The sequence below is a fragment of the Pseudophryne corroboree genome, unplaced genomic scaffold, assembly GCF_028390025.1.
Source record: "Pseudophryne corroboree isolate aPseCor3 unplaced genomic scaffold, aPseCor3.hap2 scaffold_326, whole genome shotgun sequence".
NCBI classification, from domain to species: Eukaryota; Metazoa; Chordata; class Amphibia; order Anura; family Myobatrachidae; genus Pseudophryne; species Pseudophryne corroboree.
In genome coordinates this window covers 1-61,177 of record NW_026969944.1, presented here as the reverse complement: position 1 = coordinate 61,177, position 61,177 = coordinate 1, and the positions used below count along the sequence as shown (strand labels likewise).

Genomic DNA, 61,177 nt, shown 5'->3' with positions numbered 1-61,177 from the left:
CAATATCAGCTGAAGATAAATTAACGCTGATTGAACGCTGCTGTTATGTGTCAATTTTATCACGCTTTGATAAAAATGCACGCTTAGATCAATAAATGCACAGCCAAACGGCTTTGCACAGCCTACACCATTGGACTTAAGTAGAAGACTATTACAAGTGAAACCAATAATTGAAATCTGTAACCACACCCCACCCCCTCAAATGCCAGGCAATAAATTACCTTAAAAACAACAACCAGGCATTCCACAAAGATTAAACTGGGTCTATATCATTCAAAACTTTAAAAAAGTACTTCAAAATTACATACTATGCAATAATGTTTCAATTTGCATTACCCAGCAGAATTAGCTTTGCATATATAGATATAGTGCAGCAGAATATATTGATGGTTGTAGTCAATTGTAATTACTCAGCAGAATTAGCTTTGCATATATAGATATAGTGCAGCAGAATATATTGGTGGTTGTAGTCAATTGTAATTACCCAGCAGAATTAGCTTTGCAAATATAGATATAGTGCAGCAGAATATATTGGTGGTTGTAGTCAGTTGTAATTACCCAGCAGAATTAGCTTTGCATATATATAGTGCAGCAGAATATATTGGTGGTTGTAGTCAATTGTAATTACCCAGCAGCAGCTCTACTGCACTCAACATCACCAGTGCTCACAATATATATAATGCTATATACTATGCCATAGTGGTGCTTACTATATAACACCTCCTACTGCGTTCCCCCTGGCAATGAGCATGACACCCAGAGAGTGAAACCCCTGGCAATGAGCATAACACCCAGCACGTGAAACTCTTGGCATTGAGCAGTTTTTGTAAAAGTAATTAGAAGCTTTACTGTAGGGCATAGTGTATCACAGATATTGTGGTCAGTGACATAATATGTTCCAAAGGGCATTAATGTGTGGGGCTTAACATGGTGGAAATTACTGTACTTTTTTCCCTGTGGTGGCCGAGGTCTGTTGGTGCAGGGTCAAGAACTGGGGTGTAAGGTAGTCTTTGCCTGCAAGGCTACGCCCATTTTATGGAGACCATACCCATTTTTGCGAGGTCACGCCCCCCCATCCCGTCCGGAGCGCTCACGCAAGTATAGTTTTTTTTATATATATATATATGGGGGAGGGGCACAATTTTTAATGCCAATGGTGGCGGGGGGCACGCATTTGAAGCCAAATTGTTTAGAAACACCCCTGCAAGAAAATATCTGCAAATCCAATGTTACCATAAGTGTGGCATATACCTGCGCTTGCTCGCGGGGTGAGAACATCTCCCTAATTGAATTCAGCGATATGAATAGAGGTTGTGCAGCAGCCACAGAAAGGGTTAATCTCTGCAGTTTGTCACTAAATTACATTGTTGCAATTTTAGCTGGGAGCTGCAATAATTACTCTAATACATAACACAGCCAACACTTCTATATTCACACAATATACTGCATGGTGAATATAGAAGTGGTGCTTACTAAACAGCACCTCCTACTGCATTCCACATCACCGCTGGTCACACTCATATCAGGCCCATAATGCTGTATACTATGCCATAGTGGTGCTTACTATATAACACCAGGTGCTGTGCAGTGGTCAAAACACACTAACTGGTCCCATGCTGTTGTTGAACTAAAGGCCTATACACACGATGAGATTCGGTCTATGCTAATAGGTTTAAAAAGGTTACATAAAAGCTACTTTATGTATTTATTCATTAAAGTTTTTAAGTTGTATTTTACAACCATACAATGATATGATATATAATGTATCGTATAATCATTACATAATGTTGATGGCATTGAATTGTCTCTGCCTTGACTAGTGGCAGCAGCTTCAGCACTAGGTGGAAGTGGATCTTGATCTTTCCCTATTTTACCCTCCACCTTTTTGTTCTCCATATTTTAATGTGTGGAATTATATGCCAGTAATATATCTGGAATTAGACGGTGGTAATGTCTGGAATTAGATACCACTAGATAGATACCAGATATCACTGTGACTGGAATGATGACATATGCACAGTGACAGGACACTACCACAGCACCCTACAGCAGCCATATGCGGCACAAGACACTGGAGTATTAGTAATGTACTGTAGTATACTGAGCACCACAAGACAATGAGCAGTGATACGGAGCACTGATGAGATTACTAGAACTGACACTGAGCAGCCAGATGCAGCACTGGACTGTTAGTAATGTTCTGTAGTATACTGAGCACCACAATGCAGCACAAAACAATGAGCAGTGATACTGAGCACTGATGAGGATACTAGAACTGACACTGAGCAGCAAGATGCAGCACTGGACTGTTAGTAATGTACTCTAGTATACTGAGCACCACAATGCAGCACAAGACAATGAGCAGTGATACTGAGCACTGATGAGGATACTACTGAGAACTGACACTGAGCAGGAGAGACACACTACAATTTCATCTTGCGCCTCTTTTTTTATTTATCTTTGCATCATGTGCTGTTTGGGGCTATTTTTTTAAGTGCCATCCTGTCTGACACTGCAGTGCCACTCCTAGATGGGCCAGGTGTTTGTGCTGCCCACTTGGGTCGCTTAGCTTAGTCATCCAGGGACCTTGGTGCAAATTTTAGGACTAAAAATAATATTGGGAGGTGTGAGGTGTTCAGAATAGACTGGAAACAAAGGAGTAGAAATTATGGTTATTGAGCTTAATACTATAGGATCAAAATTACCCCCAAATTCTATGATTTTAGCTGTTTGAGGTTTTAAAAAAAAATCACCCGAATCCAAAACCCGAAAGGGTGGTTTTGCCAAAACGCGTCCATATACAAAACACAACTGCGGATCCGAAACCAAAACCAAAACATGAAACACGAAAAATGCCCGCTGCACATCTCTAGTTAGGGGAGAAGCATGTAGCCTTGTAGACTATGCACAGCTATATCTAGAAAAATATACGATCTAATCTTTAACCAACCAATGCAAGAAAGTATTTAATGTGAAAATACGAAACACTAGACTAATTGGAGGTGCGCCCTAAAGCAAATTACAATGTTAGGATTAGGGGGTTCGGAAAGACCTTTAGTGTATACACTACTATATACATTTTAAGATAGGAAGGTACAAATTACATATTCACATTGCATCTATGGGCTGGATTCAAATGTCCCTTTCCTCCCTCAATCGTGCCCGTCAGCAGCTATTCTAATGTTGCTGCCAACGGGTGCGACATGTTTATTTCAGCTCGCTACCCCCAGGGGAAACAAGCTGAAATGTGTGCAAAGAGACCCATTTGGGCAACCAAACGGTGTCTTTTCACGATCGCGCCCATTACTTTATTCAGGTTTAGGTGCTTTGTGCACCTAAACCAGAGTGTAATGGGCGCAATAATTGAGGGCATTTGAATTTCCCTTATATGTGTGTGTGTGATATACACACAGACACACATACTGTATTTCTTTATATAATGGACACCTCAGTTTCTATTCATTCATGTCCTGCCCCCTACTCTGTCAGACCCCTTCCCCTCTACTTTTCTGACCCCAAACGCCACTCATTCTTGTTGAGTGCTGGTGGGCCCATTCAGAATTTTGCTATGGGGTCCACAAAGGTCTAGTTACGCCACTGGGCAGGGTTATAGAGGAGGCGGTGCAAGGCATCCTGGGAACAGTCAAAGCTTTAGCCTGTTGGTGCCTTGGATCAACATCCAACTCTACACCCCGATGTTAGTGTAGTGCCTTTTGGGGTTAAGGTTTTACAGAAAGTTACAGGTTTTTTTAATTTAGTAAAATATGCCCCATTTTAAAGATAGGGCATTTAAATTTGTTGCACCTGTGCAGTACATAGCAGCCTGCAGGGCATGTACAGTGGCTTCATTTGGGTGCACATACATTGCCGGCTCCTGGTCGCAAACTGAAATTGTTGTGTGTAAGTGGAATTAGCGGTGTTTATGTCATACAGGGGGGTGGGGGAGGTTTGTGGTTGGTGGGGGGCACGCTATGCGATTATTATCCTGCATCTATACATACATGCGCTAACACCTGGACATACACTGATGTACCCACACCTAATATCCATACATACACGCCCTGACACCTGGACATACACCAACATTCCCACACCTGCATCTATACATACACATGCTGACACCTGGACATACACCAACATACAAGCACCTGCATCTATATATACACGCGCTGACAAATGGACATACACCGACGTACCCACACTTGCATCTATACATACATGCACTGACATCTGGACATACAAGCACCTGCATCTATACATACACGCGCTGACACCTGAACCTACACTGACGTTCCCACACCTGCATCTATACATACACATTCTGACACCTGGACATACACAGACGTACCCACACCTGCATCTATACATACACGCGTTGACACCTGGACGTACACTGACGTACACACACCTACATCTATATATGCATGGATGCAAATGTGGGTACGTCTGTATACGTCCAGGTGTTAGCATGTGTATGTATAGATGTTAGGTGTGGGTACATCAGTGTATGTCCAGGTGTCAGCACATGTATGTATAGATTCACATGTGGGTACGTTGGTGTACGTTTAGGGGTCAGCGTGTTTATGTATAGATGTTGGTGTGTGTATGTCAGTGTACGTACAGATATAGGTGTGTGTATGTATGCATGTATGTATGTATGTATGTATGTATATGTATAGAGGAAGGTGTGATACATACATATAACACATACATGATAGATACATACATATATCACACACACGATAGATAGATAGATAGATAGATAGAACACATACATACAAGATAGATACATACATACATACATGATAGATACATATATACACACATACGATAGATAGATAGATAGATAGATAGATAGATAGATAGATAGATAGATAGATCACAAACATATATGATTCATACATATATCACACACACATACATGATACATACATGAGAAAGACCTGGGATGGTGATGAGGCCCGGGCCCCCTGCTGATGTTGCGTTGAGGAAGGCAGTGTTCCAGGGCGGATGCCAGTCGGGGAGAGCGCCACGCAGCCCGGGAAAAATACTGCTGAGGAGCTACATCTGGAAGAGCCCCAGGGAGGGAGAGTGTCACATGCCCCATCCTGCGCGGCACACTCTGCAGGCCTGCACATGGGAAGGGAGGTCTCTGGCCACACATACTCACCCTGCTGCTGAAGCCCCGCTGCTGTCCCCATCAGCGCTCTCCAGCGGGAAGCGGAGCCAGGATGAATCTCAACCTGTGAGAACTATCTTCATGATCAAGAGATCTCATATGCAAGATAAGTATGTGTTGGGAAAGGGCTGGGGAGGGCGGCTGCTCGGGCACACCCTCGTCAAGTTAAGGAGATTTAACTGAGGAAGCACAAGGGAACTCTCGTCTGGGGACAACAACTGCAGGGAGACCACATCTTTTCAGATGAACATGGGAGGGCGGAAGGCTGCCTAATACTGAAGCACCCTCAGACATTAAACCATATGCAACAACTATTGCAAGCATTCCTGGGGGAAGGTCTGCAGCAGACGGATTTGCATACGGTGATGTCATCCAAGCAGTGGGCCAAAGTTGGCTGGAACCCTCATCTGTATATGAAAAGAGAAAAGGGGCATGCGGGGCATGGCGGTCTTTTGCGGCGCTTGGATAACCCCAAGTTTGCATTAAACACCCCCACCCTCCTTCGGTGTGGGGCTCATGTTGGCCATGCCCAAGCCCCTGAAGCATTCAAGCTGATTTCTTGCAGCAGCTGGGCACTGTAACAGCTTCAGAGCTGCTCTACAAGACAAGTAAAAGGGTGTGGGCCCTGCAGCACCACCGGTAGTTTGCATACACACATATATAGGACAGCATCTCTTATATGCCCCAGGGTCAATAAAATAGTATCCTTGTCTAGGCTATCCATCCCTTCAAATAAGGCATTTATCCATGCCGCTACAGCACTACACACCCAGGTCGACGCAATTGCCGGTCTGAGTAAGGTACCTGAATGTGTATAAATGGACTTCAGGGTAATCTCCTGTTTGCGGTCAGCACACTCTTTGAGGGTAGCCGTATCCTGGGACGGGAGGGCTACCTTCTTGGATAAGCGTGTTAATGCTTTGTCCACCCTAGGGGAGGATTCCCATCGTAACCTATCCATTGATGGGAAAGGATACGCCATAAGAATCCTTTTGGAAATCTGCAGTCTTTTATCTGGAGATTTCCAAGCTTTTTCACATAACTCGTTCAGCTCGTGTGAGGGGGGAAAGGTTACCTCAGGCTTCTTTCCCTTGTACATATGTACCCTCTTGTCAGCGACAGGGGGTTACTCTGTGATGTGCAAAACATCTTTTATTGCCATAATCATAAATCTAATGGATTTTGCCAATTTTGGCTGTAACTTTGCATCATCGTAATCGACACTGGAGTCAGAATCCGTGTCGGTATCTGTGTCAACAAACTGGGATAGTGGGCGCTTATGAGACCCTGACAGTCCCTGCAACATAGGATCAGGCATGGGTTGAGACCCTGACTGTCCCAAAGCTTCTGCCTTGTCTAATCTTTTGTGCAATGAGTTTACACTAGCATTTAAAACATTCCACATATCCATCCAATCAGCTGTCGGTGGAGACACCACATTCATTTGCTCCCGCTCCTCTCTAATATAGCCTTCTTCCTCAGACTAGAGATGAGCGCCGGAAATTTTTCGGGTTTTGTGTTTTGGTTTTGGGTTCGGTTCCGCGGCCGTGTTTTGGGTTCGACCGCGTTTTGGCAAAACCTCACCGAATTTTTTTTGTCGGATTCGGGTGTGTTTTGGATTCGGGTGTTTTTTTCCAAAAAACCTAAAAAACAGCTTAAATCATAGAATTTGGCGGTCATTTTGATCCCAAAGTATTATTAACCTCAAAAACCATAATTTCCACTCATTTTCAGTCTATTCTGAATACCTCACACCTCACAATATTATTTTTAGTCCTAAAATTTGCACCGAGGTCGCTGTGTGAGTAAGATAAGCGACCCTAGTGGCCGACACAAACACCGGGCCCATCTAGGAGTGGCACTGCAGTGTCACGCAGGATGTCCCTTCCAAAAAACCCTCCCCAAACAGCACATGACGCAAAGAAAAAAAGAGGCGCAATGAGGTAGCTGTGTGAGTAAGATTAGCGACCCTAGTGGCCGACACAAACACCGGGCCCATCTAGGAGTGTCACTGCAGTGTCACGCAGGATGTCCCTTCCAAAAAACCCTCCCCAAACAGCACATGACGCAAAGAAAAAAAGAGGCGCAATGAGGTAGCTGTGTGAGTAAGATAAGCGACCCTAGTGGCCGACACAAACACCGGGCCCATCTAGGACTATTGGCATTCCTGGGGAAGGAGGAAATTGACACTGAGGGAGTTGGTGGGGTGGTTTGCGTGAGCTTGGTTACAAGAGGAAGGGATTTACTGGTCAGTGGACTGCTTCCGCTGTCACCCAAAGTTTTTGAACTTGTCACTGACTTATTATTAATGCGCTGCAGGTGACGTATAAGGGAGGATGTTCCGAGGTGGTTAACGTCCTTACCCCTACTTATTACAGCTTGACAAAGGGAACACACGGCTTGACACCTGTTGTCCGCATTTCTGGTGAAATACTTCCACACCGAAGAGCTGATTTTTTTGGTATTTTCACCAGGCATGTCAACGGCCATATTCCTACCACGGACAACAGGTGTCTCCCCGGGTGCCTGACTTAAACAAACCACCTCACCATCAGAATCCTCCTGGTCAATTTCCTCCCCAGCGCCAGCAACACCCATATCCTCCTCATCCTGGTGTACTTCAACACTGACATCTTCAATCTGACTATCAGGAACTGGACTGCGGGTGCTCCTTCCATCACTTGCAGGGGGCGTGCAAATGGTGGAAGGCGCATGCTCTTCACGTCCACTGTTGGGAAGGTCAGGCATCGCAACCGACACAATTGGAGTCGGACTCTCCTTGTGGATTTGGGATTTCGAAGAACGCACAGTTCTTTGCGGTGCTACTGCTTTTGCCAGCTTTAGTCTTTTCATTTTTCTAGCGAGAGGCTGAGTGCTTCCATCCTCATGTGAAGCTGAACCACTAGCCATGAACATAGGCCAGGGCCTCAGCCGTTCCTTGCCACTTCGTGTGGTAAATGGCATATTGGCAAGTTTACGCTTCTCCTCCGACAATTTTATTTTAGGTTTTGGAGTCCTTTTTTTACTGATATTTGGTGTTTTGGATTTGACATGCTCTGTACTATGACATTGGGCATCGGCCTTGGCAGACGACGTTGCTGGCATTTCATCGTCTCGGCCATGACTAGTGGCAGCAGCTTCAGCACGAGGTGGAAGTGGATCTTGATCTTTCCCTAATTTTGGAACCTCAACATTTTTGTTCTCCATATTTTAATAGGCACAACTAAAAGGCACCTCAGGTAAACAATGGAGATGGATGGATTGGATACTAGTATACAATTATGGACGGGCTGCCGAGTGCCGACACAGAGGTAGCCACAGCCGTGAACTACCGCACTGTACTGTGTCTGCTGCTAATATATAGACTGGTTGATAAAGAGATAGTATACTCGTAACTAGTATGTATGTATAAAGAAAGAAAAAAAAACCACGGTTAGGTGGTATATACAATTATGGACGGGCTGCCGAGTGCCGACACAGAGGTAGCCACAGCCGTGAACTACCGCACTGTACTGTGTCTGCTGCTAATATATAGACTGGTTGATAAAGAGATAGTATACTCGTAACTAGTATGTATGTATAAAGAAAGAAAAAAAAACCACGGTTAGGTGGTATATACAATTATGGACGGGCTGCCGAGTGCCGACACAGAGGTAGCCACAGCCGTGAACTACCGCACTGTACTGTGTCTGCTGCTAATATAGACTGGTTGATAAAGAGATAGTATACTCGTAACTAGTATGTATGTATAAAGAAAGAAAAAAAAACCACGGTTAGGTGGTATATACAATTATGGACGGGCTGCCGAGTGCCGACACAGAGGTAGCCACAGCCGTGAACTACCGCACTGTACTGTGTCTGCTGCTAATATATAGACTGGTTGATAAAGAGATAGTATACTCGTAACTAGTATGTATGTATAAAGAAAGAAAAAAAAACCACGGTTAGGTGGTATATACAATTATGGACGGGCTGCCGAGTGCCGACACAGAGGTAGCCACAGCCGTGAACTACCGCACTGTACTGTGTCTGCTGCTAATATATAGACTGGTTGATAAAGAGATAGTATACTCGTAACTAGTATGTATGTATAAAGAAAGAAAAAAAAACCACGGTTAGGTGGTATATACAATTATGGACGGGCTGCCGAGTGCCGACACAGAGGTAGCCACAGCCGTGAACTACCGCACTGTACTGTGTCTGCTGCTAATATAGACTGGTTGATAAAGAGATAGTATACTCGTAACTAGTATGACTATAAAGAAAGAAAAAAAAACCACGGTTAGGTGGTATATACAATTATGGACGGGCTGCCGAGTGCCGACACAGAGGTAGCCACAGCCGTGAACTACCGCACTGTACTGTGTCTGCTGCTAATATAGACTGGTTGATAAAGAGATAGTATACTACTAATATTATATATACTGGTGGTCAGGTCACTGGTCACTAGTCACACTGGCAGTGGCACTCCTGCAGCAAAAGTGTGCACTGTTTAATTTTAATATAATATTATGTACTCCTGGCTCCTGCTATAACCTATAACTGGCACTGCAGTGCTCCCCAGTCTCCCCCACAATTATAAGCTGTGTGAGCTGAGCACAGTCAGATATATATATACATTGATGCAGCACACTGGGCTGAGCAGTGCACACAGATATGGTATGTGACTGAGTCACTGTGTGTATGGTTTTTTTCAGGCAGAGAACGGATATATTAAATAAAACAAACAACTGCACTGTCTGGTGGTCACTGTGGTCGTCAGTCACTAAACTCTGCACTCTCTTCTACAGTATCACAGCCTCAGGTCAATCTCTCTCTCTCTCTCTCAACCCTAATCTAAATGGAGAGGACGCCAGCCACGTCCTCTCCCTATCAATCTCAATGCACGTGTGAAAATGGCGGCGACGCGCGGCTCCTTATATAGAATCCGAGTCTCGCGAGAATCCGACAGCGTCATGATGACGTTCGGGCGCGCTCGGGTTAACCGAGCAAGGCGGGAGGATCCGAGTCTGCTCGGACCCGTGAAAAAAACATGAAGTTCGTGCGGGTTCGGATTCAGAGAAACCGAACCCGCTCATCTCTACCTCAGACATGTCGACACACGTGTACCGACACACCACACACACAGGGAATGCTTTTTCTGAAGACAGTTTCCCCACAAGGCCCTTTGAAGAGACAGAGAGAGAGAGTATGCCAGCACACACCCCAGCGCTATATAACCCAGGAATAAAACAGTAACTTAATGTTTGCCCAGTAGTGCTGCTGTATGTAATTTGCGAATTATGTGCCCCCCTCTTTTCAACCCTCTTGTCTGACGTGGTATAAGCAGGGTAGAGTCCGGGGAGCTTCCTCTCAGCGGTGCTGTGGAGAAAAAATGGCGCTGGTGAGTGCTGAGGGAGAAGCCCCGCCCCCTCGGAGGCGGGCTTCTGTCCCGCTTAAACTGTAAAATTGGTGGGGGCTCATACATATATACAGTGCCCAGCTGTATATATGTTATATTTTTGCGAAAGAGGTTTATATTGCTGCCCAGGGCGCCCCCCCTGCGCCCTGCACCCTTACAGTGACCGGAGTATGTGAGGTGTATGGGAGCAAAGGCGCACAGCTGCAGTACTGTGCGTTACCTCAGTGAAGATCATGAAGTCTTCTGCCGCCTCTGAAGTCTTCTTTTCTTCTCATACTCACCCGGCTTCTATCTTCCGGCTCTGCGAGGGGGACGGCGGCGCGGCTCTGGGACGGACGGCGAGGGTGAGATCCTGCGTACCAATCCCTCTGGAGCTAATGGTGTCCAGTAGCCTAAGAAGCAGGACCTTGCAACTCAGAGAGTAGGGCTGCTTCTCTCCCCTCAGTCCCTCGATGAGGGAGTCTGTTGCCAGCAGTGCTCCCTGAAAATTAAAAACCTAACAAAATACTTTCTGTCAGAAAGCTCAGGAGAGCTCCTGAAAAGCACCCAGTCTCCACTGGGCACAGTATCAAACTGAGGTCTGTAGGAGGGGCATAGAGGGAGGAGCCAGTGCACACCCAGAACTAAAGTCTTTCTTAAAGTGCCCATGTCTCCTGCGGAGCCCGTCTATCCCCATGGTCCTTACGGAGTCCCCAGCATCCTCTAGGACGTTAGAGAAAATAGGATTTTAATACCTACTGGTAAATCCTTTTCTCTTAGTCCGTAGAGGATGCTGGGCACCCGTCCCAGTGCGTACTGTGTCTGCAGTTATTAAATGGCCCTTAACTCCAGAACATTTATGTGGAGACAACTTTCCTGACTTGACCATCTTCCTTGGATGTTTTCCCCCTGTGTGACTGCTCCCCAGCCTCGGAGGGTTGCATCCGTGGTCCCTAGGATCCCGTCCTGGATCCCAAACCATCGCCCCTCTAGGTGGTGAGAACTGTGCAGCCACCAATGGAGTGAGATTCTGGTCTTGGAAGACAGGATTATCCTCCGGTGCATGTGTAGGTGGGATCCGGACCACTTGTCCAACAGGTCCCACTGGAACACTCTGGCATGGAGCCTGCCAAACTGAATGGCCTCGTAGGCCGCAACCATCTTCCCCAGCAACCGAATGCATTGATGGATTAACACTCTTGCTGGTTTCAGAATTTGTTTGACCAGACTCTGGATCTCCAGAGCCATTCGACTAGAAGAAAACCTCTTCTGTGTCCAGTATCACTCCCAAAAACAACAACCACGTCATTAGGACCAACTGCGATTTTGGCAAGTTTAGGAGCCAACCATGTTGTTAAAGAACTGTCAGGGAGAGTAGATGTTTTGCACCAACTGGTACCTGGATCTCGCCTTTATCAGGAGATCATCGAAGTACGGGATAATTGTGACTCCTTGCTTGCGAAGGAGAACCATCATTTCCGCCATCACCCTGGTGAAAATCCTCGGAGCCGTGGACAGACCAAACGGCAACGTCTGAAATTGGTAATGACAATCCTGAATTGCAAACCTCAGGTAGCTTGATGCAGTGGCTAAATGGGACCATGTAAGTAGGCATCCTTTATGTCTACCAAAACCATGAAATCTCCTTTATCCCCCGGACTGGAGATCACTACCCTGAGAGATTCCATCTTGAAATTGAATTTCTTTAGGTAGAAATTAAGGGATTTCAGATTTCAGATTGGTCTGACTGAGCCGTCCGGCTTCGGGACCACGAAGAGGCTTGAATAAAAACCTTCTCCCTGCTGACTAAGGCGGATTTGAACAATCGGTGAGGGGGAACTTCTTGAAACCCCAGTTTGTACCCTTGGGACACTATTTGTAAAACCCACGAGTCCAGGTCCGAATTAATCCAGAACTGACTGAAGAGTTTTAGACGTGCCCCCCAGTGGCGGAACTAGCGAGCAGTGGGCCCATGTGCGACAAAATGGCTTGGGCCCCCCCCCCCATCCCATCCCATCCAAGTCCACCCCCTCACCCCTGGAGAGGATCTGGTGAGGGGCGCCTGCTCAGGGAAGTGGATACCTAGCAACAGTGCCGTAACTAGACATTTTAGCAGTGTGTGCAAGAAACGGCATTGGAGCTCCACCCCTGCATGCAAAACAGGGGCAGTGCGCGCCGTAGGCGCGCGCAAAAATACATAGTGGCGTGGCTTCGTGGTTAAGGGGTGTGGCCACAAAATAATACCAAGTCATAAACGGTGCACAGTAGTCTCCATTATTCAAATTACGCCGCACAGTAGCACCACTACACCAGGTAGAGACCCTTTTACACCTTACGGCGGACAGATTCCTCTTTTTACACATTACAGCAGACAGCGTCCTCTTTTTACACATTACAGCAGACAACGTCCCCTTTTTACACATTACGGCAGACAGCATCCCCCTTTTTTACACAACGGCAGACAACGTGCCCTTGTTACACATAGCGGCAGACAGCGTACATTTTTTTCACATAACGGCAGACAGCCTGCCCTTGTTAAACATAGCGGCAGACAGCGTACACTTTTTACACATAACGGCAGACAGCCTGCCCTTGTTAAACATAGCGGCAGACAGCGTACACTTTTTTCACATAACAGCAGTCAGCCTGCCCTTGTTACACATAATGGCAGACATCGTACACTTTTTACACATTACAGCAGACAGCTTGCCCTTGTTACACATTACAGCAGACAGCTTGCCCTTGTTACACATTATGGCAGACAGCGTGCCCTTGTTACACATTACGGCAGACAGCATCCCCCTTGTTACACATTACGGCAGGCAGATTCCCCCTTTTTACACATTGCGGCAAGCAGCTTCCCCCTTTTTACACATTGCGGCAGGCAGATTCCCCCTTTTTACACATTGCGGCAGGCAGTCCCCCTTTTTACACATAGCTGCAGGCAGATTCCCCCTTTTTACACATTGCGGCAGGCAGTCCCCCTTTTAACACATAGCTGCAGGCAGATTCCCCCCTTTTACACATAGCTGCAGGCAGATTCCCCCTTTTTACACATAGCGGCAGGCAGATTCCCCCTTTTTACACATAGCGGCAGGCAGATTCCCCCTTTTTACACATAGCGGCAGGCAGATTCCCCCTTTTTACACATAGCGGCAGGCAGTCCCAACAAAGAAAGAAAGAGATGAAAGAAAGAACGAAAGAAAGAAAGAAAGAAAGAAAGAAAGAAAGAAAGAAAGAAAGAAAGAAAGAAAGAAAGAAAGAAAGAAAGAAAGAAAGAAGAATTATACTTACCCTCTCCGCTGGCTCAGGCTCCTCGTGCAGCTTGACGATTCCCGGGCAGTAGAGAAGGAGGAGGAGGGAGGTGGAGGAGGGAGCCGCAGCAGCGCTGTGTTATTGGTGGAGGCGCTGCTGCTGCTGCCCCTCTGCTTCACTATAGGCTGTTCTCGGAAGACAGCCTATAGTGAAGCAGAGTGGCAGCAACAGCAGCGCCTCCACCAGTAACAAAGCGCTGCTGCGGCTCCTTCCTTCACCTCCCTCCTCCTCCTCCTCCCCCCCGTGCCGCTGCTCCTCTCATCTCCAAGCGACCCTCCTCCCTCTTCGTGTGTTACAGAGGCGGCAGCGTGTCTGGTGCTGCGGCTGCTGCCCGTAGTGCCCTGGCCTGATCTGTTCGTTACGACGGGCGGGCGGCGGGAGTCGCAGGACGCAGGCCCGACGGGAGCGCTGGTGTGCGGCTGCGGCATGATACAATGAGTCATTGTGACTCATTGTAATGCCGGCGGCTGTGGGCCCTTGAGTGCGGCGGGGCCCCAGTGCAATGCACTGCCTGCCCTGCCAGTAGTTCCGCCCCTGGTGCCCCCCACTGGTGTGGGCTCCTGCAAGAGAGCCCCAGCGTCATGCAGTGGATTTGGCAGAAGCAGAGGACGATCTCTGCTCCTGCGATCTTGAAGAGGCTACAGACCTCTTCCCTCTTTTCCTTCCTCTACCTGCAAAGAAAGGGGAATCTTAACTTCTTGTATATCTATTGGGCCGAAATGACTGCGTCAGATAATGATGCGTCTTCATCCGTTGAGAGGGAACATAGGGCAAGAAGGCTGACTTACCTGCGGGAGCTGCCGAGATCAAATTAACTAGGCCGTCGCCAAACAAGGCTTTACCTTCATAGGGAAGAGACTCCCTTTCTTCTTGGAGTCAGCATCAGCATTCCCTTGGTGAATCCACAATGCCCTCCTATCCGAGACTGCCATGAAATTGGCCCGTGAGCACTTGTGCCCGGTGTAGGATTTTTAAATATGTGTAGTTTACTGTATGCAAGGGTTTAAAACCTTTTAGGAACTGAGATCTAAGGTGTATTACATGTAGTTTAAAAAAAAACAAAAAAGGTTTATTTTATGGCAGTAGTTTCCAAACTGGGGTTCTTGCACTGGTAGCATAGTTTGGTGGTCCAGGACCAATTAAAATTATTTATACTTTATTAAATTGGCAAAACCATTCCCTCACAACATAACTGAACCTGAGGATGACATGCTATAAACACAATTTACTTAATTTTATATTTTTTTCTGAATTTCTCAATAAAAAAAACTTTGGCCTAGGGGTGCCGTGAAACAAATTTTGATACTATTTATTTATATAGTGCTCTTTCTCCAACAGGACTCAAGGCGCTTGAGATATGGCTTCTGGAACTGAACACAGGATTCTAAATGTGGCTGTACCAAGGACCTATACAGTGGCATTACAGGTTGAGTATCCCTTATCCAAAATGCTTGGGACCAGAGGAATTTTGGATATCGGATTTTTCTGTATTTTGAAATAATTGCATACCATAACGAGATATTATGGTGATGGGACCTAAATCTAAGCACAGAATGCATTTATGTTTCATATATACCATATACACACAGCCTGAAGGTCATTTTAGACAATATTTTTTATAACTTTGTGCATTAAACAAAGTGTGTGTACATTCACAGAATTCATTTATGTGTCATATACACCTTATACACACAGTCTGAAGTTCATTTAATACAATAAGGTTTCACTATCTCAGTCTCACTCAAAAAAGTCCGTATTTCGGAATATTCCGTATTTCGGAATATTTGGATATGGGATACTCAACCTGTATTACTTTTTTCTGCTACTGGTTCTTTAACCTATGCAAACAAGCATCTGACTTGCCTTTCCTATTGCTTTGTTACATTGCTCACCTGAAATAGTAATACTTAGATAGCTTTCCTCTTGCCATTATAATGCCCTTAATATTATAGTTAGCCTTTGTATTTTTGAGACGTGTATGATTTTGCATTTTTTGGCATTAAATGTTGCCATGTTCTTGACCATTCCTCTAGTCCAGGGGCGGAACTGCCAGAGACAACGGAGTCAGTTGCCGCCGGGCTCCAGCCCTAAAGGGGCTTCCTCCATTGCCCTCCGGCTGTTACGTGCCCTTCCTACTAAATAGACAAAGGCGCTACCAGCAGGGTCTCGCAGTTTGTACATTCCATGCCGTAACACCCTTCTTTCCACCTTTTTCAAGACCCAGCCCAGCAGCCTCGCCGCTGCCACCACCACTAGCTGCAGCACTGCCAGCGGTGGGGTGCCCCTGCTTCTTCTCACACCACAGATAGCTGGGCAGCACTGCAACTGCCTGCCTGATTGCTCCACCCCCTTCCGGCTCCCAAGCACCTCTGCTGCCCAGTGATCCAGGAGCCTGCTGCTAGGAAGAAGTGGCCGAGCTTCAGCAAGCGAGTCTGGACACTGGCGGAGGAAGCCATGATAACCAGATAATGGGGAGTGGAGAGCCAGTTCCAAGGTAATACTTTATACAGCTGGTTGAGATCCTGGTCGGTGGATATGGATTCCAAGAAAACCCTGGAGGTGCTTCCTTTCAAGGGAGACACTCTCTTTGGAGAAGACCTCAATAAGATTGTAGCTGATCTGGCTACTGCTAAAACAGCTTGCCTACCTCGTATGACTCCTACCACGCAGAAGGCTAAAAGTACTTTCCCTTGGCCCTTTCATCCTCAAGGTAAAGCGTACCCAAGGTCAGGCATACCCAAAGCAAGCTCATGCTTCCAGACCTGCCAAGCCCAGACTGAAGCAAGCCTGGGCTGCCTATCAGCCTGCTTCCAAAACGGACAAGCCTGCCGCATGACGGTGCAGGCCACCCTCTGGGGGATCCCAGGGTGGGGGGCCCGACTTCTAGGTTTGGCATAATTCTAAGCTAGAGAATTCTGTTTGGAGCTCACCTTGTACTTTGTGAAGAAATAGTCAGCATTGTGGCTGAGCAGATACATGTAGTGTGTGGCTGCAAACTGCATGGATCTGCTGCGTTGTAATGCTGATACTTTTTTTTTTCAAAGTACCAATAGCTTCATATAATGTTCACAATTTTTATGCAGGATCAAATAGTTCAATTGGTAGGGTGTTTGATTAGAATTCAACAGGTTATAGGTTTGAATCCTGGGTATGGTAGTTTGAGATGTGTTATTTAATAAAGTATGTTGTTCTGACTGCCGGCATCCTATCACCTGGGATATCATACTAAATAAATGGAGTTGATCAATTTTTTTTTATTTTTTAAACTAGGGACAATTTCCAGATACTTTTCTTTATAACTGAGATTGCCCCCTGGAACTTCACATCAGTTGACAACTATGCATGAGTGGGCAGTGCTTGCTCTGGATCTGCCCACCCATTTATGTGCCGTCATAAAAGAAAGCACAACTGACAGTTATCCTGGGCGTACACTACACAATTATCTGTCAGGCTATCTATCCAGTCTGGATGGATGGAATGAAAATCTGGTAATGTATAGGAGCAAATCTCAATTAACCATTTGCTCCCAAACACTAGAAAAGTGGTCAAAAATGGTCATTACACAAATTGGTTAAACCCAAAATTTAACCAATTTGTTTAGGGGACCATTTTTGTCCATTTTCTAGTGTTTGAGAGTAAATCGTTGATGGTCATTTGCTCACATAGATAACCGGATTTCTATTCCAACCAGCCAGTGTTGGAGATATGGTCTGCCAGATTACATAATGCATACCAGAGCCATAACTAGACTTTTTGGTGCCCTGTGACAGAGAATTATATGCCCCCACCCACCCCATTTGTGCAATATGGACAAAAGGCGCATGCCTTGTGGGGAAGGGGCATAACAAGATTGGTCTCAGAGAAAGCACATGAGATATGAAGATATATCTAGTATACTTGACACTCAATGGTTTGTGGTATTGCCGGGGTGCCCTCCTTAAATGCATATACAGTCACACATGGCGTGTTTGTGCAAATGGCATATCAGCAGTCAGCACTAACTGGTGACATGCCATTTGTACAAGTAAGCCATGTGTGACTAATATACAGGTTGAGTATCCCTTATCCAAAATGCTTGGGACCAGAGGTATTTTGGATATGGGATTTTTCCGTATTTTGGAATAATTGCATACCATAATGAGATATCATGGTGATGGGACCTAAATCTAAGCACAGAATGCATTTATGTTACATATACACCTCATACACACAGCATGAAGGTAATTTTAGCCAATATTTTTTATAACTTTGTGCATTAAACAAAGTGTGTCTACATTCACACAATTCATTTATGTTTCATATACACCTTATATACACAGCCTGAAGGTCATTTAATACAATATTATTAATAACTTTGTGTATTAAACAAAGTTTGTGTACATTGAGCCATCAAAAAACAAAGGTTTCACTATCTCACTCTCACTCAAAAAAGTCCGTATTTCGGAATATTCCGTATTTCGGAATATTTGGATATGGGATACTCAACCTGTATAAACATACTTTATTAAATAACACCTCAAACTATCATACCCAGGATTCAAACCTATAACCTGTTGAATTCTAATCAAACACCCTACCCATTGAGCTACTTGATCCTGCATCTATTCTAACCTCCAAAAACAGATTCAGTTGCATTTTCCAGCGTGTTTTGTTTGCGCCTTTGCAAATGTCTTACATCGACAAACTTATTTAGTACTATTTTGCAAATAGGGTTACATTGTCGCAACATTGTGTTCCCTAATTGCTTGATTTTTTAAATGCAACAATTGATAAAGACACCTGATAATTGCTCTGTGGAGTCTTATTTTGTGTCTACTTCTTATCTACATTTAATTCCCTACCTCTAATCAAGGCATTTTTAAATGCTGGGGGCTGCCAGGACGTGAGGCCTACCTAGACTTTAGATCTGAATTTGAATGTACTTGTGAACTAACTTAATTTCCTACTTCTAAATTCATTCCTAAATTCACTACTTACATTAATCCTGTAGTTGGGCATTTTGAGCCTTCAATTGTGGGCATTGTTTTGTGTCCAGACCAGCAGCTGGTGGTGTGCATTTGCTGGAAAGGCATCGAAGACCTCCGATATGCTGCATCTCCTGATGTGTGTCTCCCTCAAGTGGCTGTCAGCAAATGCATGCTAGACACCCCATTCCAAGCTGATTGTGACATCACGGAACATGCATCATAGAACAGGCATGCTAGAATATGGGTCTTCAACCTGCGACCCTCCAGCTGCTGTGGAACTACATATCCCAGCATGCCCAGCCTCAGTTTTAGCATACCTTAATAGCAAAACTGTGGCAGGGCATGCTGGGATGTGTAGTTTCACAGCAGCTGGAGGGCCACAGGATGAAGACCCATGTGCTAGAGCCAAGCCGCAGGTACATTGAATGCTAGCAAGCTGAATGTTTAAATCCTTTTTCTTCCGCAGCATTCCAATGCGGAAGATTCCATGGAACCAGAGATTATTCCATTGAGAAGGACATGCTGCCTGGATGACTGCACTGTGCAAATTAAATCACGGAGCCAGTTGGCTTGTGGGTGGCTCTGGTGACTGGGTGGTTGGGTGGGCGGTGTGTCGGAGGTGGAGCACATGCAAATGAATGTGTATCATCCAGCTAGTGAGAGTGAAAACTCATGCAGGAGTGTGCCTGCTTGTCAGTGGGTTATGCACCTTGCCAGGCGTCAAATCTACATGGAGCAGCTGGAGGGGACAAGAGCAGGTTTGCAAAATATAGATAGAAGAGCATATATGCTGGCGCATTCTTCATGATTGTGTCAGCTTATGTTTTGGTGCACTGCACTTTCCTTCACTAAGTTTTAGCCATTTTGGTTAAACGCAAGTGTAGTTGCTTCTCGCCCTTTTGGCTGTGATCTTGTATCGTGGTTGAAGAGTCTGCTGGAGGGATTGTTTTCTTCATTGGCGAGAGACTGAAGATATTCCAGGATGGAAGGCTTGGGAACACTATCCGTTTTTCAGTTGTGGAAGAGTTGAAAGACCGGATTGGACTACATTCTATAGTAAAGTCTTTGTATTTATTAATCCTCCCTTTATATGTGTCTGTCTTTCAATAAAGCTTCGGGCTTGTGATTCCCTCACCCTCTTACACTCCACACCCATAGCCTTATTAACTGTTGTATTATTGTATTGTTTAAATGTATAGTGCAGTTCATGATTTATAGTGTAGGCTGGCCTGTGCTGTAGTTCTTGAACTGTACTATACCGACAGCATTTGTATTGTGTTTTGGCTGTGCTGCAACACGGTACTTATGTGTGTAATGTTTATGTATGTTTTTTTGCTTCTTTATGTCAATAAAGACTGCTTTTTCAATCCAATATCTGAAAACAATCAATGTTTATCTTTGATGGCAATAGAAGTGGTATGATATTTGCTGCTTTTGAAAGGCAATATCTGATATGTCCCCTATCTGGAAACCATATATTAAATGGCTTTTCAGAAAAGGGAGATGGGAGAAGAGCTTTCAGTACTTGTAGGACCGATGCACATTTCCTATTCTAGCCTCCAAAAACAGATTCAGTTGCATTTTCCAGCGTGTTTTGGATGCGCCTTTGCAAATGTCTTACATCGACAAACTTATTTAGTACTATTTTGCAAATAGGGTTACATTGTTGCAACATTGTGTTCCCTAATTGCTTGATTTTTTAAATGCAACAATTGATAAAGACACCTGATAACTGCTCTGTGGAGTCTTATTTTGTGTCTACTTCTTATCTACATTTAATTCTCTACCTCTAATCAAGGCATTTTTAAATGCTGGGGGCTGCCAGGACGTGAGGCCTACCTAGACTTTAGATCTGAATTTGAATGTACTTGTGAACTAACTTAATTTCCTACTTCTAAATTCATTCCTAAATTCACTACTTACATGAATCCTGTAGTTGGGCATTTTGGGACTTCGATTGTGGGCATTGTTTTGTGTCCAGACCAGCAGCAGGTGGTGTGCATTTGCTGGAAAGGCATCGAAGACCTCCGATATGCTGCATCTCCTGATGTGTGTCTCCCTCAAGTGGCTGTCAGCAAATGCCTGCTAGATACCCCATTCCAAGCTGATTGTGACATCACGGTACATGCATCATAGAACAGGCATGCTAGAACATGGGTCTTCAACCTGCGACCCTCCAGCTGCTGTGGAACTACACATCCCAGCATGCCCTGCCTCAGTTTTAGCATACCTTAATAGCAAAACTGTGGCAGGGCATGCTGGGATGTGTAGTTTCACAGCAGCTGGAGGGCCACAGGATGAAGACCCATGTGCTAGAGCCAAGCCGCAGGTACATTGACAAGCTGAATGTTTAAATCCTTTGTGTTCCGCAGCATTCCAATGCGGAAGATTCCATGGAACCAGAGATTATTCCATTGAGAAGGACATGCTGCCTGGATGACTGCACTGTGCAAATTAAATCACGGAGCCAGTTGGCTTGTGGGTGGCTCTGGTGACTGGGTGGTTGGGTGGGCGGTGTGTCGGAGGTGGAGCACATGCAAATGAATGTGTATCATCCAGCTAGTGAGAGTGAAAACTCATGCAGGAGTGTGCCTGCTTGTCAGTGGGTTATGCACCTTGCAAGGCGTCAAATCTACATGGAGCAGCTGGAGGGGTCAAGAGCAGGTTTGCAAAATATAGATAGAAGAGCATATATGCTGGCGCATTCTCCATGATTGTGTCAGCTTATGTTTTGGTGCACTGCACTTTCCTTCACTAAGTTTTAGCCATTTTGGTTAAACGCAAGTGTAGTTGCTTCTCGCCCTTTTGGCTGTGATCTTGTATCGTGGTTGAAGAGTCTGCTGGAGGGATTGTTTTCTTCATTGGCGAGAGACTGAAGATATTCCAGGATGGAAGGCTTGGGAACACTATCCGTTTTTCAGTTGTGGAAGAGTTGAAAGACCGGATTGGACTACATTCTATAGTAAAGTCTTTGTATTTATTAATCCTCCCTTTATATGTGTCTGTCTTTCAATAAAGCTTCGGGCTTGTGATTCCCTCACCCTCTTACACTCCACACCCATAGCCTTATTAACTGTTGTATTATTGTATTGTTTAAATGTATAGTGCAGTTCATGATTTATAGTGTAGGCTGGCCTGTGCTGTAGTTCTTGAACTGTACTATACCGACAGCATTTGTATTGTGTTTTGGCTGTGCTGCAACACGGTACTTATGTGTGTAATGTTTATGTATGTTTTTTTGCTTCTTTATGTCAATAAAGACTGCTTTTTCAATCCAATATCTGAAAACAATCAATGTTTATCTTTGATGGCAATAGAAGTGGTATGATATTTGCTGCTTTTGAAAGGCAATATCTGATATGTCCCCTATCTGGGAACCATATATTAAATGGCTTTTCAGAAAAGGGAGATGGGAGAAGAGCTTTCAGTACTTGTAGGACCGATGCACATTTCCTATTCTAGCCTCCAAAAACAGATTCAGTTGCATTTTCCAGCGTGTTTTGGATGCGCCTTTGCAAATGTCTTACATCGACAAACTTATTTAGTACTATTTTGCAAATAGGGTTACATTGTTGCAACATTGTGTTCCCTAATTGCTTGATTTTTTAAATGCAACAATTGATAAAGACACCTGATAACTGCTCTGTGGAGTCTTATTTTGTGTCTACTTCTTATCTACATTTAATTCTCTACCTCTAATCAAGGCATTTTTAAATGCTGGGGGCTGCCAGGACGTGAGGCCTACCTAGACTTTAGATCTGAATTTGAATGTACTTGTGAACTAACTTAATTTCCTACTTCTAAATTCATTCCTAAATTCACTACTTACATGAATCCTGTAGTTGGGCATTTTGGGACTTCGATTGTGGGCATTGTTTTGTGTCCAGACCAGCAGCAGGTGGTGTGCATTTGCTGGAAAGGCATCGAAGACCTCCGATATGCTGCATCTCCTGATGTGTGTCTCCCTCAAGTGTCTGTCAGCAAATGCCTGCTAGACACCCCATTCCAAGCTGATTGTGACATTACGGTGCATGCATCATAGAACAGGCATGCTAGAACATGGGTCTTCAACCTGCGACCCTCCAGCTGCTGTGGAACTACACATCCCAGCATGCCCTGCCTCAGTTTTAGCATACCTTAATAGCAAAACTGTGGCAGGGCATGCTGGGATGTGTAGTTTCACAGCAGCTGGAGGGCCACAGGATGAAGACCCATGTGCTAGAGCCAAGCCGCAGGTACATTGAATGCTAGCAAGCTGAATATTTAAATCCTTTTTGTTCCGCAGCATTCCAATGTGGAAGATTCCATGGAACCAGAGATCCTTCCATTGAGAAGGACATGCTGCCTGGATGACTACACTGTGCAAATTAAATCACGGAGCCAGTTGGTTTGTGGGTGGCTCTGGTGACTGGGTGGTTGGGTGGGTGGTGTGTCGGAGGTGAAGCACATGCAAATGATTGTGTATCATCCAGCTAGTGAGAGAGAAAACTCATGCAGGAGTGTGCCTGCTTGTCAGTGGGTTATGCACCTTGCCAGACGTAAAATCTACATAGAGCAGCTGGAGGGGAAAAGAGCAGGTTTGCAAAATACAGATAGAAGAGCATATATGCTGGCACATTCTCCATGATTGTGTCAGCTTATGTTTTGGTGCACTGCACTTTCCTCCACTAAGTTTTAGCCATTTTTGTTAAGCTCAAGTGTAGTTGCTTCTCAGCCTTTTGGCTGTGATCTTGTATCGTGGTTGAAGGGTCTGCTGGAGGGAGGGATTGTTTTCTTCATTGGCGAAAGACCAAAGATATTCCAGGATGGAAGGCTTGGGAACACTATCCGTTTTTCAGTTGTGCAAGAGCATAGAGGTCGGATTGGACTACATTCTATAGTAAAGGATACCTTTCTATTTATTGCCCCTCCCCTTATATGTGTCTGTGTTACAATAAAGCTTCGGTCTTGTGATTCCCTCACACTCTTACACTCCACACACATAGACTTATTAACTGTTGTATTATTGTATAGTTTAAATGTATAGTGCAGTTCATGATTTATAGTGTAGGCTGGCCTGTGCTGTAGTTCTTGAACTGTACTATACCGACAGCATTTGTATTGTGTTTTGGCTGTGCTGCAACACAGTACTTATGTGTGTAATGTTTATGTATGTTTTTTTGCTTCTTTATGTCAATAAAGACTGCTTTTTCAATCCAATATCTGAAAACAATCAATGTTTATCTTTGATGGCAATAGAAGTGGTATGATATTTGCTGCTTTTGAAAGGCAATATCTGATATGTCCCCTATCTGGGAACCATATATTAAATAGCTTTTCAGAAAAGGAAGATGGTAGAAGAGCTTTCAGTACTTGTAGGACCGATGCACATTTCCTATTCTAGCCTCCAAAAACAGATTCAGTTGCATTTTCCAGCGTGTTTTGGATGCGCCTTTGCAAATGTCTTACACCGACAAACTTATTTAGTACTATTTTGCAAATAGGGTTACATTGTTGCAACATTGTGTTCCCTAATTGCTTGATTTTTTAAATGCAACAATTGATAAAGACACCTGATAACTGCTCTGTGGAGTCTTATTTTGCGTCTACTTCTTATCTACATTTAATTCCCTACCTCTAATCAAGGCATTTTTAAATGCTGGGGGCTGCCAGGACGTGAGGCCTACCTAGACTTTAGATCTGAATTTGAATGTACTTGTGAACTAACTGAATTTCCTACTTCTAAATTCATTCCTAAATTCACTACTTACATGAATCCTGTAGTTGGGCATTTTGGGACTTCGATTGTGGGCATTGTTTTGTGTCCAGACCAGCAGCAGGTGGTGTGCATTTGCTGGAAAGGCATCGAAGACCTCCGATATGCTGCATCTCCTGATGTGTGTCTCCCTCAAGTGGCTGTCAGCAAATGCCTGCTAGATACCCCATTCCAAGCTGATTGTGACATCACGGAACATACATCATAGAACAGGCATGCTAGAACATGGGTCTTCAACCTGCGACCCTCCAGCTGCTGTGGAACTACACATCCCAGCATGCCCTGCCTCAGTTTTAGCATACCTTAATAGCAAAACTGTGGCAGGACATGCTGGGATGTGTAGTTTCACAGCAGCTGGAGGGCCACAGGATGAAGACCCATGTGCTAGAGCCAAGCCGCAGGTACATTGAATGCTAGCAAGCTGAATGTTTAAATCCTTTTTGTTCCGCAGCATTCCAATGCGGAAGATTCCATGGAACCAGAGATTATTCCATTGAGAAGGACATGCTGCCTGGATGACTGCACTGTGCAAATAAAATCACGGAGCCAGTTGGCTTGTGGGTGGCTCTGGTGACTGGGTGGTTGGGTGGGCGGTGTGTCGGAGGTGGAGCACATGCAAATGAATGTGTATCATCCAGCTAGTGAGAGTGAAAACTCATGCAGGAGTGTGCCTGCTTGTCAGTGGGTTATGCACCTTGCCAGACGTCAAATCTACATGGAGCAGCTGGAGGGGACAAGAGCAGGTTTGCAAAATATAGATAGAAGAGCATATATGCTGGCGCATTCTCCATGATTGTGTCAGCTTATGTTTTGGTGCACTGCACTTTCCTCCACTAAGTTTTCGCTATTTTGGTTAAACGCAAGTGTAGTTGCTTCTCGCCCTTTTGGCTGCGATCTTGTATCGTGGTTGAAGAGTCTGCTGGAGGGATTGTTTTCTTCATTGGCGAGAGACTGAAGATATTCCAGGATACAAGGCTTGGGAACACTATCCGTTTTTAAGTTGTGGAAGAGTTGAAAGACCGGATTGGACTACATTCTATAGTAAAGGATATCTTTGTATTTATTAATCCTCCCTTTATATGTGTCTGTCTTTCAATAAAGCTTCGGGCTTGTGATTCCCTCACCCTCTTACATTCCACACCCATAGCCTTATTAACTGTTGTATTATTGTATTGTTTAAATGTATAGTGCAGTTCATGATTTATAGTGTAGGCTGGCCTGTGCTGTAGTTCTTGAACTGTACTATACCGACAGCATTTGTATTGTGTTTTATCTGTGCTGCAACACAGTACTTATGTGTGTAATGTTTATGTATGTTTTTTTGCTTCTTTATGTCAATAAAGACTGCTTTTTCAATCCAATATCTGAAAACAATCAATTTTTATCTTTGATGGCAATAGAAGTGGTATGATATTTGCTGCTTTTGAAAGGCAATATCTGATATGTCCCCTATCTGGGAACCATATATTAAATGGCTTTTCAGAAAAGGGAGATGGTAGAAGAGCTTTCAGTACTTGTAGGACCGATGCACATTTCCTATTCTAGCCTCCAAAAACAGATTCAGTTGCATTTTCCAGCGTGTTTTGGATGCGCCTTTGCAAATGTCTTACATCGACAAACTTATTTAGTACTATTTTGCAAATAGGGTTACATTGTTGCAACATTGTGTTCCCTAATTGCTTGATTTTTTAAATGCAACAATTGATAAAGACACCTGATAACTGCTCTGTGGAGTCTTATTTTGTGTCTACTTTTTATCTACATTTAATTCTCTACCTCTAATCAAGGCATTTTTAAGTGCTGGGGGCTGCCAGGACGTGAGGCCTACCTAGACTTTAGATCTGAATTTGAATGTACTTGTGAACTAACTTAATTTCCTACTTCTAAATTCATTCCTAAATTCACTACTTACATGAATCCAGTAGTTGGGCATTTTGGGACTTCGATTGTGGGTATTGTTTTGTGTCCAGACCAGCAGCAGGTGGTGTGCATTTGCTGGAAAGGCATCGAAGACCTCCGATATGCTGCATCTCCTGATGTGTGTCTCCCTCAAGTGGCTGTCAGCAAATGCCTGCTAGACACCCCATTCCAAGCTGATTGTGACATCACGGTACATGCATCATAGAACAGGCATGCTAGAACATGGGTCTTCAACCTGCGACCCTCCAGCTGCTGTGGAACTACACATGCCAGCATGCCCTGCCTCAGTTTTAGCATACCTTAATAGCAAAATTGTGGCAGGGCATGCTGGGATGTGTAGTTTCACAGCAGCTGGAGGGCCACAGGATGAAGACCCATGTGCTAGAGCCAAGCCGCAGGTACATTGAATGCTAGCAAGCTGAATATTTAAATCCTTTTTGTTCCGCAGCATTCCAATGTGGAAGATTCCATGGAACCAGAGATCCTTCCATTGAGAAGGGCATGCTGCCTGGATGACTACACTGTGCAAATTAAATCACGTAGCCAGTTGGCTTGTGGGTGGCTCTGGTCACTGGGTGGTTGGGTGGGTGGTGTGTCGGAGGTGGAGCACATGCAAATGATTGTGTATCATCCAGCTAGTGAGAGAGAAAACTCATGCAGGAGTGTGTTTGCTTGTCAGTGGGTTATGCACCTTTCCAGACGTCAAATCTACATGGAGCAGCTGGAGAGGACAAGAGCAGGTTTGCAAAATATAGACAGAAGAGCTCTTCAGCCTAGTTTGCTGTCTGTTTCCACTTCTCTTTTCTTGAGCCGCTCCCTTCTATGCCCTTGCGCACTATCCTGACTTCTCCCGTCTGCTTACTTTGTGCCTTCCAATGCACAATGCAAACTGCAGGTAGTGCTGCAGGGCCCACACCCTTTTTCTTGCCTTACAGAGCAGCTCTGGAGCTGTTACAGTGCCCAGCTGCTGCAAGAAATCAGCTTGAATGCTTCAGGGGCTGGGGCATAGCCAACATGAGCCCCACACCGAAGGAGGGTGGAGGTGTTTAATGCGAACTAGGGGTCATCCAAGCGCCGCAAAAGGCCGCCATGCCCTGCACGCCCCTTTTCTCTTTTCATATGCAGACGAGGGTTAAAGCCAACTTTGACCCACTGCTTGGATGGCATTACCATATGCAAATCAATCTGCTGCAGGCCTTCCCCCAGGAATGCTTGCACTAGTTGTTGCATTTGGTTTGTTGTTTGGGGGTGCTTCAGTATTAGGCAGCCTTCTGCCCTCCCATGTTCATCTGAAAATATGTGTTCTCCCTGCAGTTGTTGTCCCCAGATGAGAGTTCCCTTGTGCTGCCTCAGTTGAATCTCCTTTACTTGACAGAGATGTGCCTGAGCAGCGGCCCTCTCCAGCCCTATCCCAAATCATACTTATCTTGCATAGGAGATTCCATGGTCATTAAGATTGTTCTCCCAGGGTGAGGTTCATTCATTGCATTCTGGGTATGCTGACCCCTGTGATTTCCCCAAATGTGGGAAACTTGACTGCATGATTTGTAGTAGTGGGGGACTGTGTTTGTGCTTTCCTCTGGTCAGCTCTGGTAAAAGTCAGATTTCTTTGTCTCATTTCTTCCTCTAGTCTTATTCTTCTTTTGAGAGTTCCCTTGTGCTGCCTCAGTTGGATCTCCTTCACTTGACAGGGGGGTGCTTGAGCAGCGATCCTCCCCAGCTCTAGCCCAACTCCTACTTACCTGCCAGGTGAGATACTATGATCATGAAGGTGCTTCTCCCAGGGCAAGGCTCACCCATTGCACTCTGGGTGTGCTGCTCCTGCGATTTCCCCAAATGTGGGACATTTGACTGCATAATTTGTGTTTCCCCTGGTCGGCTCTCGTATAATTCAGATCTCTTCGTCTCAGGTCTCTTTCCAGCCTAGTTTGCTGTCTGTTTCCACTTCTCTTTTCTTGAGCCGCTCCCTTCTATGCCCTTGCGCACTATCCTGACTTCTCCCATCTGCTTACTTTGTGCCTTGCAACGCACAATGCGAACTACAGGTAGTGCTGCAGGGCCCACACCCTTTTACTTGCCTTACAGAGCAGCTCTGGAGCTGTTACAGTGCCCAGCTACTGCAAGAAATCAGCTTGAATGCTTCAAGGGCTGGGGCATAGCCAACATGAGCCCCACACCGAAGGAGGGTGGAGGTGTTTAATGCGAACTAGGGGTCATCCAAGCGCCACAAAAGGCCGCCATGCCCTGCATGCCCCTTTTCTCTTTTCATATGCAGACGAGGGTTGAAGCCAACTTTGACCCACTGCTTGGATGACATCACCATATGCAAATCCATCTGCTGCAGGCCTTCCCCCAGGAATGCTTGCACTAGTTGTTGCATTTGGTTTGTTGTTTGGGGGTGCTTCAGTATTAGGCATCCTTCTGCCCTCCCATGTTCATCTGAAAATATGTGTTCTCCCTGCAGTTGTTGTCCCCAGATGAGAGTTCCCTTGTGCTGCCTCAGTTGAATCTTCTTTACTTGACAGAGATGTGCCTGAGCAGCGGCCCTCCCCAGCCCTATCCCAAATCATACTTATTTTGCATAGGAGATACCACGGTCATGAAGATTGTTCTCCCAGGGTGAGGTTCATTCATTGCATTCTGGGTATGCTGACCCCTGTGATTTCCCCAAATGTGGGAAACTTGACTGTATTATTTGTGGTAGTGGGGGACTGTGTTTGTGCTTTCCTCTGGTCAGCTCTGGTAAAAGTCAGATTTCTTTGTCTCAGATCTTCCTCTAGCCTTGTTCTTCTTTCGAGAGTTCCCTTGTGCTGCCTCAGTTGGATCTCCTTCACTTGACAGGGGGGTGCCCGAGCAGCGACCCTCCCCAGCTCTAGCCCAACTCCTACTTACCTGCCAGGTGAGATACTATGATCATGTAGGTGCTTCTCCCAGGGCAAGGCTCACCCATTGCACTCTGGGTGTGCTGCCCCTGTGATTTCCCCAAATGTGGGAAACTTGACTGCATAATTTGTGTTTCCCCTGGTCGGCTCTCGTATAATTCAGATCTCTTTGTCTCAGGTCTCTCTCCAGCCTAGTTTGCTGTCTGTTTCCACTTCTCTTTTCTTGAGCCGCTCCCTTCTATGCCCTTGCACACTATTCTGACCTCTCCTGTCTGCTTACTTTGTGCCTTCCAACGCACAATGCAAACTACAGGTAGTGCTGCAGGGCCCACACCCTTTTACATGCTTTACAGAGCAGCTCTGGAGCTGTTACAGTGCCCAGCTGCTGCAAGAAATCAGCTTGAATGCTTCAGGGGCTGGGGCATAGCCAACATGAGCCCCACACCGAAGGAGGGTGGAGATGTTTAATGCGAATTAGGGGTCATCCAAGCGCCGCAAAAGGCCGCCATGCCCTGCACATCCCTTTTTTCTTTTCATATGCAGACGAGGGTTGAAGCCAACTTTGACCCACTGCTTGGATGACATCACCATATGCAAATCCATCTGCTGCAGGCCTTCCCCAGGAATGCTTGCACTAGTTGTTGCATTTGGTTTGTTGTTTGGGGGTGCTTCAGTATTAGGCAGCCTTCTGCCCTCCCATGTTCATCTGAAAATATGTGTTCTCCCTGCAGTTGTTGTCCCCAGATGAGAGTTCCCTTGTGCTGCCTCAGTTGAATCTTCTTTACTTGACAGAGATGTGCCTGAGCAGCGGCCCTCCCCAGCCCTATCCCAAATCATACTTATTTTGCATAGGAGATACCATGGTCATGAAGATTGTTCTCCCAGGGTGAGGTTCATTAATTGCATTCTGGGTATGCTGACCCCTGTGATTTCCCCAAATGTGGGAAACTTGACTGTATTATTTGTGGTAGTGGGGGACTGTGTTTGTGCTTTCCTCTGGTCAGCTCTGGTAAAAGTCAGATTTCTTTGTCTCAGATCTTCCTCTAGCCTTGTTCTTCTTTCGAGAGTTCCCTTGTGCTGCCTCAGTTGGATCTCCTTCACTTGACAGGGGGGTGCCCGAGCAGCGACCCTCCCCAGCTCTAGCCCAACTCCTACTTACCTGCCAGGTGAGATACTATGATCATGTAGGTGCTTCTCCCAGGGCAAGGCTCACCCATTGCACTCTGGGTGTGCTGCCCCTGTGATTTCCCCAAATGTGGGAAACTTGACTGCATAATTTGTGTTTCCCCTGGTCGGCTCTCGTATAATTCAGATCTCTTTGTCTCAGGTCTCTCTCCAGCCTAGTTTGCTGTCTGTTTCCACTTCTCTTTTCTTGAGCCGCTCCCTTCTATGCCCTTGCACACTATTCTGACCTCTCCTGTCTGCTTACTTTGTGCCTTCCAACGCACAATGCAAACTACAGGTAGTGCTGCAGGGCCCACACCCTTTTACATGCTTTACAGAGCAGCTCTGGAGCTGTTACAGTGCCCAGCTGCTGCAAGAAATCAGCTTGAATGCTTCAGGGGCTGGGGCATAGCCAACATGAGCCCCACACCGAAGGAGGGTGGAGATGTTTAATGCGAATTAGGGGTCATCCAAGCGCCGCAAAAGGCCGCCATGCCCTGCACATCCCTTTTTTCTTTTCATATGCAGACGAGGGTTGAAGCCAACTTTGACCCACTGCTTGGATGACATCACCATATGCAAATCCATCTGCTGCAGGCCTTCCCCAGGAATGCTTGCACTAGTTGTTGCATTTGGTTTGTTGTTTGGGGGTGCTTCAGTATTAGGCAGCCTTCTGCCCTCCCATGTTCATCTGAAAATATGTGTTCTCCCTGCAGTTGTTGTCCCCAGATGAGAGTTCCCTTGTGCTGCCTCAGTTGAATCGCCTTTACTTGACAGAGATGTGCCTGAGCAGCGGCCCTCCCCAGCTCTATCCCAAATCATACTTATTTTGCATAGGAGATACCATGGTCATGAAGATTATTCTTCCAGGGTGAGGTCCATTCATTGCATTCTGGGTATGCTGACCCCTGTGATTTCCCCAAATGTGGGAAACTGGACAGCATTATTTGTGGTAGTGAGGGACTGTGTTTGTGCTTTCCTCTGGTCAGCTCTGGTAAAAGTCAGATTTCTTTGTCTCAGATCTTCCTCTAGCCTTGTTCTTCTTTCGAGAGTTCCCTTGTGCTGCCTCAGTTGGATCTCCTTCACTTGACAGGGGGGTGCCCGAGCAGCGACCCTCCCCAGCTCTAGCCCAGCTCCTACTTACCTGCCAGGTGAGATACTATGATCATGAAGGTGCTTCTCCCAGGCAAGGCTCACCCATTGCACTCTGGGTGTGCTACTCCTGCGGTTTCCCAAATGTTGGACACTTGACTGCATAATTTGTGTTTCACCTGGTCGGCTCTCGTATAATTCAGATCTCTTTGTCTCAGGTCTCTCTCCAGCCTAGTTTGCAGTCTGTTTCCACTTCTCTTTTCTTGAGTTGCTCCCTTCTATGCCCTTGCGCACTATCATGACTTCTCCCGTCTGCTTACTTTGTGCCTTCCAACGCACAATGCAAACTACAGGTAGTGCTGCAGGGCCCACACCCTTTTTCTTGCCTTACAGAGCAGCTCTGGAGCTGTTACAGTGCCCAGCTGCTGCAAGAAATCAGCTTGAATGCTTCAGGGGCTGGGGCATAGCCATCATGAGCCCCACACCGAAGGAGGGTGGAGGTGTTTAATGCGAACTAGGGGTCATCCAAGCACCGCAAAAGGCCGCCATGCCCTGCATGTCAATTTTCTCTTTTCATATGCAGACGAGGGTTGAAGCCAACTTTGACCCACTGCTTGGATGACATCACCATATGCAAATCCATCTGCTGCAGGCCTTCCCCAGGAATGCTTGTACTAGTTGTTGCATTTGGTATGTTGTTTGGGGGTGCTTCCATATTAGTCAGCGTTCTGCCCTACCATGTTCATCTGAAAATATGTGTACCTCCTGCAGTTGTTGTCCCCAGATGAGAGTTCCCTTGTGCTGCCTCAGTTGAATCTCCTTTACTTGACAAAGATGTGCCTGAGCAGCGGCCCTCTCCAGCCCTATCCCAAATCATACTTATTTTGCATAGGAGATACCATGGTCATGAAGATTGTTCTCCCAGGGTGAGGTTCATTCATTGCATTCTGGGTATGCTGACCCCTGTTATTTCCCCAAATGTGGTAAACTTGACAGCATTATTTGTGGTAGTGGGGGACTGTGTTTGTGCTTTCCTCTGGTCAGCTCTGGTAAAAGTCTGATTTCTTTGTCTCAGATCTTCCTCTAGCCTTGTTCTTCTTTTGAGAGTTCCCTTGTGCTGCCTCAGTTGGATCTCCTTCACTTGACAGGGGGGTGCCCGAGCAGCGACCCTCCCCAGCTCTAGCCCAATTCCTACTTACCTGCTAGGTGAGATACTATGATCATGAAGGTGCTTCTCCCAGGGCAAGGCTCACCCATTGCACTCTGGGTGTGCTGCTCCTGCGATTTCCCCAAATGTGGGAAACTTGACTGCATAATTTGTGTTTCCCCTGGTCGGCTCTCGTATAATTCAGATCTCTTTGTCTCATGTCTCTCTCCAGCCTAGTTTGCTGTCTGTTTACACTTCTCTTTTCTTGAGCCACTCCCTTCTATGCCCTTGCGCACTATCTTGACTTCTCCCGTCTGCTTACTTTGTGCCTTCCAACGCACAATGCGAACTACAGGTAGTGCTGCAGGGCCCACACCCTTTTAGTTGCCTTACTGAGCAGCTCTGGAGCTATTACAGTGCCCAGCTGCAAGTAATCAGCTTGAATGCTTCAGGGGCTGGGGCATAGCCAACATGAGCCCCACACCGAAGTAGGGTGGAGGTGTTTAATGCGAACTAGGGGTCATCCAAGCGCCGCAAAAGGCTGCCATGCCCTGCACGCCCCTTTTCTCTTTTCATATGCAGACGAGGGTTGAAGCCAACTTTGACCCACTGCCTGGATGACATCACCATATGCAAATCCATCTGCTGCAGGCCTTCCCCCAGGAATGCTTGTACTAGTTGTTGCATTTGGTTTGTTGTTTGGGGGTGCTTCAGTATTAGGCAGCCTTCTGCCCTCCCATGTTCATCTGAAAATATGTGTTCTCCCTGCAGTTGTTGTCCCCAGATGAGAGTTCCCTTGTGCTGCCTCAGTTGAATCTCCTTTACTTGACAAGGGCGGCATTTTGGATTTTTTCATTGGGTACCCTTACACCTGATGGTCTGAATGAGAGCATCGAACTGAACAACATTGGCAGTCTCTGAAGATTTTATCTATTGATTTACCTAATATATTATTTATTGAATATCCATTTATTGTATGTTTAATAAATAAACAAAATTATTAGAAGTAGCTATTTTGGAAACAGCTTTCCTCTTAGGATGAAACTGTATAATCCTGTTGTGTGTGTTCCTTTAAAGTTCTTTAGTAAAATCCACTAGTAATGATGAACATCAGATTTCTTCCTCCATCCTCTTTTTAGACTTTCTCTTGGTTCTATATATATATATTTTTTTTTCTATTTTTATTTTTTTTCCCTCATTCTCCCAAAAGGCCCCCCTCCCTCCCCCCCTCCCTGTTTTAAATTTTAAAATCTTTAAATCTTTAAATTTTCGAATCCTTAAATTGTCTGTTTAATATTTATTTTTTCTTCAATTCTTTTTGTTGTTTAAACAGCAATGTAATTATTCCAGGGGTTAAAATAATGAAATATAGAAATAATATTAACAAAAATTAAAGGTAAAAATGAATTGATCGAATGATCCCATTAAAAGTAAATAAATAATATGGATGTTAAGCTGAGCGAGTTGGATTCGAACATGGGACTAGCTGCATAGAGTGCAGGTGATGTTTCCCCTGCGCCACAAGAACTGCTTTAGTAGTGACATGGATTTATGTTACCCTAAAAGGTTTTATATAAGTAAATGGGGATCCTTAGTGCTGAGTCTCTGAATTATGTATATGTGATTATAGATATGAGGTATTGATTGAAAGATTATAGGTTAATCTGTATATAGATTATATATTTTCTGTTATTTTTTAAACCACCTTGTTGCTTATTTTATTATTATTTTTAATCACCATGTTGCTTATTTTTATATTATGAAATGCCTTTATATGTGCAATTGCAATTAGAAAGTTGTTCCATATGTGAGTCATTACATGTATGCATCCAATTAGTACATGTATGTATCCAATCAACTAATTAGTAATGCTATTGGTCCGGTGCATTTTAAAAAGAGCCTGCTAGGCTGCTGATGTATCCTCTGACGAAATCGCTCTTGGATAACAGCGGAGAAACGCGTAAGAAAGGTGATTACCGGACACTCTGATTGCTGAGATATAAGCCCGTTCATGAACGAGCTACATCACGGCAGACGTCTGATGTAAAGGCAGCGGTGAAGGGGAAAAAGCAATTTGAGACCGAGCAAAAGGAGGTCTCTACCCCACGGCAGGGAGAAATATCCCGACCGCGAGTGCCAATAAGATCCAGCCACGGTTAACGGGGGTCGTAGCATACCGCTGTGTTTCACCAACCATCACAGCGCTCTCCCCCTGTTTTCTTTCATTACTCACGTGAGTTACATATGAACTTTAACTGCAGTAAATAAGAGGCGTTGGTTACAACTGTTGCTGTTCATCCACAAGAAGGAATTTAATGTATCAATTACAATTGGAAAGTAACGATTAAATAACAACAGCTGTATCCAGGAGGATTTTTTGGACACTTTAATAAACATTCCGTTTTCATCAAGGGCAATATGAAATAGATCCTGATTACATTTAGATATGGATAGTGGTGCCTATATATGTTGACTCCATTGTATTTTATTGAATGTGGGTTTCTTCTGTCTATATATATTTTTTAAAAATAAAGAGCTTGTATATTTTATTTTTTGCGCTCCCTTGATAACAAGTGTGATTATCTTTAAAATTTGGTTTATTATTGGTAAAACAGTACTACCTATGGGAGCAGCATTTTATAATATATGGTGAAAATTAATAGATGTATAAAGATTAAATAAGCAACAAATTGGTGAAATAGATAAGTTTTGATAGGAGCGCTGGGTTCTATATATATATATATTGACATTTGGTTATATATATGTATAGACCTTATAAATTCTTGACAGAGATGTGCCTGAGCAGCGGCCCTTCCCAGCCCTATCCCAAATCATACTTATTTTGCATAGGAGATACCATGGTCATGAAGATTGTTCTCCCAGGGTGAGGTTCATTCATTGCATTCTGGGTATGCTGACCCCTGTGATTTCCCCAAATGTGGGAACTCGACTGCATTATTTGTGGTAGTGGGGGACTGTGTTTGTGCTTTCCTCTGGTCAGCTCTGGTAAAAGTCAGATTTATTTGTCTCAGATCTTCCTCTAGCCTTGTTCTTCTTTCGAGAGTTTCCATGTGCTGCCTCAGTTGGATCTCCTTCACTTGACAGGGGGGTGCCCGAGCAGCGACCCTCCCCAGCTCTAGCCCAACTCCTACTTACCTGCCAGGTGAGATACTATGATCATGAAGGTGCTTCTCCCAGGGCAAGGCTCACCCATTGCACTCTGGGTGTGCTGCTCATGCGGTTTCCCCAAATGTTGGACACTTGACAGCATAATTTGTGTTTCCCCTGGTCGGCTCTCGTATAATTCAGATCTCTTTGTCTCAGGTCTCTCTCCAGCCTAGTTTGCTGTCTGTTTCCACTTCTCTTTTCTTGAGTTGCTCCCTTCTATGCCCTTGCGCACTATCCTGACTTCTCTCGTCTGCTTACTTTGTGCCTTCCAACGCACAATGCAAACTACAGGTAGTGCTGCAGGGCCCACACCCTTTTACTTGCCTTACAGAGCAGCCCTGGAGCTGTTACAGTGCCCAGCTGCTGCAAGAAATCAGCTTGAATGCTTCAGGGGCTGGGGCATAGCCCCACACCGAAGGAGGGTGGAGGTGTTTAATGCGAACTAGGGGTCATCCAAGCGCCGCAAAAGGCCGCCATGCCCTGCACGCCCCTTTTCTCTTTTCATATGCAGACAAGGGTTGAAGCCAACTTTGACCCACTGCTTCGATGACATCACCATATGCAAATCCATCTGCTGCAGGCCTTCCCCCATGAATGCTTGCACTAGTTGTTGCATTTGGTTTGTTGTTTGGGGGTGCTTCAGTATTAGGCAGCCTTCTGCCCTACCATGTTCATCTGAAAATATGTGTTCTCCCTGCAGTTGTTGTCCCCAGATGAGAGTTCCCTTGTGCTGCCTCAGTTGAATCTCCTTTACTTGACAGAGATGTGCCTGAGCAGCGGCCCTCCCCAGCCCTATCCCAAATCATACTTATTTTGCATAGGAGATACCATGGTCATGAAGATTGTTTTCCCAGGGTGAGGTTCATTCATTGCATTCTGGGTATGCTGACCCCTATGATTTCCCCAAATGTGGGAAACTCGACTGCATTATTTGTGGTAGTGGGGGACTGTGTTTGTTCTTTCCTCTGGTAAAAGTCAGATTTATTTGTCTCAGATCTTCCTCTAGCCTTGTTCTTCTATCGAGAGTTTCCTTGTGCTGCCTCAGTTGGATCTCCTTCACTTGACAGGGGGGTGCCCGAGCAGCGACCCTCCCCAGCTCTATCCCAAATCCTACTTACCTGCGAGGTGAGATACTATGATCATGAAGGTGCTTCTTCCAGGGCAAGTTTCACCCATTGCACTCTGGGTGTGCTGCTCCTGCAATTTCCCCAAATGTGGGAAACTTGACTGCATAATTTGTGTTTCCCCTGGTCAGCTCTCATATAATTCAGATCTCTTTGTCTCAGGTCTCTCTCCAGCCTAGTTTGCTGTCTGTTTCCACTTCTTTTTTCTTGAGCCCCTCCCTTCTATACCCTTGTGCACTATCCTGACTTCTCCTCCCGTCTGCTTACTTAGTGCCTTACAATGAACAATGCAAACGACAGGTAGTGCTGCAGGGCCCACACCCTTTTACTTGCCTTACAGAGCAGCTCTGGAGCTGTTACAGTGCCCAGCTGCTGCAAGAAATCAGCTTGAATGCTTCGGGGCTGGGACATAGCCAACATAAGCCCCACACCGAAGGAGGGTGGAGGTGTTTAATGCGAACTAGGGGTCATCCAAGCGCCGAAAAATGCTGCCATGCCCTGCACGCCCCTTTTCTCTTTTCATATGCAGACGAGGGTTGAAGCCAACTTTGACCCACTGCTTGGATGACATCACCATATGCAAATCCATCTGCTGCAGGCCTTCCCCCAGGAATGCTTGCACTAGTTGTTGCATTTGGTTTGTTGTTTGGGGGTGCTTCAGTATTAGGTAGCCTTCTGCCCTCCCATGTTCATCTGAAAATATGTGTTCTCCCTGCAGTTGTTGTCCCCAGATGAGAGTTCCCTTGTACTGCCTCAGTTGAATCTCCTTTACTTGACAGAGATGTGCCTGAGCAGCGGCCCTCCCCAGCCCTATCCCAAATCATACTTATTTTGCATAGGAGATACCATGGTCATGAAGATTGTTCTCCCAGGGTGGGGTTCATTCATTGCATTCTGGGTATGCTGACCCGTATGATTTCCCCAAATGTGGGAAACTCGACTGCATTATTTGTGGTAGTGGGGGACTGTGTTTGTTCTTTCCTCTGGTCAGCTCTGGTAAAAGTCAGATTTATTTGTCTCAGATCTTCCTCTAGCCTTGTTCTTCTTTCGAGAGATTCCTTGTGCTGCCTCAGTTGGATCTCCTTCACTTGACAGGGGGGTGCCCGAGCAGCGACCCTCCCCAGCTCTAGCCCAACTCCTACTTACCTGCCAGGTGATATACTATGATCATGAAGGTGCTTCTCCCAGGGCAAGGCTCACTCATTGCACTCTGGGTGTGCTGCTCCTGAGATTTTTCCAAATGTGGCAAACTTGACTGCATAATTTGTGTTTCCCCTGGTCGGCTCTCGTATAATTCAGATCTCTTTGTCTCAGGTCTCTCTCCAGCCTAGTTTGCTGTCTGTTTCTACTTCTCTTTTCTTGAGCCGCTCCCTTCTATGCCCTTGCGCACTATCCTGACTTCTCCCGTCTGCTTAATTTGTGCCTTCCAACGCACAATGCGAACTACAGGTAGTGCTGCAGGGCCCACACCCTTTTACTTGCCTTACAGAGCAGCTCTGGAGCTGTTACAGTGCCCAGCTGCTGCAAGAAATCAGCTTGAATGCTTCAGGGGCTGGGGCATAGCCAACATGAGCCCCACACCGAAGGAGGGTGGAGGCGTTTAAGGCGAACTAGGGGTCATCCAAGCGCCGCAAAAGGCCGCCATGCCCTGCACGCCCCTTTTCTCTTTTCATATGCAGACGAGGGTTGAAGCCAACTTTGACTCACTGCTTGGATGACATCACCATATGCAAATCCATCTGCTGCAGGCCTTCCCCCAGGAATGCTTGCACTAGTTGTTGCATTTGGTTTGTTGTTTGGGGGTGCTTCAGTATTAGGCAGCCTTCTGCCCTCCCATGTTCATCTGAAAATTTGTGTTCTCCCTGGAGTTGTTGTCCCCAGATGAGAGTTCCCTTGTGCTGCCTCAGTTGAATCGCATTTACTTGACAGAGATGTGCCTGAGCAGCGGCACTCCCCAGCTCTATCCCAAATCATACTTATTTTGCATAGGAGATACCATGGTCATGAAGATTGTTCTCCCAGGGTGAGGTTTATTCATTGCATTCTGGGTATGCTGACCCCTGTGATTTCCCCAAATGTTGGAAACTCGACTGCATTATTTGTGGTAGTGGGGGACTGTGTTTGTGCTTTCCTCTGGTCAGCTCTGGTAAAAGTCAGATTTCTTTGTCTCAGATCTTCCTCTAGCCTTGTTCTTCTTTCGAGAGTTCCCTTGTGCTGCCTCAGTTGGATCTCCTTCACTTGACAGGGGGGTGCCCGAGCAGCGACCCTCCCCAGCTCTAGCCCAACTCCTACTTACCTGCCAGGTGAGATACTATGATCATGAAGTTGCTTCTCCCAGGGCAAGGATCACCCATTGCACTCTGGGTGTGCTGCTCCTGCGATTTCCCCAAATGTGGGAAACTTGACTGCATAATTTGTGTTTCCCCTAGTCAGCTCTAATATAATTCAGATCTCTTTGTCTCAGGTCTCTCTCCAGCCTAGTTTGCTGTCTGTTTCCACTTCTCTTTTCTTGAGCCGCTCCCTTCTATGCCCTTGCGCACTATCCTGACTTCTCCCGTCTGCTTACTTTGTGCCTTCCAACGCACAATGCGAACTACAGGTAGTGCTGCAGGTCCCACACACTTTTATTTGCCTTACAGAGCAGCTCTGGAGCTGTTACAGTGCCCAGCTGCTGCAAGAAATCAGCTTGAATGCTTCAGGGGCTGGGGCATAGCCAACATGAGCCCCACACCGAAGGAGGGTGGAGGTGTTTAATGCGAACTAGGGGTCATCCAAGCGCCGCAAAAGGCTGCCATGCCCTGCACGCCCCTTTTCTCTTTTCATATGCAGACGAGGGTTGAAGCCAACTTTGACCCACTGCTTGGATGACATCACCATATGCAAATCCATCTGCTGCAGGCCTTCCCCCAGGAATGCTTGCACTAGTTGTTGCATTTTGTTTGTTGTTTGGGAGTGCTTCAGTATTAGGTAGCCTTCTGCCCTCCCATGTTCATCTGAAAATATGTGTTCTCCCTGCAGTTGTTGTCCCCAGATGAGAGTTCTCTTGTGCTGCCTCAGTTGAATCTCCTTTACTTGACAGAGATGTGCCTGAGCAGCGGCCCTCCCCAGCCCTATCCCAAATCATACTTATTTTGCATATGAGATACCATGGTCATGAAGATTGTTCTCCCAGGGTGAGGTTCATTCATTGCATTCTGGGTATGCTGACCCCTGTGATTTCCACAAATGTGGGAAACTCTACTGCATTATTTGTGGTAGTGGGGGACTGTGTTTGTTCTTTCCTCTGGTCAGCTCTGGTAAAAGTCAGATTTCTTTGTCTCAGATCTTCCTCTAGCCTTGTTCTTCTTTCGAGAGTTTCCTTGTGCTGCCTCAGTTGGATCTCCTTCACTTGACAGGGGGGTGCCCGAGCAGCGACCCTCCCCAGCTCTAGCCCAACTCCTACTTACCTGCCAGGTGAGATACCATGATCATGTAGGTGCTTCTCCCAGGGCAAGGATCACCCATTGCACTCTGGGTGTGCTGATCCTGCGATTTCCCCAAATGTGTGAAGCTTGACTGCGTAATTTGTGTTACCCCTGGTCGGCTCTCATATAATTCAGATCTCTTTGTCTCAGGTCTCTCTCCAGCCTAGTTTGCTGTCTGTTTCCACTTCTTTTTTCTTGAGCCCCTCCCTTCTATACCGTTGTGCACTATCCTGACTTCTCCTCCCGTCTGCTTACTTTGTGCCTTCCAACGCACAATGCGAACTACAGGTAGTGCTGCAGGGCCCACACCCTTTTACTTGCCTTACAGAGCAGCTCTGGAGCTGTTACAGTGCCCAGCTGCTGCAAGAAATCGGCTTGAATGCTTCAGGGGCTGGGGCATAGCCAACATGAGCCCCACACCGAAGGAGGGTGGAGGTGTTTAATGCGAACTAGGGGTCATCCAAGCGCCGCAAAAGGCCGCCATGCCCTGCACGCCCCTCTTCTCTATTCATATGCAGATGAGGGTTGAAGCCAACTTTGACCCACTGCTTGGATGACATCACCATATGCAAATCCATCTGCTGCTGGCCTTCCCCCAGGAATGCTTGCACTAGTTGTTGCATTTGGTTTGTTGTTTGGGGGTGCTTCAGTATTAGGCAGCCTTCTGCCCTCCCATGTTCATCTGAAAATATGTGTTCTCCCTGCAGTTGTTGTCCCCAGATGAGAGTTCCCTTGTGCTGCCTCAGTTGAATCTCCTTTACTTGACAGAGATGTGCCTGAGCAGCGGCCCTCCCCAGCTCTATCCCAAATCATACTTATTTTGCATAGGAGATACCATGGTCATGAAGATTGTTCTCCCAGGGTGAGGTTCATTCATTGCATTCTGGGTATGCTGACCCCTGTGATTTCCCCAAATGTGGGAAACTGGACTGCATTATTTGTGGTAGTGAGGGACTGTGTTTGTGCTTTCCTCTGGTCAGCTCTGGTAAAAGTCAGATTTCTTTGTCTCAGATCTTCCTCTAGCCTTATTCTTCTTTCGAGAGTTCCCTTGTGCTGCCTCAGTTGGATCTCCTTCACTTGACAGGGGGGTGCCCGAGCAGCGACCCTCCCCAGCTCTAGCCCAACTCCTACTTACCTGCCAGGTGAGATACTATGATCATGAAGTTGCTTCTCCCAGGGCAAGGATCACCCATTGCACTCTGGGTGTGCTGCTCCTGCGATTTCCCCAAATGTGGGAAACTTGACTGCATAATTTGTGTTTCCCCTGGTCAGCTCTCATATAATTCAGATCTCTTTGTCTCAGGTCTCTCTCCAGCCTAGTTTGCTGTCTGTTTCCACTTCTCTTTTCTTGAGCCGCTCCCTTCTATGCCCTTGCGCACTATCCTGACTTCTCCCGTCTGCTTACTTTGTGCCTTCCAACGCACAATGCGAACTACAGGTAGTGCTGCAGGTCCCACACACTTTTATTTGCCTTACAGAGCAGCTCTGGAGCTGTTACAGTGCCCAGCTGCTGCAAGAAATCAGCTTGAATGCTTCAGGGGCTGGGGCATAGCCAACATGAGCCCCACACCGAAGGAGGGTGGAGGTGTTTAATGCGAACTAGGGGTCATCCAAGCGCCGCAAAAGGCTGCCATGCCCTGCACGCCCCTTTTCTCTTTTCATATGCAGACGAGGGTTGAAGCCAACTTTGACCCACTGCTTGGATGACATCACCATATGCAAATCCATCTGCTGCAGGCCTTCCCCCAGGAATGCTTGCACTAGTTGTTGCATTTTGTTTGTTGTTTGGGGGTGCTTCAGTATTAGGTAGCCTTCTGCCCTCCCATGTTCATCTGAAAATATGTGTTCTCCCTGCAGTTGTTGTCCCCAGATGAGAGTTCCCTTGTGCTGCCTCAGTTGAATCTCCTTTACTTGACAGAGATGTGCCTGAGCAGCGGCCCTCCCCAGCCCTATCCCAAATCATACTTATTTTGCATAGGAGATACCATGGTCATGAAGACTGTTCTCCCAGGGTGAGGTTCATTCATTGCATTCTGGGTATGCTGACCCCTGTGATTTCCACAAATGTGGGAAACTCGACTGCATTATTTGTGGTAGTGGGGGACTGTGTTTGTGCTTTCCTCTGGTCAGCTCTGGTAAAAGTCAGATTTCTTTGTCTCAGATCTTCCTCTAGCCTTGTTCTTCTTTCGAGAGTTCCCTTGTGCTGCCTCAGTTGGATCTCCTTCACTTGACAGGGGGGTGCCCGAGCAGCGACCCTCTCCAGCTCTAGCCCAACTCCTACTTACCTGCCAGGTGAGATACTATGATCATGAAGCTGCTTCTCCCAGGGCAAGGATCACCCATTGCACTCTGGGTGTGCTGCCCCTGTGATTTCCCCAAATGTGGGAAACTTGACTGCATAATTTGTGTTTCCCCTGTTCGGCTCTCATATAATTCAGATCTCTTTGTCTCGGGTCTCTCTCCAGCCTAGTTTGCTGTCTGTTTCCACTTCTTTTTTCTTGAGCCCCTCCCTTCTATACCGTTGTGCACTATCCTGAATTCTCCTCCCGTCTGCTTACTTTGTGCCTTCCAACGCACAATGCGAACTACAGGTAGTGCTGCAGGGCCCACACCCTTTTACTTGCCTTACAGAGCAGCTCTGGAGCTGTTACAGTGCCCAGCTGCTGCAAGAAATCAGCTTGAATGCTTCAGGGGCTGGGGCATGGCCAACATGAGCCCCACACCGAAGGAGGGTGGGGGTGTTTAATGCGAACTAGGGGTCATCCAATCGCCGCAAAAGGCCGCCATGCCCTGCATACCCCTTTTCTCTTTTCATATGCAGATGAGGGTTCCAGCCAACTTTGGCCCACTGCTTGGATGACATCACCGTATGCAAATCCGTCTTCTGCAGACCTTCCCCCAGGAATGCTTGTACTAGTTGTTGCATTTGGTTTGTTGTTTGGGGGTGCATCAGTATTAGGCAGCCTTCTGCCCTCCCATGTTCATCTGAAAATATGTGTTCTCCCTGCAGTTGTTGTCCCCAGATGAGAGTTCCCTTGTGCTGCCTCAGTTGAATCTCCTTTACTTGACAGAGATGTGCCTGAGCAGCGGCCCTCCCCAGCCCTATCCCAAATCATACTTATTTTGCATAGGAGATACCATGGTCATGAAGATTGTTCTCCCAGGGTGAGGTTCATTCATTGCATTCTGGGTATGCTGACCCCTGTGATTTCCCCAATTGTGGGAAACTCGACTGCATTATTTGTGGTAGTGGGGGACTGTGTTTGTGCTTTCCTCTGGTCAGCTCTGGTAAAAGTCAGATTTCTTTGTCTCAGATCTTCCTCTAGCCTTGTTCTTCTTTCGAGAGTTCCCTTGTGCTGCCTCAGTTGGATCTCCTTCACTTGACAGAGGGGTGCCCGAGCAGCGACCCTCCCCAGCTCTAGCCCAACTCCTACTTACCTGCCAGGTGAGATACTATGATCATGAAGGTGCTTCTCCCAGGGCAAGGCTCACCCATTGCACTCTGGGTGTGCTGCTCCTGCGATTTCCCCAAATGTGGGAAACTTGACTGCATAATTTGTGTTTCCCCTGGTCGGCTCTCATATAATTCAGATCTCTTTGTCTCGGGTCTCTCTCCAGCCTAGTTTGCTGTCTGTTTCCACTTCTCTTTTCTTGAGCCGCTCACTTCTATGCCCTTGCGCACTATCCTGACTTCTCCCATCTGCTTACTTTGTGCCTTCCAATGCACAATGCGAACTACAGGTAGTGCTGCAGGTCACACACCCTTTTATTTGCCTTACAGAGCAGCTCTGGAGCTGTTACAGTGCCCAGCTGCTGCAAGAAATCAGCTTGAATGCTTCAGGGGCTGGGGCATGGCCAACATGAGCCCCACACCGAAGGAGGGTGGAGATGTTTAATGCGAACTAGGGGTCATCCAAGTGCTGCAAAAGGCTGCCATGCCCTGCACTCCCTTTTCTCTTTTCATATGCAGACGAGGGTTGAAGCCAACTTTGACCCACTGCTTGGATGACATCACCATATGCAAATCCATCTGCTGCAGGCCTTCCCCCAGGAATGCTTGCACTAGTTGTTGCATTTGGTTTGTTGTTTGGGGGTGCTTCAGTATTAGGTAGCCTTCTGCCCTCCCATGTTCATCTGAAAATATGTGTTCTCCCTGCAGTTGTTGTCCCCAGATGAGAGTTCCCTTGTGCTACCTCAGTTGAATCTCCTTTACTTGACAGAGATGTGCCTGAGCAGCGGCCCTCCCCAGCCCTATCCCAAATCATACTTATTTTACATAGAAGATACCATGGTCATGAAGATTGTTCTCCCAGGGTGAGGTTCATTCATTGCATTCTGGGTATGCTGACCCGTATGATTTCCCCAAATGTGGGAAACTCGACTGCATTATTTGTGGTAGTGGGGGACTGTGTTTGTTCTTTCCTCTGGTCAGCTCTGGTAAAAGTCAAATTTATTTGTCTCAGATCTTCCTCTAGCCTTGTTCTTCTTTCGAGAGATTCCTTGTGCTGCCTCAGTTGGATCTCCTTCACTTGACAGGGGGGTGCCCGAGCAGCGACCCTCCCCAGCTCTAGCCCAACTCCTACTTACCTGCCAGGTGAGATACTATGATCATGAAGTTGCTTCTCCCAGGGCAAGGCTCACCCATTGCACTCTGGGTCTGCTGCTCCTGAGATTTTTCCAAATGTGGGAAACTTGACTGCATAATTTGTGTTTCCCCTGGTCGGCTCTCGTATAATTCAGATATCTTTGTCTCAGGTCTCTCTCCAGCCTAGTTTGCTGTCTGTTTCCACTTCTCTTTTCTTGAGCCTTTCCCTTCTATGCCCTTGCGCACTATCCTGACTTCTCCCGTCTGCTTAATTTGTGCCTTCCAACGCACAATGCGAACTACAGGTAGTGCTGCAGGGCCCACACCCTTTTACTTGCCTTACAGAGCAGCTCTGGAGCTGTTACAGTGCCCAGCTGCTGCAAGAAATCAGCTTGAATGCTTCAGGGGCTGGGGCATAGCCAACATGAGCCCCACACCGAAGGAGGGTGGAGGCGTTTAATGCGAACTAGGGGTCATCCAAGCGCCGCAAAAGGCCGCCATGCCCTGCACGCCCCTTTTCTCTTTTCATATGCAGACGAGGGTTGAAGCCAACTTTGACCCACTGCTTGGATGACATCACCATATGCAAATCCATCTGCTGCAGGCCTTCCCCCAGGAATGCTTGCACTAGTTGTTGCATTTGGTTTGTTGTTTGGGGGTGCTTCAGTATTAGGTAGCCTTCTGCCCTCCCATGTTCATCTGAAAATATGTGTTCTCCCTGCAGTTGTTGTCCCCAGATGAGAGTTCCCTTGTGCTGCCTCAGTTGAATCTCCTTTACTTGACAGAGATGTGCCTGAGCAGCGGCCCTCCCCAGCCCTATCCCAAATCATACTTATTTTACATAGAAGATACCATGGTCATGAAGATTGTTCTCCCAGGGTGAGGTTCATTCATTGCATTCTGGGTATGCTGACCCGTATGATTTCCCCAAATGTGGGAAACTCGACTGCATTATTTGTGGTAGTGGGGGACTGTGTTTGTTCTTTCCTCTGGTCAGCTCTGGTAAAAGTCAAATTTATTTGTCTCAGATCTTCCTCTAGCCTTGTTCTTCTTTCGAGAGATTCCTTGTGCTGCCTCAGTTGGATCTCCTTCACTTGACAGGGGGGTGCCCGAGCAGCGACCCTCCCCAGCTCTAGCCCAACTCCTACTTACCTGCCAGGTGAGATACTATGATCATGAAGTTGCTTCTCCCAGGGCAAGGCTCACCCATTGCACTCTGGGTCTGCTGCTCCTGAGATTTTTCCAAATGTGGGAAACTTGACTGCATAATTTGTGTTTCCCCTGGTCGGCTCTCGTATAATTCAGATCTCTTTGTCTCAGGTCTCTCTCCAGCCTAGTTTGCTGTCTGTTTCCACTTCTCTTTTCTTGAGCCTTTCCCTTCTATGCCCTTGCGCACTATCCTGACTTCTCCCGTCTGCTTAATTTGTGCCTTCCAACGCACAATGCGAACTACAGGTAGTGCTGCAGGGCCCACACCCTTTTACTTGCCTTACAGAGCAGCTCTGGAGCTGTTACAGTGCCCAGCTGCTGCAAGAAATCAGCTTGAATGCTTCAGGGGCTGGGGCATAGCCAACATGAGCCCCACACCGAAGGAGGGTGGAGGCGTTTAATGCGAACTAGGGGTCATCCAAGCACCGCAAAAGGCCGCCATGCCCTGCACGCCCCTTTTCTCTTTTCATATGCAGACGAGGGTTGAAGCCAACTTTGACTCACTGCTTGGATGACATCACCATATGCAAATCCATCTGCTGCAGGCCTTCCCCCAGGAATGCTTGCACTAGTTGTTGCATTTGGTTTGTTGTTTGGGGGTGCTTCAGTATTAGGCAGCCTTCTGCCCTCCCATTTTCATCTGAAAATTTGTGTTCTCCCTGGAGTTGTTGTCCCCAGATGAGAGTTCCCTTGTGCTGCCTCAGTTGAATCTCCTTTACTTGACAGAGATGTTTCTGAGCAGCGGCCCTCCCCAGCCCTATCCCAAATCATACTTATTTTACATAGAAGATACCATGGTCATGAAGATTGTTCTCCCAGGGTGAGGTTCATTCATTGCATTCTGGGTATGCTGACCCGTATGATTTCCCCAAATGTGGGAAACTCGACTGCATTATTTGTGGTAGTGGGGGACTGTGTTTGTTCTTTCCTCTGGTCAGCTCTGGTAAAAGTCAGATTTATTTGTCTCAGATCTTCCTCTAGCCTTGTTCTTCTTTCGAGAGATTCCTTGTGCTGCCTCAGTTGGATCTCCTTCACTTGACAGGGGGGTGCCCGAGCAGCGACCCTCCCCAGCTCTAGCCCATCTCCTACTTACCTGCAAGTTGAGATACTATGATCAGGAAGGTGCTTCTCCCAGGGCAAGGCTCACCCATTGCACTCTGGGTGTGCTGCTCCTGTGATTTCCCCAAATGTGGGAAACTTGACTGCATAATTTGTGTTTCCCCTGGTCGGCTCTCGTATAATTCAGATCTCTTTGTCTCAGGTCTCTCTCCAGCCTAGTTTGCTGTCTGTTTCCACTTCTTTTTTCTTGAGCCCCTCCCTTCTATACCCTTGTGCACTATCCTGACTTCTCCTCCCGTCTGCTTACTTTGTGCCTTCCAACGCACAATGCGAACTACAGGTAGTGCTGCAGGTCCCACACCCTTTTATTTGCCTTACAGAGCAGCTCTGGAGCTGTTACAGTGCCCAGCTGCTGCAAGAAATCAGCTTGAATGCTTCGGGGCTGGGTCATAGCCAACATGAGCCCCACACCGAAGGAGGGTGGAGGTGTTTAATGCGAACTAGGGGTCATCCAAGCGCCGAAAAAGGCTGCCATGCCCTGCACGCCCCTTTTCTCTTTTCATATGCAGACGAGGGTTGAAGCCAACTTTGACCCACTGCTTGGATGACATCACCATATGCAAATCCATCTGCTGCAGGCCTTCCCCCAGGAATGCTTGCACTAGTTGTTGCATTTGGTTTGTTGTTTGGGGGTGCTTCAGTATTAGGTAGCCTTCTGCCCTCCCATGTTCATCTGAAAATATGTGTTCTCCCTGCAGTTGTTGTCCCCAGATGAGAGTTCCCTTGTGCTGCCTCAGTTGAATCTCCTTTACTTGACAGAGATGTGCCTGAGCAGCGGCCCTCCCCAGCCCTATCCCAAATCATACTTATTTTGCATAGGAGATACCATGGTCATGAAGATTGTTCTCCCAGGGTGAGGTTCATTCATTGCATTCTGGGTATGCTGACCCGTATGATTTCCCCAAATGTGGGAAACTCGACTGCATTATTTGTGGTAGTGGGGGACTGTGTTTGTTCTTTCCTCTGGTCAGCTCTGGTAAAAGTCAGATTTATTTGTCTCAGATCTTCCTCTAGCCTTGTTCTTCTTTCGAGAGATTCCTTGTGCTGCCTCAGTTGGATCTCCTTCACTTGACAGGGGGGTGCCCGAGCAGCGACCCTCCCCAGCTCTAGCCCATCTCCTACTTACCTGCCAGGTGATATACTATGATCATGAAGGTGCTTCTCCCAGGGCAAGGCTCACCCATTGCACTCTGGGTGTGCTGCTCCTGTGATTTCTCCAAATGTGGGAAACTTGACTGCATAATTTGTGTTTCCCCTGGTCGGCTCTCGTATAATTCAGATCTCTTTGTCTCAGGTCTCTCTCCAGCCTAGTTTGCTGTCTGTTTCCACTTCTCTTTTCTTGAGCCGCTCCCTTCTATGCCCTTGCGCACTATCCTGACTTCTCCCGTCTGCTTAATTTGTGCCTTCCAACGCACAATGCAAACTACAGGTAGTGCTGCAGGGCCCACGCCCTTTTACTTGCCTTACAGAGCAGCTCTGGAGCTGTTACAGTACCCAGCTGCTGCAAGAAATCAGCTTTAATGCTTCGGGGCTGGGGCATAGCCAACATGAGCCCCACACCGAAGGAGGGTGGAGGTGTTTAATGCGAACTAGGGGTCATCCAAGCGCCGAAAAAGGCTGCCATGCCCTGCACGCCCCTTTTCTCTTTTCATATGCAGACGAGGGTTGAAGCCAACTTTGACCCACTGCTTGGATGACATCACCATATGCAAATCCATCTGCTGCAGGCCTTCCCCCAGGAATGCTTGCACTAGTTGTTGCATTTGGTTTGTTGTTTGGGGGTGCTTCAGTATTAGGTAGCCTTCTGCCCTCCCATGTTCATCTGAAAATATGTGTTCTCCCTGCAGTTGTTGTCCCCAAATGAGAGTTCCCTTGTGCTGCCTCAGTTGAATCTCCTTTACTTGACAGAGATGTGCCTGAGCAGCGGCCCTCCCCAGCCCTATCCCAAATCATACTTATTTTGCATAGGAGATACCATGGTCATGAAGATTGTTCTCCCAGGGTGAGGTTCATTCATTGCATTCTGGGTATGCTGACCCCTGTGATTTCCCCAAATGTGGGAAACTCGACTGCATTATTTGTGGTAGTGGGGGACTGTGTTTGTTCTTTCCTCTGGTCAGCTCTGGTAAATGTCAGATTTTTTTGTCTCAGATCTTCCTCTAGCCTTGTTCTTCTTTCGAGAGTTCCCTTGTGCTGCCTCAGTTGGATCTCCTTCACTTGACAGGGGGGTGCCCGAGCAGCGACCCTCCCCAGCTCTAGCCCAACTCCTACTTACCTGCCAGGTGATATACTATGATCATGAAGGTGCTTCTCCCAGGGCAAGGCTCACCCATTGCACTCTGGGTGTGCTGCTCCTGTGATTTCTCCAAATGTGGGAAACTTGACTGCATAATTTGTGTTTCCCCTGGTTGGCTCTCGTATAATTCAGATCTCTTTGTCTCAGGTCTCTCTCCAGCCTAGTTTGCTGTCTGTTTCCACTTCTCTTTTCTTGAGCCGCTCCCTTCTATGCCCTTGCGCACTATCCTGACTTCTCCGGTCTGCTTAATTTGTGCCTTCCAATGCACAATGCGAACTACAGGTAGTGCTGCAGGGCCCACGCCCTTTTACTTGCCTTACAGAGCAGCTCTGGAGCTGTTACAGTGCCCAGCTGCTGCAAGAAATCAGCTTGAATGCTTCGGGGCTGGGGCATAGCCAACATGAGCCCCACACCGAAGGAGGGTGGAGGTGTTTAATGCGAACTAGGGGTCATCCAAGCGCCGAAAAAGGCTGCCATGCCCTGCACGCCCCTTTTCTCTTTTCATATGCAGACGAGGGTTGAAGCCAACTTTGACCCACTGCTTGGATGACATCACCATATGCAAATCCATCTGCTGCAGGCCTTCCCCCAGGAATGCTTGCACTAGTTGTTGCATTTGGTTTGTTGTTTGGGGGTGCTTCAGTGTTAGGTAGCCTTCTGCCCTCCCATGTTCATCTGAAAACATGTGTTCTCCCTGCAGTTGTTGTCCCCAGATGAGAGTTCCCTTGTGCTGCCTCAGTTGAATCTCCTTTACTTGACAGAGATGTGCCTGAGCAGCGGCCCTCCCCAGCCCTATCCCAAATCATACTTATTTTGCATAGGAGATACCATGGTCATGAAAATTGTTCTCCCAGGTTGAGGTTCATTCATTGCATTCTGGGTATGCTGACCCCTGTGATTTCCCCAAATGTGGGAAACTCGACTGCATTATTTGTGGTAGTGGGGGACTGTGTTTGTTCTTTCCTCTGGTCAGCTCTGGTAAAAGTCAGATTTTTTTGTCTCAGATCTTCCTCTAGCCTTGTTCTTCTTTCGAGAGTTCCCTTGTGCTGCCTCAGTTGGATCTCCTTCACTTGACAGGGGGGTGCCCGAGCAGCGACCCTCCCCAGCTCTAGCCCAACTCCTACTTACCTGCAAGGTGAGATACTATGATCAGGAAGGTGCTTCTCCCAGGGCAAGGCTCACCCATTGCACTCTGGGTGTGCTGCTCCTGCGATTTCCCCAAATGTGGGAAACTTGACTGCATAATTTGTGTTTTCCCTGGTCGGCTCTCGTATAATTCAGATCTCTTTGTCTCAGGTCTCTCTCCAGCCTACTTTGCTGTCTGTTTCCACTTCTCTTTTCTTGAGCCGCTCCCTTCTATGCCCTTGCGCACTATCCTGACTTCTCCCGTCTGCTTACTTTGTGCCTTCCAATGCACAATGCGAACTACAGGTAGTGCTGCAGGTCCCACACCCTTTTATTTGCCTTACAGAGGAGCAGCTCTGGAGCTGTTACAGTGCCCAGCTGCTGCAAGAACTCAGCTTGAATGCTTCGGGGCTGGGGCATAGCCAACATGAGCCCCACACCGAAGGAGGGTGGAGGTGTTTAATGCGAACTAGGGGTCATCCAAGCGCCGAAAAAGGCTGCCATGCCCTGCACGCCCCTTTTCTCTTTTCATATGCAGACGAGGGTTGAAGCCAACTTTGACCCACTGCTTGGATGACATCACCATATGCAAATCCATCTGCTGCAGGCCTCCCCCAGGAATGCTTGCACTAGTTGTTGCATTTGGTTTGTTGTTTGGGGGTGCTTCAGTATTAGGTAGCCTTCTGCCCTCCCATGTTCATCTGAAAATATGTGTTCTCCCTGCAGTTGTTGTCCCCAGATGAGAGTTCCCTTGTGCTGCCTCAGTTGAATCTCCTTTACTTGACAGAGATGTGCCTGAGCAGCGGCCCTCCCCAGCCCTATCCCAAATCATACTTATTTTGCATAGGAGATACCATGGTCATGAAGATTGTTCTCCCAGGGTGAGGTTCATTCATTGCATTCTGGGTATGCTGACCCATATGATTTCCTCAAATGTGGGAAACTCGACTGCATTATTTGTGGTAGTGGGGGACTGTGTTTGTTCTTTCCTCTGGTCAGCTCTGGTAAAAGTCAGATTTATTTGTCTCAGATCTTCCTCTAGCCTTGTTCTTCTTTCGAGAGATTCCTTGTGCTGCCTCAGTTGGATCTCCTTCACTTGACAGGGGGGTGCCCGAGCAGCGACTCTCCCCAGCCCTATCCCAAATCATACTTATTTTGCATAGGAGATACCATGGTCATGAAGATTGTTCTCCCAGGGTGAGGTTCATTCATTGCATTCTGAGTATGCTGACCCGTATGATTTCCCCAAATGTGGGAAACTCGACTGCATTATTTGTGGTAGTGGGGGACTGTGTTTGTTCTTTCCTCTGGTCAGCTCTGGTAAAAGTCAGATTTCTTTGTCTCAGATTTTCCTCTAGCCTTGTTCTTCTTTCGAGAGTTCCCTTGTGCTGCCTCAGTTGGATCTCCTTCACTTGACAGGGGGGTGCCCGAGCAGCGACCCTCCCCAGCTCTAGCCCAACTCCTACTTACCTGCCAGGTGATATACTATGATCATGAAGGTGCTTCTCCCAGGGCAAGGCTCACCCATTGCACTCTGGGTGTGCTGCTCCTGTGATTTCTCCAAATGTGGGAAACTTGACTGCATAATTTGTGTTTCCCCTGGTCGGCTCTCGTATAATTCAGATCTCTTTGTCTCAGGTCTCTCTCCAGCCTAGTTTGCTGTCTGTTTCCACTTCTCTTTTCTTGAGCCGCTCCCTTCTATGCCCTTGCGCACTATCCTGACTTCTCCCGTCTGCTTAATTTGTGCCTTTCAACGCACAATGCGAACTACAGGTAGTGTTGCAGGGCCCACGCCCTTTTACTTGCCTTACAGAGCAGCTCTGGAGCTGTTACAGTGCCCAGCTGCTGCAAGAAATCAGCTTGAATGCTTCAGGGGCTGGGGCATAGCCAACATGAGCCCCACACCGAAGGAGGGTGGAGGTGTTTAATGCGAACTAGGGGTCATCCAAGCGCCGAAAAAGGCTGCCATGCCCTGCACGCCCCTTTTCTCTTTTCATATGCAGACGAGGGTTGAAGCCAACTTTGACCCACTGCTTGGATGACATCACCATATGCAAATCCATCTGCTGCAGGCCTTCCCCCAGGAATGCTTGCTATAGTTGTTGCATTTGGTTTGTTGTTTGGGGGTGCTTCAGTATTAGGTAGCCTTCTGCCCTCCCATGTTCATCTGAAAATATGTGTTCTCCCTGCAGTTGTTGTCCCCAGATGAGAGTTCCCTTGTGCTGCCTCAGTTGAATCTCCTTTACTTGACAGAGATGTGCCTGAGCAGCGGCACTCCACAGCCCTATCCCAAATCATACTTATTTTGCATAGGAGATACCATGGTCATGAAAATTGTTCTCCCAGGTTGAGGTTCATTCATTGCATTCTGGGTATGCTGACCCCTGTGATTTCCCCAAATGTGGGAAACTCGACTGCATTATTTGTGGTAGTGGGGGACTGTGTTTGTTCTTTCCTCTGGTCAGCTCTGGTAAAAGTCAGATTTTTTTGTCTCAGATCTTCCTCTAGCCTTGTTCTTCTTTCGAGAGTTCCCTTGTGCTGCCTCAGTTGGATCTCCTTCACTTGACAGGGGGGTGCCCGAGCAGCGACCCTCCCCAGCTCTAGCCCAACTCCTACTTACCTGCAAGGTGAGATACTATGATCAGGAAGGTGCTTCTCCCAGGGCAAGGCTCACCCATTGCACTCTGGGTGTGCTGCTCCTGCGATTTCCCCAAATGTGGGAAACTTGACTGCATAATTTGTGTTTTCCCTGGTCGGCTCTCGTATAATTCAGATCTCTTTGTCTCAGGTCTCTCTCCAGCCTACTTTGCTGTCTGTTTCCACTTCTCTTTTCTTGAGCCGCTCCCTTCTATGCCCTTGCGCACTATCCTGACTTCTCCCGTCTGCTTACTTTGTGCCTTCCAATGCACAATGCGAACTACAGGTAGTGCTGCAGGTCCCACACCCTTTTATTTGCCTTACAGAGCAGCTCTGGAGCTGTTACAGTGCCCAGCTGCTGCAAGAACTCAGCTTGAATGCTTCGGGGCTGGGGCATAGCCAACATGAGCCCCACACCGAAGGAGGGTGGAGGTGTTTAATGCGAACTAGGGGTCATCCAAGCGCCGAAAAAGGCAGCCATGCCCTGCACGCCCCTTTTCTCTTTTCATATGCAGACGAGGGTTGAAGCCAACTTTGACCCACTGCTTGGATGACATCACCATATGCAAATCCATCTGCTGCAGGCCTTCCCCCAGGAATGCTTGCACTAGTTGTTGCATTTGGTTTGTTGTTTGGGGGTGCTTCAGTATTAGGTAGCCTTCTGCCCTCCCATGTTCATCTGAAAATATGTGTTCTCCCTGCAGTTGTTGTCCCCAGATGAGAGTTCCCTTGTGCTGCCTCAGTTGAATCTCCTTTACTTGACAGAGATGTGCCTGAGCAGCGGCCCTCCCCAGCCCTATCCCAAATCATACTTATTTTGCATAGGAGATACCATGGTCATGAAGATTGTTCTCCCAGGGTGAGGTTCATTCATTGCATTCTGGGTATGCTGACCCGCATGATTTCCTCAAATGTGGGAAACTCGACTGCATTATTTGTGGTAGTGGGGGACTGTGTTTGTTCTTTCCTCTGGTCAGCTCTGGTAAAAGTCAGATTTATTTGTCTCAGATCTTCCTCTAGCCTTGTTCTTCTTTCGAGAGATTCCTTGTGCTGCCTCAGTTGGATCTCCTTCACTTGACAGGGGGGTGCCCGAGCAGCGACTCTCCCCAGCCCTATCCCAAATCATACTTATTTTGCATAGGAGATACCATGGTCATGAAGATTGTTCTCCCAGGGTGAGGTTCATTCATTGCATTCTGAGTATGCTGACCCGTATGATTTCCCCAAATGTGGGAAACTCGACTGCATTATTTGTGGTAGTGGGGGACTGTGTTTGTTCTTTCCTCTGGTCAGCTCTGGTAAAAGTCAGATTTCTTTGTCTCAGATTTTCCTCTAGCCATGTTCTTCTTTCGAGAGTTCCCTTGTGCTGCCTCAGTTGGATCTCCTTCACTTGACAGGGGGGTGCCCGAGCAGCGACCCTCCCCAGCTCTAGCCCAACTCCTACTTACCTGCCAGGTGATATACTATGATCATGAAGGTGCTTCTCCCAGGGCAAGGCTCACCCATTGCACTCTGGGTGTGCTGCTCCTGTGATTTCTCCAAATGTGGGAAACTTGACTGCATAATTTGTGTTTCCCCTGGTCGGCTCTCGTATAATTCAGATCTCTTTGTCTCAGGTCTCTCTCCAGCCTAGTTTGCTGTCTGTTTCCACTTCTCTTTTCTTGAGCCGCTCCCTTCTATGCCCTTGCGCACTATCCTGACTTCTCCCGTCTGCTTAATTTGTGCCTTCCAACGCACAATGCGAACTACAGGTAGTGTTGCAGGGCCCACGCCCTTTTACTTGCCTTACAGAGCAGCTCTGGAGCTGTTACAGTGCCCAGCTGCTGCAAGAACTCAGCTTGAATGCTTCGGGGCTGGGGCATAGCCAACATGAGCCCCACACCGAAGGAGGGTGGAGGTGTTTAATGCGAACTAGGGGTCATCCAAGCGCCGAAAAAGGCAGCCATGCCCTGCACGCCCCTTTTCTCTTTTCATATGCAGACGAGGGTTGAAGCCAACTTTGACCCACTGCTTGGATGACATCACCATATGCAAATCCATCTGCTGCAGGCCTTCCCCCAGGAATGCTTGCACTAGTTGTTGCATTTGGTTTGTTGTTTGGGGGTGCTTCAGTATTAGGTAGCCTTCTGCCCTCCCATGTTCATCTGAAAATATGTGTTCTCCCTGCAGTTGTTGTCCCCAGATGAGAGTTCCCTTGTGCTGCCTCAGTTGAATCTCCTTTACTTGACAGAGATGTGCCTGAGCAGCGGCCCTCCCCAGCCCTATCCCAAATCATACTTATTTTGCATAGGAGATACCATGGTCATGAAGATTGTTCTCCCAGGGTGAGGTTCATTCATTGCATTCTGGGTATGCTGACCCGTATGATTTCCTCAAATGTGGGAAACTCGACTGCATTATTTGTGGTAGTGGGGGACTGTGTTTGTTCTTTCCTCTGGTCAGCTCTGGTAAAAGTCAGATTTATTTGTCTCAGATCTTCCTCTAGCCTTGTTCTTCTTTCGAGAGATTCCTTGTGCTGCCTCAGTTGGATCTCCTTCACTTGACAGGGGGGTGCCCGAGCAGCGACTCTCCCCAGCCCTATCCCAAATCATACTTATTTTGCATAGGAGATACCATGGTCATGAAGATTGTTCTCCCAGGGTGAGGTTCATTCATTGCATTCTGAGTATGCTGACCCGTATGATTTCCCCAAATGTGGGAAACTCGACTGCATTATTTGTGGTAGTGGGGGACTGTGTTTGTTCTTTCCTCTGGTCAGCTCTGGTAAAAGTCAGATTTCTTTGTCTCAGATTTTCCTCTAGCCATGTTCTTCTTTCGAGAGTTCCCTTGTGCTGCCTCAGTTGGATCTCCTTCACTTGACAGGGGGGTGCCCGAGCAGCGACCCTCCCCAGCTCTAGCCCAACTCCTACTTACCTGCCAGGTGATATACTATGATCATGAAGGTGCTTCTCCCAGGGCAAGGCTCACCCATTGCACTCTGGGTGTGCTGCTCCTGTGATTTCTCCAAATGTGGGAAACTTGACTGCATAATTTGTGTTTCCCCTGGTCGGCTCTCGTATAATTCAGATCTCTTTGTCTCAGGTCTCTCTCCAGCCTAGTTTGCTGTCTGTTTCCACTTCTCTTTTCTTGAGCCGCTCCCTTCTATGCCCTTGCGCACTATCCTGACTTCTCCCGTCTGCTTAATTTGTGCCTTCCAACGCACAATGCGAACTACAGGTAGTGTTGCAGGGCCCACGCCCTTTTACTTGCCTTACAGAGCAGCTCTGGAGCTGTTACAGTGCCCAGCTGCTGCAAGAAATCAGCTTGAATGCTTCAGGGGCTGGGGCATAGCCAACATGAGCCCCACACCGAAGGAGGGTGGAGGTGTTTAATGCGAACTAGGGGTCATCCAAGCGCCGAAAAAGGCTGCCATGCCCTGCACGCCCCTTTTCTCTTTTCATATGCAGACGAGGGTTGAAGCCAACTTTGACCCACTGCTTGGATGACATCACCATATGCAAATCCATCTGCTGCAGGCCTTCCCCCAGGAATGCTTGCAATAGTTGTTGCATTTGGTTTGTTGTTTGGGGGTGCTTCAGTATTAGGTAGCCTTCTGCCCTCCCATGTTCATCTGAAAATATGTGTTCTCCCTGCAGTTGTTGTCCCCAGATGAGAGTTCCCTTGTGCTGCCTCAGTTGAATCTCCTTTACTTGACAGAGATGTGCCTGAGCAGCGGCACTCCACAGCCCTATCCCAAATCATACTTATTTTGCATAGGAGATACCATGGTCATGAAAATTGTTCTCCCAGGTTGAGGTTCATTCATTGCATTCTGGGTATGCTGACCCCTGTGATTTCCCCAAATGTGGGAAACTCGACTGCATTATTTGTGGTAGTGGGGGACTGTGTTTGTTCTTTCCTCTGGTCAGCTCTGGTAAAAGTCAGATTTTTTTGTCTCAGATCTTCCTCTAGCCTTGTTCTTCTTTCGAGAGTTCCCTTGTGCTGCCTCAGTTGGATCTCCTTCACTTGCCCGAGCAGCGACCCTCCCCAGCTCTAGCCCAACTCCTACTTACCTGCAAGGTGAGATACTATGATCAGGAAGGTGCTTCTCCCAGGGCAAGGCTCACCCATTGCACTCTGGGTGTGCTGCTCCTGCGATTTCCCCAAATGTGGGAAACTTGACTGCATAATTTGTGTTTTCCCTGGTCGGCTCTCGTATAATTCAGATCTCTTTGTCTCAGGTCTCTCTCCAGCCTACTTTGCTGTCTGTTTCCACTTCTCTTTTCTTGAGCCGCTCCCTTCTATGCCCTTGCGCACTATCCTGACTTCTCCCGTCTGCTTACTTTGTGCCTTCCAATGCACAATGCGAACTACAGGTAGTGCTGCAGGTCCCACACCCTTTTATTTGCCTTACAGAGCAGCTCTGGAGCTGTTACAGTGCCCAGCTGCTGCAAGAACTCAGCTTGAATGCTTCGGGGCTGGGGCATAGCCAACATGAGCCCCACACCAAAGGAGGGTGGAGGTGTTTAATGCGAACTAGGGGTCATCCAAGCGCCGAAAAAGGCTGCCATGCCCTGCACGCCCCTTTTCTCTTTTCATATGCAGACGAGGGTTGAAGCCAACTTTGACCCACTGCTTGGATGACATCACCATATGCAAATCCATCTGCTGCAGGCCTTCCCCCAGGAATGCTTGCACTAGTTGTTGCATTTGGTTTGTTGTTTGGGGGTGCTTCAGTATTAGGTAGCCTTCTGCCCTCCCATGTTCATCTGAAAATATGTGTTCTCCCTGCAGTTGTTGTCCCCAGATGAGAGTTCCCTTCTGCTGCCTCAGTTGAATCTCCTTTACTTGACAGAGATGTGCCTGAGCAGCGGCCCTCCCCAGCCCTATCCCAAATCATACTTATTTTGCATAGGAGATACCATGGTCATGAAGATTGTTCTCCCAGGGTGAGGTTCATTCATTGCATTCTGGGTATGCTGACCCATATGATTTCCCCAAATGTGGGAAACTCGACTGCATTATTTGTGGTAGTGGGGGACTGTGTTTGTTCTTTCCTCTGGTCAGCTCTGGTAAAAGTCAGATTTATTTGTCTCAGATCTTCCTCTAGCCTTGTTCTTCTTTCGAGAGTTCCCTTGTGCTGCCTCAGTTGGATCTCCTTCACTTGACAGGGGGGTGCCCGAGCAGCGACCCTCCCCAGCTCTAGCCCAACTCCTACTTACCTGCCAGGTGAGATACTATGATCAGGAAGGTGCTTCTACCAGGGCAAGGCTCACCCATTGCACTCTGGGTGTGCTGTTCCTGTGATTTCCCCAAATGTGGGAAACTTGACTGCATAATTTGTGTTTCCCGTGGTCGGCTCTCGTATAATTCAGATCTCTTTGTCTCAGGTCTCTCTCCAGCCTAGTTTGCTGTCTGTTTCCACTTCTCTTTTCTTGAGCCGCTCCCTTCTCTGCCCTTGCGCACTATCCTGACTTCTCCCGTCTGCTTAATTTGTGCCTTCCAACGCACAATGCGAACTACAGGTAGTGCTGCAGGTCCCACGCCCTTTTACTTGCCTTACAGAGCAGCTCTGGAGCTGTTACAGTGCCCAACTGCTGCAAGAAATCAGCTTGAATGCTTCGGGGCTGGGGCATAGCCAACATGAGCCCCACACCGAAGGAGGGTGGAGGTGTTTAATGCGAACTAGGGGTCATCCAAGCGCCGAAAAAGGCTGCCATGCCCTGCACGCCCCTTTTCTCTTTTCATATGCAGACGAGGGTTGAAGCCAACTTTGACCCACTGCTTGGATGACATCACCATATGCAAATCCATCTGCTGCAGGCCTTCCCCCAGGAATGCTTGCACTAGTTGTTGCCTTTGGTTTGTTGTTTGGGGGTGCTTCAGTATTAGGTAGTCTTCTGCCCTCCCATGTTCATCTGAAAATATGTGTTCTCCCTGCAGTTGTTGTCCCCAGATGAGAGTTCCCTTGTGCTGCCTCAGTTGAATCTCCTTTACTTGACAGAGATGTGCCTGAGCAGCGGCCCTCCCCAGCCCTATCCCAAATCATACTTATTTTGCATAGGAGATACCATGGTCATGAAGATTGTTCTCCCAGGGTGAGGTTCATTCATTGCATTCTGGGTATGCTGACCCGTATGTTTTCCCCAAATGTGGGAAACTCGACTGCATTATTTGTGGTAGTGGGGGACTGTGTTTGTTCTTTCCTCTGGTCAGCTCTGGTAAAAGTCAGATTTATTTGTCTCAGATCTTCCTCTAGCCTTGTTCTTCTTTCGAGAGATTCCTTGTGCTGCCTCAGTTGGATCTCCTTCACTTGACAGGGGGGTGCCCGAGCAGCGACCCTCCCCAGCTGTAGCCCAACTCCTACTTACCTGCCAGGTGAGATACTATGATCATGAAGTTGCTTCTCCCAGGGCAAGGATCACCCATTGCACTCTGGGTGTGCTACCCCAGTGATTTCCCCAAATGTGGGAAACTTGACTGCATAATTTGTGTTTCCCCTGGTCGGCTCTCATATAATTCAGATCTCTTTGTCTCAGGTCTCTCTCCAGCCTAGTTTGCTGTCTGTTTCCACTTCTTTTTTCTTGAGCCCCTCCCTTCTATACCCTTGTGCACTATCCTGACTTCTCCTCCCGTCTGCTTACTTTGTGCCTTACAATTCACAATGCAAACTACAGGTAGTGCTGCAGGGCCCACACCCTTTTACTTGCCTTACAGAGCAGCTCTGGAGCTGTTACAGTGCCCAGCTGCTGCAAGGAATCAGCTTGAATGCTTCAGGGGCTGGGGCATAGCCAACATGAGCCCCACACCGAAGGAGGGTGGAGGTGTTTAATGCGAACTAGGGGTCATCCAAGCGCCGAAAAAGGCTGCCATGCCCTGCACGCCCCTTTTCTCTTTTCATATGCAGATGAGGGTTGAAGCCAACTTTGACCCACTGCTTGGATGACATCACCATATGCAAATCCATCTGCTGCAGGCCTTCCCCCAGGAATGCTTGCACTAGTTGTTGCATTTGGTTTGTTGTTTGGGGGTGCTTCAGTATTAGGTAGCCTTCTGCCCTCCCATGTTCATCTGAAAATATGTGTTCTCCCTGCAGTTGTAGTCCCCAGATGAGAGTTCACTTGTGCTGCCTCAGTTGAATCTCCTTTACTTGACAGAGATGTGCCTGAGCAGCGGCCCTCCCCAGCCCTATCCCAAATCATACTTATTTTGCATAGAAGATACCATGGTCATGAAGATTGTTCTCCCAGGGTGAGGTTCATTCATTGCATTCTGGGTATGCTGACCCCTGTGATTTCCCCAAATGTGGGAAACTCGACTGCATTATTTGTGGTAGTGGGGGACTGTGTTTGTGCTTTCCTCTGGTCAGCTCTGGTAAAAGTCAGATTTCTTTGTCTCAGATCTTCCTCTAGCCTTGTTCTTCTTTCGAGAGTTCCCTTGTGCTGCCTCAGTTGGATCTCCTTCACTTGACATGGGGGTGCCCGAGCAGCGACCCTCCCCAGCTCTAGCCCAACTCCTACTTACCTGCCAGGTGAGATACTATGATCAGGAAGGTGCTTCTCCCAGGGCAAGGCTCACCCATTGCACTCTGGGTGTGCTGCTCCTGTGATTTCCCCAAATGTGGGACACTTGACTGCATAATTTGTGTTTCCTCTGGTCGGCTCTCGTAT

General features: G+C 47.1%; 49 non-coding genes and 8 pseudogenes across 49 annotated transcripts; all 57 read left to right on the top strand.

The window, feature by feature from the left end:
• Positions 1–27,934: 27,934 nt before the first annotated feature.
• LOC135018713 (U1 spliceosomal RNA) lies at positions 27,935–28,098 on the top strand. Its single transcript, XR_010216355.1, has one exon. It is a non-coding gene; the product is annotated as a U1 spliceosomal RNA (small nuclear RNA).
• A 152-nt stretch (positions 28,099–28,250) lies between these two features.
• Positions 28,251–28,413, top strand: LOC135018651 (U1 spliceosomal RNA). Its single transcript, XR_010216306.1, has one exon. It is a non-coding gene; the product is annotated as a U1 spliceosomal RNA (small nuclear RNA).
• A 671-nt stretch (positions 28,414–29,084) lies between these two features.
• LOC135018703 (U1 spliceosomal RNA) lies at positions 29,085–29,248 on the top strand. Its single transcript, XR_010216345.1, has one exon. It is a non-coding gene; the product is annotated as a U1 spliceosomal RNA (small nuclear RNA).
• Positions 29,249–29,400: 152 nt separating this feature from the next.
• LOC135018654 (U1 spliceosomal RNA) lies at positions 29,401–29,563 on the top strand. The gene has a single exon (XR_010216309.1). It is a non-coding gene; the product is annotated as a U1 spliceosomal RNA (small nuclear RNA).
• A 670-nt stretch (positions 29,564–30,233) lies between these two features.
• Positions 30,234–30,397, top strand: LOC135018724 (U1 spliceosomal RNA). The gene has a single exon (XR_010216366.1). It is a non-coding gene; the product is annotated as a U1 spliceosomal RNA (small nuclear RNA).
• Positions 30,398–30,549: 152 nt separating this feature from the next.
• LOC135018653 (U1 spliceosomal RNA) lies at positions 30,550–30,712 on the top strand. The gene has a single exon (XR_010216308.1). It is a non-coding gene; the product is annotated as a U1 spliceosomal RNA (small nuclear RNA).
• Positions 30,713–31,382: 670 nt separating this feature from the next.
• Positions 31,383–31,546, top strand: LOC135018642 (U1 spliceosomal RNA). The gene has a single exon (XR_010216299.1). It is a non-coding gene; the product is annotated as a U1 spliceosomal RNA (small nuclear RNA).
• Positions 31,547–31,698: 152 nt separating this feature from the next.
• LOC135018675 (U1 spliceosomal RNA) lies at positions 31,699–31,859 on the top strand. The gene has a single exon (XR_010216322.1). It is a non-coding gene; the product is annotated as a U1 spliceosomal RNA (small nuclear RNA).
• Positions 31,860–32,529: 670 nt separating this feature from the next.
• LOC135018718 (U1 spliceosomal RNA) lies at positions 32,530–32,693 on the top strand. The gene has a single exon (XR_010216360.1). It is a non-coding gene; the product is annotated as a U1 spliceosomal RNA (small nuclear RNA).
• Positions 32,694–32,845: 152 nt separating this feature from the next.
• Positions 32,846–33,008, top strand: LOC135018650 (U1 spliceosomal RNA). The gene has a single exon (XR_010216305.1). It is a non-coding gene; the product is annotated as a U1 spliceosomal RNA (small nuclear RNA).
• A 2,626-nt stretch (positions 33,009–35,634) lies between these two features.
• On the top strand, positions 35,635–35,797 carry LOC135018695 (U1 spliceosomal RNA). The gene has a single exon (XR_010216337.1). It is a non-coding gene; the product is annotated as a U1 spliceosomal RNA (small nuclear RNA).
• A 152-nt stretch (positions 35,798–35,949) lies between these two features.
• Positions 35,950–36,112, top strand: LOC135018688 (U1 spliceosomal RNA). The gene has a single exon (XR_010216330.1). It is a non-coding gene; the product is annotated as a U1 spliceosomal RNA (small nuclear RNA).
• A 661-nt stretch (positions 36,113–36,773) lies between these two features.
• Positions 36,774–36,937, top strand: LOC135018699 (U1 spliceosomal RNA). Its single transcript, XR_010216341.1, has one exon. It is a non-coding gene; the product is annotated as a U1 spliceosomal RNA (small nuclear RNA).
• Positions 36,938–37,079: 142 nt separating this feature from the next.
• LOC135018684 (U1 spliceosomal RNA) lies at positions 37,080–37,221 on the top strand (annotated as a pseudogene).
• A 694-nt stretch (positions 37,222–37,915) lies between these two features.
• LOC135018722 (U1 spliceosomal RNA) lies at positions 37,916–38,079 on the top strand. Its single transcript, XR_010216364.1, has one exon. It is a non-coding gene; the product is annotated as a U1 spliceosomal RNA (small nuclear RNA).
• Positions 38,080–38,231: 152 nt separating this feature from the next.
• LOC135018685 (U1 spliceosomal RNA) lies at positions 38,232–38,394 on the top strand. The gene has a single exon (XR_010216327.1). It is a non-coding gene; the product is annotated as a U1 spliceosomal RNA (small nuclear RNA).
• A 671-nt stretch (positions 38,395–39,065) lies between these two features.
• On the top strand, positions 39,066–39,229 carry LOC135018690 (U1 spliceosomal RNA). The gene has a single exon (XR_010216332.1). It is a non-coding gene; the product is annotated as a U1 spliceosomal RNA (small nuclear RNA).
• Positions 39,230–39,381: 152 nt separating this feature from the next.
• LOC135018664 (U1 spliceosomal RNA) lies at positions 39,382–39,516 on the top strand (annotated as a pseudogene).
• A 699-nt stretch (positions 39,517–40,215) lies between these two features.
• LOC135018640 (U1 spliceosomal RNA) lies at positions 40,216–40,379 on the top strand. The gene has a single exon (XR_010216297.1). It is a non-coding gene; the product is annotated as a U1 spliceosomal RNA (small nuclear RNA).
• Positions 40,380–40,531: 152 nt separating this feature from the next.
• Positions 40,532–40,694, top strand: LOC135018679 (U1 spliceosomal RNA). Its single transcript, XR_010216324.1, has one exon. It is a non-coding gene; the product is annotated as a U1 spliceosomal RNA (small nuclear RNA).
• Positions 40,695–41,368: 674 nt separating this feature from the next.
• LOC135018707 (U1 spliceosomal RNA) lies at positions 41,369–41,532 on the top strand. The gene has a single exon (XR_010216349.1). It is a non-coding gene; the product is annotated as a U1 spliceosomal RNA (small nuclear RNA).
• A 152-nt stretch (positions 41,533–41,684) lies between these two features.
• Positions 41,685–41,826, top strand: LOC135018662 (U1 spliceosomal RNA; annotated as a pseudogene).
• Positions 41,827–42,518: 692 nt separating this feature from the next.
• On the top strand, positions 42,519–42,682 carry LOC135018705 (U1 spliceosomal RNA). The gene has a single exon (XR_010216347.1). It is a non-coding gene; the product is annotated as a U1 spliceosomal RNA (small nuclear RNA).
• Positions 42,683–42,834: 152 nt separating this feature from the next.
• Positions 42,835–42,970, top strand: LOC135018672 (U1 spliceosomal RNA; annotated as a pseudogene).
• A 701-nt stretch (positions 42,971–43,671) lies between these two features.
• On the top strand, positions 43,672–43,835 carry LOC135018692 (U1 spliceosomal RNA). Its single transcript, XR_010216334.1, has one exon. It is a non-coding gene; the product is annotated as a U1 spliceosomal RNA (small nuclear RNA).
• A 152-nt stretch (positions 43,836–43,987) lies between these two features.
• LOC135018648 (U1 spliceosomal RNA) lies at positions 43,988–44,129 on the top strand (annotated as a pseudogene).
• Positions 44,130–44,820: 691 nt separating this feature from the next.
• Positions 44,821–44,984, top strand: LOC135018645 (U1 spliceosomal RNA). The gene has a single exon (XR_010216302.1). It is a non-coding gene; the product is annotated as a U1 spliceosomal RNA (small nuclear RNA).
• Positions 44,985–45,136: 152 nt separating this feature from the next.
• LOC135018687 (U1 spliceosomal RNA) lies at positions 45,137–45,299 on the top strand. Its single transcript, XR_010216329.1, has one exon. It is a non-coding gene; the product is annotated as a U1 spliceosomal RNA (small nuclear RNA).
• A 671-nt stretch (positions 45,300–45,970) lies between these two features.
• On the top strand, positions 45,971–46,134 carry LOC135018644 (U1 spliceosomal RNA). The gene has a single exon (XR_010216301.1). It is a non-coding gene; the product is annotated as a U1 spliceosomal RNA (small nuclear RNA).
• Positions 46,135–46,286: 152 nt separating this feature from the next.
• Positions 46,287–46,449, top strand: LOC135018686 (U1 spliceosomal RNA). Its single transcript, XR_010216328.1, has one exon. It is a non-coding gene; the product is annotated as a U1 spliceosomal RNA (small nuclear RNA).
• A 671-nt stretch (positions 46,450–47,120) lies between these two features.
• On the top strand, positions 47,121–47,284 carry LOC135018643 (U1 spliceosomal RNA). The gene has a single exon (XR_010216300.1). It is a non-coding gene; the product is annotated as a U1 spliceosomal RNA (small nuclear RNA).
• Positions 47,285–47,436: 152 nt separating this feature from the next.
• Positions 47,437–47,599, top strand: LOC135018676 (U1 spliceosomal RNA). Its single transcript, XR_010216323.1, has one exon. It is a non-coding gene; the product is annotated as a U1 spliceosomal RNA (small nuclear RNA).
• Positions 47,600–48,272: 673 nt separating this feature from the next.
• LOC135018720 (U1 spliceosomal RNA) lies at positions 48,273–48,436 on the top strand. Its single transcript, XR_010216362.1, has one exon. It is a non-coding gene; the product is annotated as a U1 spliceosomal RNA (small nuclear RNA).
• Positions 48,437–48,588: 152 nt separating this feature from the next.
• LOC135018669 (U1 spliceosomal RNA) lies at positions 48,589–48,751 on the top strand. Its single transcript, XR_010216319.1, has one exon. It is a non-coding gene; the product is annotated as a U1 spliceosomal RNA (small nuclear RNA).
• Positions 48,752–49,421: 670 nt separating this feature from the next.
• On the top strand, positions 49,422–49,585 carry LOC135018694 (U1 spliceosomal RNA). Its single transcript, XR_010216336.1, has one exon. It is a non-coding gene; the product is annotated as a U1 spliceosomal RNA (small nuclear RNA).
• A 152-nt stretch (positions 49,586–49,737) lies between these two features.
• LOC135018670 (U1 spliceosomal RNA) lies at positions 49,738–49,900 on the top strand. The gene has a single exon (XR_010216320.1). It is a non-coding gene; the product is annotated as a U1 spliceosomal RNA (small nuclear RNA).
• A 670-nt stretch (positions 49,901–50,570) lies between these two features.
• LOC135018717 (U1 spliceosomal RNA) lies at positions 50,571–50,734 on the top strand. Its single transcript, XR_010216359.1, has one exon. It is a non-coding gene; the product is annotated as a U1 spliceosomal RNA (small nuclear RNA).
• A 152-nt stretch (positions 50,735–50,886) lies between these two features.
• On the top strand, positions 50,887–51,049 carry LOC135018660 (U1 spliceosomal RNA). The gene has a single exon (XR_010216315.1). It is a non-coding gene; the product is annotated as a U1 spliceosomal RNA (small nuclear RNA).
• A 672-nt stretch (positions 51,050–51,721) lies between these two features.
• LOC135018636 (U1 spliceosomal RNA) lies at positions 51,722–51,885 on the top strand. Its single transcript, XR_010216293.1, has one exon. It is a non-coding gene; the product is annotated as a U1 spliceosomal RNA (small nuclear RNA).
• A 152-nt stretch (positions 51,886–52,037) lies between these two features.
• LOC135018712 (U1 spliceosomal RNA) lies at positions 52,038–52,201 on the top strand. Its single transcript, XR_010216354.1, has one exon. It is a non-coding gene; the product is annotated as a U1 spliceosomal RNA (small nuclear RNA).
• Positions 52,202–52,353: 152 nt separating this feature from the next.
• On the top strand, positions 52,354–52,516 carry LOC135018668 (U1 spliceosomal RNA). Its single transcript, XR_010216318.1, has one exon. It is a non-coding gene; the product is annotated as a U1 spliceosomal RNA (small nuclear RNA).
• A 671-nt stretch (positions 52,517–53,187) lies between these two features.
• On the top strand, positions 53,188–53,351 carry LOC135018716 (U1 spliceosomal RNA). Its single transcript, XR_010216358.1, has one exon. It is a non-coding gene; the product is annotated as a U1 spliceosomal RNA (small nuclear RNA).
• A 152-nt stretch (positions 53,352–53,503) lies between these two features.
• Positions 53,504–53,666, top strand: LOC135018659 (U1 spliceosomal RNA). The gene has a single exon (XR_010216314.1). It is a non-coding gene; the product is annotated as a U1 spliceosomal RNA (small nuclear RNA).
• Positions 53,667–54,336: 670 nt separating this feature from the next.
• Positions 54,337–54,500, top strand: LOC135018641 (U1 spliceosomal RNA). The gene has a single exon (XR_010216298.1). It is a non-coding gene; the product is annotated as a U1 spliceosomal RNA (small nuclear RNA).
• A 152-nt stretch (positions 54,501–54,652) lies between these two features.
• LOC135018711 (U1 spliceosomal RNA) lies at positions 54,653–54,816 on the top strand. Its single transcript, XR_010216353.1, has one exon. It is a non-coding gene; the product is annotated as a U1 spliceosomal RNA (small nuclear RNA).
• A 152-nt stretch (positions 54,817–54,968) lies between these two features.
• LOC135018667 (U1 spliceosomal RNA) lies at positions 54,969–55,131 on the top strand. Its single transcript, XR_010216317.1, has one exon. It is a non-coding gene; the product is annotated as a U1 spliceosomal RNA (small nuclear RNA).
• Positions 55,132–55,801: 670 nt separating this feature from the next.
• Positions 55,802–55,965, top strand: LOC135018637 (U1 spliceosomal RNA). The gene has a single exon (XR_010216294.1). It is a non-coding gene; the product is annotated as a U1 spliceosomal RNA (small nuclear RNA).
• Positions 55,966–56,117: 152 nt separating this feature from the next.
• Positions 56,118–56,281, top strand: LOC135018710 (U1 spliceosomal RNA). Its single transcript, XR_010216352.1, has one exon. It is a non-coding gene; the product is annotated as a U1 spliceosomal RNA (small nuclear RNA).
• Positions 56,282–56,433: 152 nt separating this feature from the next.
• LOC135018666 (U1 spliceosomal RNA) lies at positions 56,434–56,596 on the top strand. The gene has a single exon (XR_010216316.1). It is a non-coding gene; the product is annotated as a U1 spliceosomal RNA (small nuclear RNA).
• Positions 56,597–57,267: 671 nt separating this feature from the next.
• Positions 57,268–57,431, top strand: LOC135018715 (U1 spliceosomal RNA). The gene has a single exon (XR_010216357.1). It is a non-coding gene; the product is annotated as a U1 spliceosomal RNA (small nuclear RNA).
• A 141-nt stretch (positions 57,432–57,572) lies between these two features.
• On the top strand, positions 57,573–57,735 carry LOC135018658 (U1 spliceosomal RNA). The gene has a single exon (XR_010216313.1). It is a non-coding gene; the product is annotated as a U1 spliceosomal RNA (small nuclear RNA).
• Positions 57,736–58,405: 670 nt separating this feature from the next.
• Positions 58,406–58,569, top strand: LOC135018719 (U1 spliceosomal RNA). Its single transcript, XR_010216361.1, has one exon. It is a non-coding gene; the product is annotated as a U1 spliceosomal RNA (small nuclear RNA).
• Positions 58,570–58,721: 152 nt separating this feature from the next.
• On the top strand, positions 58,722–58,873 carry LOC135018665 (U1 spliceosomal RNA; annotated as a pseudogene).
• A 681-nt stretch (positions 58,874–59,554) lies between these two features.
• LOC135018638 (U1 spliceosomal RNA) lies at positions 59,555–59,718 on the top strand. The gene has a single exon (XR_010216295.1). It is a non-coding gene; the product is annotated as a U1 spliceosomal RNA (small nuclear RNA).
• Positions 59,719–59,870: 152 nt separating this feature from the next.
• On the top strand, positions 59,871–60,012 carry LOC135018678 (U1 spliceosomal RNA; annotated as a pseudogene).
• Positions 60,013–60,707: 695 nt separating this feature from the next.
• LOC135018698 (U1 spliceosomal RNA) lies at positions 60,708–60,871 on the top strand. Its single transcript, XR_010216340.1, has one exon. It is a non-coding gene; the product is annotated as a U1 spliceosomal RNA (small nuclear RNA).
• A 152-nt stretch (positions 60,872–61,023) lies between these two features.
• On the top strand, positions 61,024–61,158 carry LOC135018661 (U1 spliceosomal RNA; annotated as a pseudogene).
• Positions 61,159–61,177: the final 19 nt, after the last annotated feature.